The sequence below is a fragment of the Amia ocellicauda genome, chromosome 12 (genome assembly GCF_036373705.1).
Source record: "Amia ocellicauda isolate fAmiCal2 chromosome 12, fAmiCal2.hap1, whole genome shotgun sequence".
Taxonomy (NCBI): Eukaryota; Metazoa; Chordata; class Actinopteri; order Amiiformes; family Amiidae; genus Amia; species Amia ocellicauda.
In genome coordinates, this window is record NC_089861.1 from 30,848,294 (window position 1) to 30,919,131 (window position 70,838).

A 70,838-nucleotide genomic window follows, 5' to 3' on the forward strand; every position below is an offset into this window, starting at 1 on the left:
CATTCTCCAGTGGAGCTGTTTTTAAAGCATCAGCCATGCACTCAAACTATTTAAGTAACTGAATTGGTTTGCCTGATAAAAAAATAAATTAAATAAAAAAAACTGTGTGAACATGTTTAAAATATCATAGTTAATATTATTGATATCATCTGTCATGGCTAATACAGATTGATATTCCTTTTATACACACCTTTGTTGTGCTTCTCTCCCTCTTTCAGATAGTCCACCCCTTTGTCAAAGGAGAAAAAAGTGTGTGTGTGTGTGTGTGTGTGTGTGTGTGTGAGAGAGAGGGATATATAAAAACCAGAAAGAAAGAACCAAACTCCCAGCTGCCCTTGAACTCTACCGCTCTCTACTGTCTACATTCTCCTCCTCACTCACCTCAGCCAAAAAGTATTCCTTCCAATCACTCTTTAAATCCACTGTCAACCACCCCAAGAAATTCGACTCCACCTTCTCCTCCCTCTTTGCCCCCCCTCCTCCTTCCTCTCTCACTGCAGATGATTTTGCCTCCTTCTTTTCCTCCAAGATCAAAGTCATCTGCAAGCTTTTAAACAGTCCCCCCTCCTCTCCCATTCCACCCAAGTCTCCCACCGATCAAGCTTCCTTTTCTTCATTCTCACCTCTCTCAGACTCTGATCTTTCCTCTCTCCTCCTAGGTCACAAACCTACAACGTGTGCCCTGGACCCTCTCCCTATTCACCTCCTCCAAGTGACCGCTCCTGATCTACTCCCCTTCATCTCCTCCCTCCTCAATCCTCTCTGGCTGTTTCCCCTCTGCTTTAAACAAGCTGCTGTCATCCCTCTCCACAAGAAACCAACCCTTGACTCCACCTCTCCTCAGAACTACCGCCCTATCTCCCTACTCCCCTTCCTCTCAAAGACCCTTGAGCGTGCTGTCCACACCTGGATCCTCTGCAATCCGGCTTCTGCACAGCTCACTCCACTGAGACGGCTCTCCTGACTCAGTCCTCATCCTCCTTGATCTCTCTGCAGCATTTGACACCGTTGATCACTCCATCCTCCTCTCCTGCCTCACTGACCTTGGAATCTCTGGGACTCCTCTGACCTGGTTCTCCTCCTACCTCAGCAATCAGACCTACCAAGTGACATGGCGAAGTTCCTCATCCACGCCCCAACCTCTCCTCACAGGCGTAGCCCAAGGCTCTGTCCTGGGCCCCCTCCTGTTCTCTCTCTACACTTGCTCCCTGGGCCCCCTCATCGCATCCCATGGTTTCTCTTACCACTTCTACACTGATGATGCCCAGATCTTCATGTCTTTTCCCTCTTCTGAGGGAGATTCTTCCTGAGCAACATACACCAAATCCATCCCTTCCTCACCAACGACTCGACTCAGCTGCTCGTCCAGTCACTGGTCCTCTCCCTCCTGGCCGGCCTGCCTGCAACTACTACCCGCCGCTCCAGCTCATCCAGAACTCTGCGGCTCGTCTGGTATTCTCTCTGCCCCAATTCGCACACGCTACTTCACTGCTCCGCTCCCTCCACTGGCTCCCGATACCGGCACGCATTCAGTTCAAGACACTGACCCTCACCTACCGCTGTCTCGACCACCTTCAGACACTCGTCTCCCCATACATCCCCTCCAGACCACTGTGGTCTTCCAGTGCCAGAAGACTAACTCTGCCTCCTCTCCACTCTCCTTCCTCCAGAGCCGCTCCTTCTCATCCCTGGCCCCTAAATGGTGGAACAACCTGCCCACCGAAGTCAAAACAGCAGAGTCCTTGACCTCCTTCCAGCACTTACTCAAGACACATCTTTTCAGACAGTACTTGTCATTAATAAGGGCATCTGCCAATAAATAAATAAATAAATAAATAAATAAATAATAAAATAGCAGAGATGGAGTGAAAGGGCAAGCTAGGGGGGATTTTCATTTCAGTGGCAAACTCTTCATGTTCCATAAATGTGCAAACAATAGGTTTAAATGTTTCTTGGTAGGTTATTTTTAGATATTATTAAGCTTATTATTTTCAGTCTTAACATCAAATATGATTGTTTCTCCTTTTGCTTCCTGCCACACATCAGTTTGAGAGTCTCTCTATGGACTTTCTGGATTTGGAGGGGGGGGTAGGGTCAGCTGGGTGGGAGCTTGATCAATCAGGGCTGTGTACATCTTCAGCTCAGCCTGGCTGGTGGTTTCACTTGACAGCCCTAAAAGCAGAAGCTGGCATCCTCTGAGACAGTACATTTAGGAAGTGATTTTTCTTTGCTTTTAAATAGCACAATGAGAACTACCCTCTCTAACTAATTGCTCAGGGCCTGCTGCTCAGTACCATACAATAGTGTACTGTACCATATAGAACTGTATTATACCATAGTGTACTGTACTCTACTATATATACTGCATTGTACTTTACTATACTGCACTGTACTGTACTATACTATACCACACTGCACTGTACTATACCATACTATATGCCTGCTAATAAATACATAAATACATAAATAATACTGTAGTACTGTAATAAAAGTACTGCAGGGAGATAGAGTACAGCAACACTCCAATACTGTAGTTAAACCTTTAAAATAATTAAGAGTAATTAACCCTTCACCAACACACACACACACACACACACACACACACACACACACATACACACACATTCAAATGTCTGAAATAAATATTACATAAAGTCCAATTATAAAGCCTTGAAACATTTTTAAACTTAAAGGCAGACAATTACAGATGTCAGCTGTGTCACAATTTGGGGGACTTGCAAATACATTAAATAAACTAACAAACAAATAAATACATAAATGCATACCTACATACATATACACAAAATAATAAATACATTCACAATCTAAGAGTATTTCTTCTGCATGCGATGGTCCAGGAAATGCGCCCTCTAGTGGTTTAGCTGAAACAATACCTTTGTTTCTCGAATATTTTATTTTTCCATCGACTGCTATTCTTACAGTTATGGACAAATAATGTGTGTGCACGTTTGAACTAGAAAAGGTGATACTGTATTTGCCGTTCAGATCACACACCAAGTTAAGTGTTAAATTTTAGTGATTCACATAATTTCAGGATAAATTCAGCAGAAGGTGCCCTCTGCTAGGTAGTTAATTTCAAAGCAAAGACTCAACCATGAGCACCAAGGAGCTTTCAGAAGATATCTGGGACAAAGTTGTTGAAAATCACAGATCAGGGCATGGGTATAAAAACAGATCAAAGGCCTTGAATATCCCTTGGAGCAAGACAATTATTAAGAGAAACTTTTATGGCCAATTTGACACAAAGTGAAGCATGGTTGTGGCAGTATCATATAATGGGGATGTTTCTCATTGGCAGGGACTGGAGCACTTGTCAGGATAGAAGGGACAATGAATGGAGAAAAGTACAGAAATGTACTTGAAGAAAACCTGCTGCCCTCTGCAAGAAAGCTGAAACTGGGACAGAAGTTCACCTTTCAGCATGACAATTACCCAAAGTACACAGCCAAAGCTACACTGGAGTGGCTAAGGAACAAAAAGGTCTAAATCTAATCGAACATTTGTGGCATGACTTGATGATTGCTGTCCATCAACGCTCCCTGAGGAACCTGACAGAGCTTGAACAGTTTTGTAAAGAAGGATGGTCAAATATTGCCAAATTTAAGATGTACAAAGTAGGTTGAGACCTATCCCAACATATTCACAGCTGTAATTGCTCCCAAAGGTGCTTCCACCAAGTATTAACCCAGAGGGGGTGGATACTTACCCAATCATGATATTTCAGTTTAGTATTTTTAATATATACATTTTCACAATAAACATGTTTACCCCATTAACAGTGTGAAATTTGGTGCTTTGATAAACAAAATCCTAATTTAAATTCATGACACTCTGAGGCACTGACACAACAAAACGAGGGGAAAGAAATCAAGAAAGTCTACACCGCACTTTCTATAGGCAACCTTTCTCTTTCCCAACCAGCAACCTGATTATTGTAACCTCCCATCCCACTTCGATTGTATCAGTGGAAACGCTGCCTAACCTCAGCGGAAAACGAGTCTTCCCTTCCAAACACTGCTTTCCGATCTAATGTTTGTTTTTCACGCAATGTTCATTTCAAGTATAAACTTATCTCACTTCCACATCTCTCATCTTCTGTTTCCGAAATATACAGTGGTGCTGCTGTGCGAGACACCCAGCGCTGGCACGCCCTGAGCCAATGAGATGACAGAGCGCTCCTGATGTGGGCGGACCTTAATGCCAAGACGCATTCCGGTTGGCCAAACCCGTTTAAAATCCTGTCCTATAGGGGACAAACTTGACGTCTTATGTTCCCTTGTGACACGTTAAGCAGCCTTCTATCCCACTCTCTTTTCCTTATTGGACTTGTATTTGCATATTATGAAGGGGTTAGGATGTAAAAACGACTTAATTACTCTTTGGCTCTTTCCAGTGCATGAGCAATACTACTACTGCTACTACTACTACTACTACTACTACTACTACTACTACTACTACTAATAATAATAATAATAATAATAATAATAATAATAATAAGTATACTTATAGGACTTGCATATTTTCATGAACATGAACATACCTGCTATTGTACTACAACTATTTACTTTTATATACTATGACTGATACATACTGCTTCCTAACCTTAATTCTTCTACTAATATTTTGATTACACTGCCATGCATTAATAATATCCAATAGTATATCATGCAGAAGGTGGTCACATGCAGTCAATAGTAGTAAATGTAGGACAGTGTTAGTATATCAGTCACTAATATTCACCAGTCAGGTTTGAATCCTGCATGCCATTTTGTGGTTGTTATGATATTTTTTGGTCCCTTATGTTATGATGGGTGTTGTCCTTTACTACACCCTGTCTGTCTTTTCCTTTATGCACTGTTATTTGCTTATTATAGGGGTTATGATGTAAAGCTTTAATTGTCTTGGGGTCTGTTTCCACTGTATGAGTATGATCAGTTACAATAATAATAATAATAACAATAGTAATAGTAATAATAATCATAATTATATATATATATATATATATATATATATATATATATATATATATATATATATATATATAATCTCCCTGCTATTGCAAGTATTATTTTTCTTGAATGTTGAATCTTGTGCCTAATAATAATAATAATAATAACAACCAGAAGAATACATTATTCTGTGCCACACACAGATGGACTCACGGAAAGGCAGTTTAAGATTTTAACCTTTTTATTCAGATGCAGTTTTGGTGTATAAGGAAGCATAAGGTCGACAGTCAGACACTGAGACAGCATGGCTAATCAGGGCTCTCAAACTCACACTTGCGGAGGGCTGTCACTGTCCATCCGCTTTTGGGTCAGCAAACCCGGCCCCCCGGTCACACAGGCGCTGAGGCTGATATGAGCCAATTCAGATTTATTTCTTTCTCCGCAGGCTGCAGATTACCTTACAGGCAGGGTGGCACCTTTCAATACTTGACACTTTGATGGCTCCTCAAGTGTCAAATGAAAAAAACAGACATGGAAACAGTGTCAGACATGTCCAATGGATACATTGAGTGGGCAGACTGGGTAACAGGGAACAGCACTGCAGGTGAGACCAGAGTGCCGCCACCCCTCGATGTGAGATTGTCGAGTCCTCGTTTAAAACCGTGTGTCTCAGCGACTGTGCATCTGGCAAGTACTAAATCTGGCTTCTACTCTCTCTCCCTTTCTCCTTCTCTGTTTCACGTTCTCAGTGTCTAGTTGGAGGCCAGCACACTGTTGACCCAGGGAAGCAGGGCAGAGACACGGGAGTACACAGCAGGCGCGCGGATGTTGCAGTTGCTCGTGCCCCAGGACACAATGCCCACCTGGTACCAGACACCCCCCCTTTCGCACACCAGAGGGCCACCTGAGTCTCCCTGCACAGAAAGAGAGGGAGAGAGAGGCAGAGTTGGAGAGAGGGTGAAATTAGTGTATGTTTCTGTGTGTATATGAGTGTGTGTATGACAGTCTATGTCAGTGTGAGTGCGAGTTTACATCAGTGTGTAGATATGAACATACATATGAACATGCATCCCTTTATTACTAATATGTCTTACTCAATAATATTTGTTAGAATATGTAAATACATCATTTAAATATTTTAATTTAATATGATTGGGTGTGTTTGTCAGTGTGTGTGTATGTGAAGTGTGTCGGTGTGTTACCTGACAGGAGGAGGCCCCGGAGGCCCCTGCACAGATCATGACATCAGAGATCTTGTTGCCCCAGTACTGCATGCAAGCAGCTGGAGTCATCAGAGGCAGCGCCACCTGCTGGAGGCGAGGGGGAGAGGCTGCAGAGACAGAGAGAGAAGGAGAGGAGAGAAAGGGAGAAAGAAGGGGAGAAGGAGAGAAAGAGATAGAGAGGCAGGGAGAGGATGATTAAGACACACACTGACACAGCCACACACACATGTGCATGCAAAGACACAGACACATGGACACACAGACACACACACACAGAGACACAGAGACACAGACACACACACACAGACACAGACACACACACACACACACACACACACACACACAGACACACACACATTGACACAGACACTTACAGGTGATTCCAGTCCGGCCCCAGCCTGTGGTCACACACCGAGTGCCAGCAGCGGGACTGGTGTTGGCCAGGCAGACCGGCTGGACACGGGTAGTGAGCTGGGCGGGGGTCGACAGCTTCAGCAGGGTGATGTCATTGTTGAAGTTGTTGGTGTTGTAGTAGGGGTGAGAGATGGCCTGAAAACACACACAGACAGGTAAACACACACAGAGATACACACACACACACACACACACACACACACACACACACACACACATGACATTGTTTAACTTCTAAGTAATTTATCTTTAACCTGTTCAGTTTAAGATTCGTTTGAAATAATTATAATATTTAATAATCTCCATTATAAGACTCAGGGTGATCTTTGATCTTTGCCAAAGTTCCACAGAACAACTTTACAAAGTCTCTCAGTTGTACCAAGTGGGGGATGAAGAAACTTGCTAAGGAGGGGAGGGGATTTTTGGGGTTGAGGGGCTGTTATCTTGGTAAAGATCTACAGAGACACACACACAAACACGTAAGCACACACACACACACACAAAATTATGCAACTTCTAATCACCTTCTCATTAACCTGTTCAGTTTAAGATTTGTTTCACATAATTATTAATATTATGAAATCATCATTAAAACATGGGGAGTGGGGGGTTACCTTGGCGATGGCCTTGACTTGAATCTGCTCAGCGTTGGAGGAGCGGTCGTACTCCCCCAGGATCACTCTGTGCCGGCCAGCGCTGGGGGGGGGCGAGCAGACAGGTAAGAAAACACACCATATTGGGGTGGACTGTGTACTGGACTGCACTGGACTGGATGGAACTGTACTGAACTGGACTGGACTGGAGTGTATTATACTGGATTGGACTGAACTGGACTAGACTGGATTATTAACTACAATATACTGGATTTAACACTACTATGCCTGGACTGGACTACATAGCACGGTTTATATTGGACTGGACTGCACTGGACAGAGCTATATTATATTGAACTGGACTGTTATTCACCTAACTAGACTGGACTGTGTTACACTTGGCTGGACATCGAAATTCATGACTTTACTGTACAATAATGGACTAGACTGTACTGTAGCATACTGTGATGTACTGGGCTGGTCAGGACTGGACTGTACTGGTCTAAACTGGACCGGACCGTAGGAGGGGGCTTACGTGACTCCGCAGTGGGCTGCAGTCACCACCCAGTACTGGTTGATTAAGGATCCGCCGCAGAAATGGAAACCAGTGGAGTCCTGCAACACATGATACAATACCCTGACTCACACACAACACACTGATTGTCACACAACACAACAACCTCACTGAAACACAGTACAACAACCTCCCTGGTTTTTATAGGGGAGAAAATTGCCATAGAAGGAAACAAATTATGATTTATTTCTTAGCAGACGCCCTTATCCATGGCAACTTACAAAATATAAGAGCATTTACAGAATTGCAATACCATATAAAATTACAGATCGAAACATAATACAATTATGATTTCAAAATTAGATAAGTGCCTAAGAAATCTGTAATTTTATACCGTATTACATTTCTGTATTGCTCTTATATTTTGTAAGTCGCCATGGATAAGGGCATCTGCTAAGAAATAAATAATAATAATAATAATAATAATAATAATAATAATAATAATAATAATTATTATTATTATTATTATTATTATTATTATTATTATTATAATAATAATCTCCCCTATCAAAACCAGGTAGGTTGTTTTGTTGTGTGACAGTCCAGGTGTTGTGTTAAAAGTGTCATACAGGATAAATGAAAAAAACTATTCTTAAAGGACAAAGATGTCGTGTTGCCCTGACAGACTCACCTGCAGAGACACCTGCCAGGGCCAAGACCCAGGCACCGCATTCTCTCCATTCACAATCTTATTATAGCCACTGATCACCGGCTTGATACTGGGCACTCCACAACCTGAGGGAAAACCGAAAAAACACAATATATTGTGTATTTCCCTGCGCATGCGATACGTACCGACAAGGTTATTGCTCCACAAACAGAGAACATTACAGACTGTGTTGGTCGGGCTGGTACATCATCTTTGTCATAACCAAAATGAAACCAAACTACAACCTCACACAATGTTACCAAAATGAAATGTTTCAGCTGGCTTAAGAGTTATATGTCTGTGACAATATATTTTCACCACCACCCTAACATTTAATGAATCTGGGATCAACTAGTTCCCCTAATGGTTGCAGCAGCCCTGCTAAAGCCCTGACCCCTACCCCCCCCCCCACACTCACCCAACGCAGAGCCCACCAGGGCCAAACAGCACACAAGCCACAGCATTCTTCTGTTTATCTCTCTGTCTCCACTCAATTCCTGGGGGTTGCTGCAGGGGTCTTTATAGCCAGTGTGTGGACCTTGGAACTTCAGTCTCCTTATCTCTCCTTCTCCCTCCCTCTTCCTCTCTGTCTCTGTCTCTCTCTTGGGGTAATTGATGTGGGAAAGCAGCAGCCTGGACCCCAGCTCTGATAAACTGGAAAGCGTGACATTATTATTATCAATAGTAGTATAGTACTAGTAGTTTATGTTGAGCTGGCTCCAGTCTGGGCCCCTATACTATACTGTACTATAGTCCCCACAGCACTGGCTCCAGTCTGGCCCCTATACTATACTATAGTCCCCACAGCGCTGGCACCAGTCTGGGCCCCTATACTATACTATAGTCCCCACAGCGCTGGCTCCAGTCTGGGCCCCTATACTATAGTCCACACATCACTGCTCCAGTCTGGCCCCTATACTATACTAAAGTCCCCACAGCGCTGGCACCAGTCTGGGCCCCTATACTATACTATAGTCCCCACAGCGCTGGCTCCAGTCTGGGCCCTATACTATACTATAGTCCCCACAGCGCTGGCTCCAGTCTGGGCCCCTATACTATAGTCCACACAGCACTGCTCCAGTCTGGCCCCTATACGATACTATAGTCCCCACAGCGCTGGCACCAGTCTGGGCCCTATACTATACTATATTCCCCACAGCGCTTGCTCCAGTCTGGGCCCCTATACTATACTATAGTCCAAACAGTGCTGGCTCCAGTCTGGGCCCCTATACTATACTATAATCCCCACAGCGCTGGCTCCAGTCTGGGCCCCTATACTATACTATAGTCCCCACAGCGCTGGCTCCAGTCTGGGACCCTATACTATACTATAGTCCCCACAGCGCTGGCTCCAGTCTGGGCCCCTATACTATACTATAATCCCCACAGCGCTGGCTCCAGTCTGGGCCCTATACTATACTATAGTCCACACAGTGCTGCTCCAGTCTGGGCCCCTATACTATACTATACTATAGTCCCCACAGCGCTGGCTCCAGTCTGGCCCCTATACTATACTATACTATAGTCCCCACAGCGCTGGCTCCAGTCTAGATTCCAGTCCACCTCCAATAACATCATATGCGTGTGTATCTATATGTGAGTGCGTATGTGTGCGTGTGTCCATGTAGCTGCATGTGCAGAATCCTCAGCCGTGACCTTTACCTGTTGTCTCCATGTGCACGGCGTGTTATCACGCTGTAGGTATATTTACCCACTTGGTACGGGGAGAGCTGGGTGGCAGCTGGGCAGTTCCCGATGGGTATACAAAAATAGCAGCGGCTCCAAGGCTGGGATGCTGTCACGCCTCTGTACAATTGTATGTTGAATTATCCATATGGACGAAATATATATTTTAATATGTGTGACACTTATTTTTTTCACATGCCAAAAATTGCCCCTTTTTGGGTACATTTTAAATATATTGGCATGTATTTTAAATGTATTCTAGTATGCAATCCAAATATTTATTGTACAGATTGAAAATCTTTGGGGAGGTTAATTTCTATTACTTATTTTCAACCTATGAAATAAATCTGGCAGACTGAAATACATTTCACCTGTATCCCATTTATTTTCAAACTTCGATGTTATAGTATGTTCCTTAGAAAAACTTTAGATGAATCATCAGGACTGGTCATCTCTGGAGTGCTTCATTATAGCTGTTTTAGTATTATTCAAATTAAATCGGGGCCGGAGTGTTCCTTGTACACCTATCTATTGAGGGGGGTACATTTCTCCCTATCATTTGTGTATGGATAATGAGGGGTTAAGTTTGTAGTGAGATATGCTTGACAGAATCAGGTATTAGAGGCAATAAATAATAATCACACTGCGATGATTAATATGATGATATAACAGGCAATCTCCAGTATATAGAACAGAGATATAAGGTGCACCTTGCTGTGCCCATTCGGTGCAGTTGCTCTCTCCAGCTTCTTACAGCATGACTTTTTGTTCAGACGAATTGGACCGTCTGTGTGTCATTTGGTCAGTAAATCAGTCATTCAATCGGTAATATCCTGCAGACACTCTCACTGCAATAAGAGTCCAGGTCAGTCCAGTGTGATGGTGTCCAGTGATTGTTTATTGATCAAAAAGAGGAAACAGGAAGCTCACACAGAGCCAGAGAGAGACACCACACACAACAGCAACAATGACGACAATGATGAACATTATAAAATCATGTAGCAGACAGTTTCATTCAAAGTGTTATGCTTGAAATTAATTTATAGAGACTAGCTGGGATGAACAACAGAGTCACTGCTTGGACTGTATAGCTTTCTTTCCCTCTCTCGTGTTTTTCAGTGCTATGCTGTGATTGTGATGTTTTATGATTCTGATGTCATGATTTCTCCTTATCCAAATTAAGACGACGCAGTGATCCACCTGCGCAGCACTGACTGCTGCATTGTGCCTGGTTGTTTGCCTGTATGTTTGTGGATTAAATCCTTGCATAGATAACCCCTGCCTCCCTCCCAAAGGACAGGGTATTCTTGTAATGGTGCATAAAGCTTATTATGTTTTATTTGTGTTGCAAAAACTGGAATATGGAAGAACTACCTCTCTCTCTTGCTCTGCTCTCTGTCGTTTAATCCACCTCCTCGATGGTTGGCCCTGAGGAGGAACCCCCCTGCCCCCCGGCGCCTCCTGGGTATCCCCCCGGCATGCCCCCTGGCATCCCCCCAGGCATGCCTCCACCTGCCCCCTGGTACAGCTTGGTGATGATGGGGTTGCACACTTTCTCCAGCTCCTTTTGCTGGTGTTCGTATTCATCCTTTTCTGCCATCTGGGGGAGGTAGGAAACAAAACAAAACAAGAGTGAGCCTTATGGAATGCCATCGGAGGAAGCAGCCAATCACAGAGCAGCAGTGTGCGCCCAGCATTCCGCTGTAGGATATAACAGTCCCCAGTGTACACATTTCCCCAGCTGACCTCCGCTACAGTTCTGATTACAATACAGTCGTATTCCCCACAGCTGCCTGGGGCCTCTGGGAGCTGAGAGCATTTACAGGATCATTTAGATACTTTTGCCACCTTCATTTAGTAGAGAAGGATAAAGAGGAGCTGTATTCATACAGTGTGTGACTGTGTTTTAAACAAGGCAATAGAAATGGAAGTAAACCTTGGAATTCCATATACTACTGACTATTGTAGCCTACAGCTCCACCTGCTGGTTTTGTGCTTGGGTCAGTTACATGCTGTATCATATTCTACAGATGTGTTCTGAGAACACCCCAGTCAGGAATGTGAAATATGGCTTTCTTTTAATCGTTAAAATGAAAACAGAAGTCAACCGGTGTAGTTCTGAATGCTGGGAACTATTGTATCCTACAACGTCACAATCATAGAAAAGAGTTCTGAGTTAAACAAAATAGGTGTCTGGAAAATATAGTGGCCAGGTTGATAAACAGGTGTACCTCAGTAAAATCAGATACCCTAGGAACTAAATATAAGCAGTCTGTGTTTCAGTGGGGACCAGGTATTGTCAACAGTACCTGGTTCCTATCCAGCCAGGAAATGACCTCGTTGCACTTGTCAATTATCTTTTTCTTGTCCTCCGGGCTGATCTTGTCCTTCAGCTTGTCATCCTCCACCGTACTCTTCATGTTGAAGGCTAGGGACTCGAGGGCATTCTTGGCCGTGACTTTTTCTCTCTGGGCCTCATCTTCGGTCCTGTACTGGTCTGCCTCCTGAACCATGCGCTCAATATCCTCCTTGCTCAGGCGGCCTGGGGGGCACGAACACAGGAAACACACGCAGACAGAGACATAGCATGAGTAATAATGTTTGTCGATATATGTCAAATATCTAAATGCAGAATGACTGTGTGACTTGTTCCCCATCGCCCTGTTCCTGAGCACCAGAGCTGCCTGCCGCTGCAGGGGCACTCACAGGACTCAGTTGTGCCGAATAAAGTCTTATTAATTTGAATTAAATTGAATTGAGAAAGGACAGACACACATAGAGACAGAGACAGAGAAACAGAGACAAACACACAGACAAGCAGAGATACACTCGTACCTTTGTCGTTAGTGATGGTTATCTTGTTTTCTTTGCCAGTGCTCTTGTCCACAGCCGACACGTTGAGGATGCCGTTGGCATCGATGTCAAAAGTCACCTCGATCTGGGGGACCCCCCGGGGGGCGGGGGGAATACCCGTCAGCTCAAACTTCCCCAGCAGGTTGTTATCTTTTGTCATGGCCCTCTCTCCTTCAAATACCTGACACACACAGGGAGAAAGACAGAGAGAGATAAAGAGAGAGGAGGTGGTGAGAGAGAGAGAAAGAGGAGGAGGGTGAAGGAGAGAGAGAGGGAAGGAAACATACCAGTTAATTGTCAAAGACAGATAGACAGATAGTGAGAGACACAGACAGCCGGACCCAAGATCAGAGACAAATAGTCACATTGACAAAGACAGAAAGACAGACCGATAAACAGACAGACAGCAGATCAAAGATACATACTCAAAAATACATGTCCCGCCCATCCAATTCACCTGTATGAGCACGCCTGGCTGGTTATCGGAGTAGGTGGTGAACGTCTGCGTCTGCTTGGTGGGGATGGTGGTATTCCTTTTGATCAGGTTGGTCATCACCCCGCCAGCCGTCTCAATGCCCAGGGACAGAGGGGTGACATCCAGCAGCAGCAGGTCCTGCACATTCTCAGACTTGTCTCCTGCCAGGATCGCCGCCTGGACCGCTGAGGGATGGGGGAGAGGAGAGAAGGAGGGAGAGAGGAGAGAGGAGAGAGGGGAGGGGGAGAAGTGGAGAGAGAATATCTTAAAAACCTTAATCAACCCAACTCCATTACAAGCCTACCTTGTCCCAACCTCCTCTCCTCCTCTCCTCCAATCCACCCCCTCTCCCCCCCGCCCTCCTGCCTCACTCACCAGCCCCGTAGGCCACGGCCTCATCAGGGTTAATGCTCTTGTTCAGGTCTCGACCATTGAAGAAGTCCTGCAGCAGCTTTTGGATCTTGGGGATGCGGGTGGAACCTCCTACCAGCACAATGTCGTGGATCTGGGCCTTGTCCAGCTTGGCATCCCTCAGGGCCTTCTCCACGGGCTCCAGTGTGCCCCGGAAGAGGTCGGCATTGAGCTCCTCGAAGCGGGCCCGCGTAATGGAGGTGTAGAAGTCGGCGCCCTCGTACAGGGAGTCAATCTCGATGCTGGCCTGCGTGCTGGAGGACAGGGTGCGCTTGGCTCGCTCGCAGGCGGTGCGCAGGCGACGCACGGCCCTTTTGTTGTCAGTGATGTCCTTCTTGAACTTGCGCTTGAACTCCCCGACAAAGTGGTTGACCATGCGGTTGTCGAAGTCCTCGCCGCCCAAGTGGGTGTCCCCGGCAGTGGACTTGACTTCGAAGATGCCATCCTCGATGGTAAGCACAGACACGTCGAAGGTTCCCCCTCCCAGGTCGAAGATCAGGACATTGCGCTCACCCCCCACCTGCGCGGGGGAGGGAGGGATGGAGGAGATGGGAAAGAGAGAGAGAGGGAGAAGGGTGAGTGGGAGGTGAGGACGGGAGGGAGCAGGAGATGGTGGGGAGAGGGAGGGGGGAAAAGCAGAGAGGTGGGAGATAGAGAGAGATAGGAAATGGGAGAGGAAGGGAGGAGATGGACTGGGAAAGAGATTGAGGGATTGGGGGTGGGAAAGAGGGGGAGAGAAAAGATGAAAGGGTGAGTGAGAGTGACAGAGAGGAGATGGAAGGAATCGAAAGAGACAGAGAGTGGTGAGAGAGAAAGAGGGAGAGCAGAGGGAGAGAGAGGAGAGGGAGAGCAGGGAGGAGAGGTATGGAGGAGGTGGTCAGTTGAGGAGCACTGACTGACCAGATGACTGGATGCTACAGTGAAACCTAAGGGGCAGAGACAGGGACTGACAGACACAGAGGGACATACAGACTGGGATTTACAGTGGATTTGAACTGCACCAGGAGAGAGAGTAAAACAGAAATGGAGAGAGAGAGAGAGAGGGAGATGGTGAGAAAGAGAGAAGGAGAGAGGTAGATGGAGGCAGTCAATCCAGGTGCTCTGTCTCTCTGTCTTGTGTCCATTTTAGCCACACTGATGCAACACATCCTGTCCAACACAATATTCTCAGAAAATACACATGGAGGGCATGTCTGTGGTGCATGTGTTTATGTGTGTGTGTGGGGGGAGTATAGTTCACTGCCATGCAGAGCAATACAGTGCAGTATAGTATAGTGTGATATGGATATTGTAGGGACTTTGTACTATATTTAACTGCATGTTAAATGTGTTGTTTTGTTGTTTTGTGTACAACGCTACAGTGTATCATGGTGCAGTACAGCGAATTACAGTACAGTGTTACAGCACAGTGCATGCTGGTATTTTTCAATGTTAGAATGCTTGAAGTTAGTACTTGGGGGTTCCAGGGTCGGAGGTCAGAGATCGGAGGCCAGACGTACCTTCTTGTCCAACCCGTAGGCAATGGCAGCGGCCGTGGGCTCATTGATTATACGCAGCACGTTGAGCCCAGCGATGGTGCCCGCATCTTTGGTGGCCTGGCGCTGTGAGTCGTTGAAGTAGGCTGGCACTGTGATCACAGCGTTCGTCACCGTCTGAGCGAGCAAAAACAACATAGCTCATCACGACACGACAGAACACTACATGACAAGACACGGCACGGCACGACAGAACACAACACACACAACACAGCACACAAAGAAGGGTGTTTAGGGCACAATTGTATTTTCTGTGTACACTGGGCAGCCCTGTCTGTCTGTGTCCCTGTCTCTCTGTGTCCCTCTCTCTCTCTGTCCCTTCCTATCTGTCTCTCTGTGTCCCTGTCTCCCTGTGTCCCTCTCTCTCTGGCTGTTTTTTTTCCTGTGTCTCTTTTCTCTGTCCCTATTTCTTTCACCAACTGTCCCTGTGTCTCTCTGTCTCCCTGCTCCTCTGCCTCATTGTCACTCTTTCTCTTTGTCTCCATCCCCCTCCATCCATCTCTCTTTCGTAGCATCTCTGTCCCACACTTTCTCTCTGTCCCTCTGTCTCTCTGTTGCTCTGTCTGCCTGCACAAGACCGCAGCATCGCTGACTGCAGCGGATCTCCGCAACCACATCACCCCCACCCCCCGCACGCCTTCATGGCACAACAGCATGGCCTTTGATCTCTCACCACATCTGCAGGAAGAGGTGTTCCCCTGACTTTTGTTGCTCGCTCTCTCTTTATCTCTCTATCACCCACCTCTCTCTTTATCTCTCTATCACCCACCTCTCTCTTTCACACACACTCCCACACAGCAATCTGTTAATTACTGACATTTGTGCAACATACACAACTGCAGATGAAAAAGATAAAGAAACACCATAATGAGTAAATATGACTCTATCTCTATATTTATATGAATATTGTTTTTGTGGGTTTTTCTTGGTCACAAGCATATTCTCACCAAAATGTGCAAACTGTTTTGCACTCCCACCTTTGACACAGGATGTGTGATTGTGCTGTGCAGTGCCGTGCTGTGCTGTGCTGTGCTGTGTTGCGGTCTGATGTGTTATGCTGTGTTGTGTTGTGTTGTGCTGTGTTATATTGTGTTTTGCTCTGTTGTGTTGTGTTGTTCTGTGTTTTGTTTGCTGTTTAGTGGTGCGTTGTGCTGTGGTTTGCTGTGCTGTATTGCACTGTGATGTGCTGTGTTCTGTGTTTTGTTATGTTGTTCGGTATTGTGTTGATCTGTATTTGTTTATGCTGTGGTTTGCTGTACTGTGTTGTGTTGTGCAATGTTGTGCTGTGCTGTGGTTTACTGTGCTGTATTGCACTGTGTTGTGCTGTGCTGCACTGTGTTGCACTGTGTTATATTGTGCTGTGGTGTGCTGTGCTATGGTGTGCTGTGCTGTGCTATTATGTGCTGTGTTGTCCTGTGTTGCGCTGTGTTGTGGTTTGCTGTCCTGTGCTGTGGTGTGTTGTGCCATGTTGGGCTTTGTTGCACTGTGGTTTGCTGTGCTGTGATGTGTTGTGTTTTGCTGTGTTGTGTTGTTTTGTGCTGTGTTGTGCTGTGTTGTGCTGTGGTGTGCGTGTATATTAAAATTAAGGGGTTTACTCTTAATAAACAGACATTGACAGATAAGGTCTCAACTGAACACAAGAAAGTGTTTTATACAAGATCAGTAATCAGCCTCTTACTGCAATCAGCGCATGCCTTAAAATAAAAGGGGAAGCCAAAATATATTTTTGGCAATTAAAACATCACTGACAAGTCTTACCTCCCTTTAAGGGATATCGGAGTGAGCAAGGAAGAAGAAATAGATTTGCTCACTTATGTCATGGAATAAGATAAGCTCCATTATCAATTGAATCAGTTAAATGTTTATATCCTATGGTTTTGTATTTCCTGTATTTGAATCAGGATGTGTGCTTATCATACTGTATTTTGCATTGATTCTATTCACTGTATTTTGTAATTCTTTGAAAAATGTTTCCTGTGCCAACTGTTAGTTGCCATGGTTACGGGCATCTGTTAATACACTTATATACAGACATACATAAATACATACAGACAAACAGACAGATGTACCTAAATACATACATAAATAATAGTTGCTCCTGACAGCTATCGATAGGTACTGAAATTATGTACTTTTCTAATCATATATTAAAATGACGAATTAGATCAATTTTATTAATTATGCAACTCCATATTTCACAGATAATGTTCTTGTTCATAATGTTACCATTTGTTTCGACCATACTTACTCTGGTTATGCCAATAAAGCACTTTGAATCTGAATTTGAATTGAGAAAGAGAGAGAAAGGGAGAGAGGCAGTGGGAGAGGAGAGGACAGAGATTGAGAGACATAGAGAGAGAGGAAGAGGCAGAAAGTGATAGACAATGTAGTAACTGCTGTGTCTCAGACACTGATGCTCTACAGCAGGGGTCACCAACCCTGGTCCTGGAGGACCCCCTACCCTGCTGGTTTTTGTTCCAACCGTGCTCTTTATTACTTAATTTAACCTTAATTGAAGTAACAATCAGCAATAAAATAGTTGGTTCTTTAATAAGTTCTTTATACAATTCTGTACTTAACATAAAATGCCTACTGTTTAACATAATTTAAAGGCTCTGATTTAGGAAATTAGTTAATTAGTTCAGTTAAGGGTTCCATTAAGTCATTGAGAGCTCAGTAGGGTAGGGGGTCCTCCAGGACCAATGTTGGGAAACACTGCTCTCCAGCAAAATGCACCAAGAGACCACAAGCGCATGAGCTGGCAAGATTCCAAGAGAGCGAAATAGAAGCTTTGCATGCTGGGAAGTGTACTGTACCCTGCAGCAGCACCCCTCGCCCCCAGAGGAGCCCCACATTCAGCCCCATTCTGATTCTGAATGGCAGGCTCACCTTGCCAAGGTAGGCCTCGGAGATCTCCTTCATCTTGGTGAGGACCATGGAGGACACCTCCTCGGGGTAAAACGTCTTCATCTCCCCCTTGTACTCCACCTGCATCTTGGGCCTCCCACTATCATTGATCACCTTGAAGGGCCAGTGCTTCATGTCCGACTGCACTACCTGGTCATCAAAGCGCCGGCCAATCAGACGCTTTGCATCTGGAAGGGGGTGGGGGGGGCAGCAAAGAAGGACGAGAAGCAAGGCAGTGGTAGGGGGTAATGGAGAGAGGAGGAAGAGGAGGAGTGGCAAGAAGAAGGAAAGGAGATAAAGGGGGGGAGTAATGAGGGAGAGATAATGAGTGGATAGGGTGAGGAGAGGTGACGGGAGAGGGGTGATGAGAGGGAGAGCAGATGAACAGGTAGGGGGAAGGAGAGGGGAGGAGCAATACAAGGGTGGGGTGATGAGTGGAAGGGGGGAGGTAGAGAGGGAGGAGTAAGAGGGGGAGGGAGAGTGACAAAGGACATATGGCATATATAGCATATATGTAACGGAGCTCATCGGGTATTTGAGCTCAATACAAGTGACTAAGCCCTCTGTAAATCAGTATAGTGTTGCGCCTCTTGGGTTGGGAGACCTGGTCTTTGACGTAGGGAGCTTATCGCTCTACTGAGTGGAATGGCTGTGGTGCTGAGCAAATCCCAAGCAGAGAGATTCAAACCGCACATACAGTGAGGGAAAAAAATATTTGATCCCCTGCTGATTTTGTACGTTTGCCCACTGACAAAGAAATGATCAGTCTATAATTTTAATGGTAGGTGTATTTTAACACTGAGAGACAGAATAACAACAAAAAATCTAGAAAACCGCATTTCAAAAAAGTTATAAATTGATTTGCATGTTAATGAGGGAAATAAGTATTTCATCCCCTATCAATCAGCAAGATTTCTGGCTCCCAGGTGTCTTTTATACAGGTAACGAGCTGAGATTAGGACCACTCTCTTAAAGGGAGTACTCCTAATCTCAGCTCGTTACCTGTATAAAAGACACCTGTCCACAGAAGCAATCAATCAATCAGATTCCAAACTCTCCACCATGGCCAAGACCAAAGAGCTGTCCAAGGATGTCAGGGACAAGATTGTAGACCTACACAAGGCTGGAATGGGCTACAAGACCATCGCCAAGCAGCTTGGTGAAAAGGTGACAACACTTGGTGCGATTATTCGCAAATGGAACAAACACAAAATAACTGTCAGTCTCCCTCGGTCTGGAGCTCCATGCAAGATCTCACCTCGTGGAGTTTCAATGATTATGAGAACGGTGAGGCATCAGCCCAGAACTACACGTGAGGATCTTGTTAATGATCTCAAGGCAGCTGGGACCATAGTCACCAAGAAAACAATTGGTAACACACTATGCCATGAAGGACTGCAGCGCCCGCAAGGTCCCCCTGCTCAAGAAAGCACATGTACAGGCCCGTCTGAAGTTTGCCAACATCTGAATGATTCAGAGGAGAACTGGGTGAAAGTGTTGTGGTCAGATGAGACCAAAATCGAGCTCTTTGGCATCAACTCAACTCGCCGTGTTTGGAGGAGGAGGAATGACCCCAAGAACACCATCCCCACCGTCAAACATGGAGGTGGAAACATTATGCTATGGGGGTGTTTTTCTGCTAAGGGGACAGGACAACTGCACCGCATCAAAGGGACGATGGACGGGGCCATGTACCGTCAAATCTTGGGTGAGAACCTCCTTCCCTCAGCCAGGGCATTGAAAATGGGTCGCGGATGAGTATTCCAGCATGATAATGACACAAAACAAACAGCCAAGGCAACAAAGGAGTGGCTCAAGAAGAAGCACATTAAGGTCCTGTGGCCTAGCCAGTCTCCAGACCTTAATCCCAAAGAAAATCTGTGGAGGGAGCTGAAGGTTCGAGTTGCCAAACGTCAGCCTCGAAACCTTAATGACTTGGAGAGGATCTGCTAAGAGGAGTGGGACAAAATCCTTCCTGAGATGTGTGCAAACCTGGTGGCCAACAACAAGAAACGTCTGACCTCTGTGATTGCCAACAAGGGTTTTGCCACTAGTCAAGTCAAAGGGGTCAAATACTTATTTCCCTCATTAACATGCAAATCAATGTATAACTTTTTTGAAATGCATTTTTCTGGATTTTGTTGTTGTTATTCTGTCTCTCACTGTTAAAATACACCTACCATTAAAATTATAGACTGATCATTTCTTTGTCAGTGGGCAAACATACAAAATCAGCAGGGGATCAAATACTTTTTTCCCCCACTGTATAGTTAGTTGAAAATGTATAACAATATAGGGATAGAATAGATACAGACACTTATGACTTTAATATTTACTATTAATCTTAAATCATTTGAGTCTGATTAGACATACACTCACCTAAAGGATTATTAGGAACACCATACTAATACTGTGTTTGACCCCCTTTCGCCTTCAGAATTGCCTTAATTCTATGTGGTATTGATTCAACAAGGTGCTGAAAGCATTCTTTAGAAATGTTGGCCCATATTGATAGGATAGCATCTTGCAGTTGATGGAGATTTGTGGGATGCACATCCAGGGCACGAAGCTCCCGTTCCACCACATCCCAAAGATGCTCTATTGGGTTGAGATCTGGTGACTGTGGGGGCCAGTTTAGTACAGTGAACTCATTGTCATGTTCAAGAAACCAATTTGAAATGATTCAACCTTTGTGACATGGTGCATTATCCTGCTGGAAGTAGCCATCAGAGGATGGGTACATGGTGGTCATAAAGGGATGGACATGGTCAGAAACAATGCTCAGGTAGGCCGTGGCATTTAAACGATGCCCAATTGGCACTAAGGGGCCTAAAGTGTGCCAAGAAAACATCCCCCACACCATTACACCACCACCACCAGCCTGCACAGTGGTAACAAGGCATGATGGATCCATGTTCTCATTCTGTTTACGCCAAATTCTGACTCTACCATCTGAATGTCTCAACAGAAATCGAGACTCATCAGACCAGGCAACATTTTTCCAGTCTTCAACTGTCCAATTTTGGTGAGCTTGTGCAAATTGTAGCCTCTTTTTCCTATTTGTAGTGGAGATGAGTGGTACCCGGTGGGGTCTTCTGCTGTTGTAGCCCATCCGCCTCAAGGTTGTACGTGTTGTGGCTTCACAAATGCTTTGCTGCATACCTCGGTTGTAACGAGTGGTTAGTTCAGTCAAAGTTGCTCTTCTATCAGCTTGAATCAGTTGGCCCATTCTCCTCTGACCTCTAGCATCAACAAGGCATTTTCGCCCACAGGACTGCCGCATACTGGATGTTTTTCCCTTTTCACACCATTCTTTGTAAACCCTAGAAATGGTTGTGCGTGAAAATCCCAGTAACTGAACAGATTGTGAAATACTCAGACCGGCCCGTCTGGCACCAACAACCATGCCACGCTCAAAATTGCTTAAATCACCTTTCTTTCCCATTCAGACATTCAGTTTGGAGTTCAGGAGATTGTCTTGACCAGGACCACACCCCTAAATGCATTGAAGCAATTGCCATGTGATTGGTTGGTTAGATAATTGCATTAATGAGAAATTGAACAGGTGTTCCTAATAATCCTTTAGGTGAGTGTATAACAGGCAGTCGAGTTCACTGCAACGGCTGACAGTGTGGGGCCATTCTGCACTTAATGAAAGGGGAACCGCACCACAAATTTCTATATCTTAATTGTGTTAGCTGTATATATTGTTTTAAATATGGAAATGTCGCAAATAGTCTGAAGTGAAGATATATTTAGGAAAATCTTGATTTTTGAACACCAAAAATGAACATGCAGGTGCCATTTTCTCTTTAGCAGACAGCTCAGTTACAATCTCCCTGCCAAGAAGGATGTGGTGAGGCTGGTTGTCTGGTTGACACTTGACAGCTGTACTAGTACGTGTAAGACCTGTAGGCAATCAACATGTAGAGTCTGAAAATTAAAAAATCTAAGTAAAAGCATAATAATAATAATAATAATAATAATAATTATTATTATTATTATTATTATTATTATTATTATTATTATTGCCATATCTTCCTGCTGTACCTGTGAAATGGCATTATTTACCAAAAGAGAGGCAGACCTGTCTAAAGCAGCAGGAATCGATTCAAGGTGTTTAAATAATAGGCTCCACCACAACCTTTCCCTATATTATCAATAACCTGTCCAATCTGACAGCCGGATTATCGCATGCGTGTCCTGGCACCTTCACGTGCCCTTCAATGCATTTGTAGCAACGTTGTAGCAACATTAATTATATTTCATTGCTACAATGTTGTGGCAATGTTGTGTGTTAGCAGGTATAGGAATGTGCACATACATATATATCAAATACTCTTCTGACATTGTGTGTGTGTGTGTGTGTGTACACAGCTCTGAACATTATCTAAGCATTATATAGATAATAATAAAATAATAACAATAAAACAAGCACACTCCATGGCACACACGTCTTGCTGCCACTTGCATCAAACTGCCAAATTAAGCGCTTACATCAACAATAGATCTTTTTTATTCAAATAGTAGTGTTTTGTAAGCATGCTGTAGCAACAAAATGCTAGCCTGAGGCAGAGCCTAGGGCTGTAACTACGTCACATATGTTTACATAACCTCGTTATGAAACCCAGCAGCCACAACTGGATACTGTCAACATACGGAGAAAACACAAATTTGAATTTCTTTAAGATGGAACATATCCTGGGTCAGATGTCTTGTAGCCTATGTAATTGTATTATATCATCGAACGCTTGGTTTATTGGCCAGGGTAGTGTTGCAGTTCCCCTTTAAACTATGCTTCTTTATGCTTCTGCATACTTATGAAATATTAACACTTTCACTGTGACTTTTCCTCTGTCTACCCCTCCGTAGAACACACCTAGGACTGAGCTGTTAGTCTGTTGTACTGTGTGCTTGTTGTATTGTGTTCTGATTGTATTACTGCACTTTTGTATTACTTTCATGTGTTTCTTGTGTGAAGTGTAAGTTACTCTGGATAAATGTGTCTGATAATAAACAAAAACAAAATACAAATTACAACTACAATCATAATAACTACGCCAAATTACAACAGCACCATCTGGTGGCCTTAAGTGTACCTTAAGTATCGGAAATTGAGCAGCAGCGATGGTACTGGAGAGCCTTCATGTTTTTTAATCCGTTGAAATTAAAACAATGATCCTATCACTCCCTTTGTCCCTAAACAAATACAGATATTAACATACATATCTGGACAAGTAGCAATATGTTACACTGTATTCTAAGATACTGTAGCGATCTGGGATGTTTCTGGACTGTGGAGAATGGAGGGGCTGCAGTGCTTGTGTGTCTGTGAGTCAGTTCTGTGAGTGGGGTGGTGGAGGTTAGGGTTTGACAAGACATATCAAGGGCTCAAGCAAACTGATGAGGAGAACTTCCACAAACTCTGGGATGCAGTCCTATTGGACTTCCCCGAGTCAAGAGAAAAAGAGATACTAGAACTTATCCACTTCTGGTTCGAGCAGAGGGGGAAGGGACGAACCCCCGGGTGGCAGAGGGTGGTCATGCAGAACGAGACGTGTCCGTGGATGGGGCCCTGCTCTGCAACAATAGCGGGAGATGCAGCAGGATGCACACGTACAGACCCCAACGAGCTCAATCATAGGGGAGGCAGAAGCTGCAAAGTAGTAGACCAGCCCGAAGTGAGGAAAGTGTCCTGTCAGGATTCCCTGGAAAGCCAAGAGGGCAGCAGGGGAGTTGCCAAATACTGCAACACCCAAGCAGCCAGAGGTGTGTGGAAGGAGAGCTTTGCCAGCCTTATTATTGTTAGTGGAGCTGGGCTTAGAGCTGCTGCCCAAATGAGTGGATGGGGATCACTGCCCACAGGAGCTCTGATCCTTGGCCCTTGTTCACACAACCTCCGGGCCCCAGCTGCAATGGCTAGCTTCTTTGGTCCCTCCCTCCAGGTAGAGACAGTTCCAGATCAGGATGAGGGAATTAGGGGACTAAGTGGGTGTGGGAGTGGTAGTGTAGCAAACTGGAACAATTTTCCTGACTGTTGTGGATTGTTGGGGGAACTTGTAATTTCTGGGGTGAAAATTTGGCTCTGTGCAAGAGCAGACGGTGACAGGGGGCAGGGAGATCTATATGGGTGCCCCGGTTCCTGCGGGATAGTAGCACAGAGACTGAACGCAGGGCTGTGCTTGTTAAGGACGTTGCCCTGAAAATTAAAGCTACTTCTTAAACCTCTCGACTCACTCTCTCTTATTAGATGTTGTTTTGCTGAAATTGGTGAATCCAGTAGCAGATGCCTGTTGAGTGTACCTACAGCCAACTATAGCATTGTTAACCTACGACCTGAAGACATACCACCTGAAATACCGTGATGTAGCTAGTACAGTTACCACACTACAGGGTAGTTTACACTACCACACACCGAGTGTCATTAGCTGTGCTTGTAAGAGTAATGATTGCCAACACTACGGTGGTGCAAACAACTAAAATAAACAAAGAAACTAATTCAGAGCAATGAAAAAACAAAAGCACTGCCGCCGAACAATTTAAAGCCATGACGGAGAGGGCAGCAATACTGAAAACAGATCTGGCCACAATGATTGGATGAAAAAATTGTCTGTCACTAATCTGAAGCCTGAAACGAGAGAGAGACTAAACTTGGTCTTTTTCAGATGTTCATGTTATTGTTTGTGTTTGTTTCTTGGCCACTGCCCAACTCATACTATGCCTGCACATCATCGGGTTCTCACAGCGGGTGGCATTGACAGTAGCAGGGGGGTGTCATGGCCGTGGAGGCCGTCACCATAGTCCCCAAAAGGAGGGGGGTAACCCTTTTCTGCCCTTACCAAAGACAGTGTTGGTGGGGTTCATGGCCACCTGGTTCTTGGCAGCGTCTCCGATCAGCCGCTCGGTGTCGGTGAAGGCCACATAACTGGGTGTGGTGCGGTTGCCCTGGTCGTTGGCGATGATCTCCACCTTGCCATGTTGGAAGATGCCCACACAGGAGTAGGTGGTACCCAGGTCAATGCCCACTGCTGGCCCCTTTGACATCCTGCAGGGAGAAGGGAGTGGGGGTGCAGATACAGAGGGAGCAGGGTGTCAGAGTCAGGAGGTGTGTGGGTCAATCATTCAGCCAGTGTGTCAGTCAGTCAGTCAGTGTATCAGTCCATCAGTCAATGAATGTGTCAGTCCGTCATTCCATCAGTCAGTCAATGTCTCAGTCAGTCTGTCAGTGTATCAGTCCATCAGAGAGCTTATCAGTCAGTGTGTCAGTCTGTCAGTCAGTCAGTGTCTTCGTCAGTCAGGATTTGGTGGGCGTGTTTGGTCTTGCACAGTCCAATAACAAACACAGTTTTCAGACCCACAAGCAGTGTTATGAAACTGTCCTGGATGGAGCTGAATTCTTCTGGCATCAAGAATGGTGCTAACAGCTTCAGAAAGGAGCGCCTCAGCACTCAAGGAAAAACCTATTTACTTCCTTACACACCCACTCATTTTTAATTGTATTTCTACACTGGCTCCTGGTATCAGAGACAGTCAGTACTATTCCACAGTGTGCAGATGTACTAATTATAGAGCCACACTCAGAGAATTAAGTCAGCCATTCGAGCTCCAGTGTCCAGTCATCGGCCCCTAAATAGGAAACTGAGCTCAGCCAGACTCTGACATTAACTGTGTGCAGTGGGAAAGACTCAGACCTACCCTTCTCCTGTGTCTTATGAATACCCTATGAAGAATCAACATGGTCATTTTATATATATATATATATATATATATATATATATATATATTATATCAATATAGTTTAAGTCAGTTCCAGCCCAGTCCAGTCCAGTCAGTGACTCTGCAGCAGTGCAGTCCAGTCCAGTCAGTGCCTCTGCAGCAGTCCAGTCCAGTCTAGTCAGTGACTCTGCAGCAGTCCAGTTCAGTCCAGTCCAGTCAGTGACTCTGCAGCAGTGCAGTCCAGTCCAGTCAGTGCCTCTGCAGCAGTCCAGTCCAGTCCAGTCCAGTCAGTGACTCTGCAGCAGTCCAGTCCAGTCTAGTCAGTGCCTCTGCAGCAGTCCAGACCAGTCCAGTCATTGATTCTGCAGCAGTCCAGTTTAGTCAAGTTCAGTCAGTCACTCTGCAGCAGTCCAGTCCAGTCCAGCCCAGTCAGTGACTCTGCAGCAGTCCAGTCCAGTCCAGTCCAGTCAGTGACTCTGCAGCAGTCCAGTCCAGTCTAGTCAGTGCCTCTGCAGCAGTCCAGACCAGTCCAGTCATTGATTCTGCAGCAGTCCAGTCCAGTCTAGTCCAGTCCAGTCCAGTGCCTCTGCAGCAGTCCAGTCCAGTCCAGTCAGTGACTCTGCAGCAGTCCAGTCCAGTCCAGTCCAGTCAGTGTGCCTCAGCAACAGTCCAGTCCAGTTGCAGCAGTACAGTACCTTTTCAAATGACTTAAAAGGGCCCAGTGTAGGAAAACCCCAGAGAAATTAATAGAGAAACAAGCTAAATGTATCCAGCAAAAGTGGAGCCAGGCTTAAAATCAAGGCCAGAAAATAATAATAACAATAATAATAACAATAATAATAATAATAATGAAAAAACTTTTAACAATTTTTTGGCAATCGTCTCTCTTCCTGGATTGTGTTTATATGGAGTCAACTCACACCAGTACAGTTCCGAGCCAGCAAGAACAACCCCACCCCCCCATCCCAGTGCTTCCTAGAAGAAGAAGAGGAAGAAGACTGACATCCAAACTGGTTTCTGATCAGTAAAGCAACTGAGCAACCGATCAAACCCCAAGAAAGAGCTATACATTGGAATAAATACAAATAAGCAAAACTGCAGTCCAGTACAAACCACATGCACTCCCCAGCATAAATGTAGTTATTTTCCCCCTGCCTTTAAATTTTTTGCATTATCTTTCCTTTTTTCTTTTCTCATTGTTTTACCTTTCGCTTGGTCAGAGATCAAAACCTCACTTAAGAACGAAGCGTTGCTGTGTCTGTGCTTCTTTCAAGGGGGGGCTGGAGACGGGTGCTGCGAGCGTGAGTGGCCGGCAGACAGCCTCTGTGTGTTTTTATACAAGGTCCCAGGCAGCAGGAGACGCCCAGTCAGATGACAGGGAGAGAGAAAGTTCTAGCTTCCACTGCTATTCATCTGTGGGCCAATCAGAGCGCAGCATTCACTTTGGTGTCAGCAAGTAAGAAAAGGGATAGGGGTGTGGTGTGTATGTGCGGGGGCTGTGGTAGCAGGAGAGGGGAGGGCATGGGACTCTCTCTTCCTATCCCCCCCTCTCTCTTGGACATGCACTCAATCACACTCTCCCTCTCTCCTTTTCACTCAGGCATGCATTTTTCTGTACTGTTCCTCTCTGCCTCCCTCACTTTCTCAGACTCACATTCCCTCCCTCTCCCTGACAATTTCAACCCCTCTCAAATGTTGCCTCTCCCCATCCCTTCTTCTCAGCTTCACACCTTCCTTCTCTCCCACACTCCTCCTCCCTCTCTCTCTCCTCACCCCATTAGCTCTCTCTCTATGCTTAAACTTTGGTCATATTTTGTTATTACATTTGTCATGTGTATTTATATTTATGCATCGATGTGTATGGATCTATGTATGTAAGTCTTTTTCTATAGCCTCTGACTCTTCTGAACACCGTGTGATAATGTCAGCGGTGTTCTAAAAATACCATGTCCACCATCATTCATCAGCCTCTTAAACACGACGCTCAGAGCCCTGGGTTGGTTTTGGAAGACATCTGAGACAGGTAGCCATCTGTCCAGAGATCCCAGGGACTGTCCTGATGCACTATTCCCTGATAGTGTGTCACTCAGCTAGTTAGTGTGTCAGTCAGACAGACAGTCAGTGTAACAGTCAGACAATCAGTGTAACAGTCAGACAGTCAGTGTGTCAGTCAGTCAGTGTAGGAGTCAGTCAATCAGTGTAACAGTCAGTCAGTCAGTCAGTGTGTCAGTCAGCCTGTCAGTCAATCAGTGTAACAGTCTGACAGTCAGTGTGTCAGTCAGCCTGTCAGTCAGTGTAACAGTCAGTGTGTCAGTCAGTCAGTCAGTCAGTGTGTCAGTCAGCTAGTTAGTGTGTCTGTTACTGGTTGACTGACACACTGACTAGCTGACAGACATACTAGCTGACTGTTACACTTACTGTCTGACTCCTACACTGACTGGCTGACTGACTGTTACACTGACGGACTGACTGACTGACTGACTGTCAGCTAGTGAGTCTTTCAGCTAGTTAGAGTGTCAGTCAGTCAGTGTGTCAGTCAGCCTGTCAGTGTGTCAGTCAGCTTGTCAGTCAGTCAGTGTAACAGTCAGACCATCAGTGTGTCAGTCAGTCAGTCAGTCAGTGTGTCAGTCAGAGTCACTGACTGGACTGGACTGGACTGCTGCAGAGTCGCTAACTGGACTGGACTGGACTGCTGCAGAGTCGCTGACTGGACTGGACTGCACTGCTGCAGAGTCACTGACTAGACTGGACTGGGCTGAAGAAACAATTATAATAATATAATAATTGGGAATACATCTAATTAGATTTGTTTGCGTGTTTCTACATAACAATAATAACAATCTTGTTAAATAATGATCATGGTTCATTTTCATGTATGTATTTATTAATTAATTTGTTTATTTATTTAATGTCTCACTCTGTATTTTTCTATTTTAACATAGAGCAAGTTTATCTCTGTAGCTCCAGATGACTCTCTGCTGCTGACTGATACGTGTGTTGAGGCAGGACTGTTCCAGAACTCACTGGGGTTTGGCAGTGGGCCAGTGTCTCTCGCTGGCAATGTTCCACACTGCCCTGCCAGGCTGCCCAGTGTCTGACGGGCCAGGCCTCTCTCCGGGACAGCATGGTGGGATTCCAGCAGCCTGTTGAATTCTGGAGCTTCAAACTGTAGGGAGGTCAGGGGAGGGGAGTCCAGCACAGTACAGCAGGGTCTCCAGCCCTGGTCCTGGAGAAAAATAGTACAGCATACTATATCGTAAAGTATAGCATAATATTTAATAGTACAGTAGACAATAGTGTAGTACAGTACATATACATATATACTATAGTACAGTATAGTGTGGAACAGTAGAGTTTAATTTGGTACAGTGCAGTATATTTTACTATAGTACAGTCCTACCCTTGGTCTTAATGACTACTGTACCCTGCACCACCACCCCATCAGGAGAAGAGGCCACGGAGCTGCAGCAGGGGGGGGTTGCAAGGTGGAGCCTGGGGGTACCCCCACCCCCTCCGCAACAAGTTGCTGCAGTAGTTGAGGAAGTGCTGCGTGGCTGAGAGCAGGACAGTGTCCAGGTCCAACCTGCCCTGCAGACTGAGAGAGACAGAGTGAGAGAATCTGTTTATTTTTGTGTATTTCTGTCTGTATGGGTCAATTGCAATGAACTGAAAGCTGCATACTAACTGGAGATGTTCCCATGGTTAGTATGCAGCTCTGTACTAAACTAGTCCACAAGTTTAATACCTATTGCAATGAACTTGGCAGCTGAAGTTCTCCAGCTGGGGACTAAACAAGGTCTCCATTGCAACGAACCCCAAAATCACTGCTGCTGCCTCTAGAGCAGACTAAGTGCGGGACTAACTTAGACCTACTCCAGCTACGGACTAACTATGGATAGTACAGTACCAAGAGGAACAAAATGTGCCAAATCACAAGGTATTGACTACTTTTGTTACTGAACTACTCAGAACTCGATTCATTACCACTAATTGTTTTGTTTTATGTTTCAAATAGTTATGTTTTTGTTTTTGACATTGACAAAATGTAATTTACTAATAATGTTCTGGTGTACACTGGTGAAACTGACACCACAGCTACAGTAACAAAAAACATAATTAAAATAAGATCCAGTGTACAAATTGTCGGTTGAAAGGTTTTATTAAATACTAAGAAATAACTGAGAATATATTGAAAGCTCTATAGTAATTATTACCCAGCAGGAAATGTAAAGCAATATTATATTATATGAATAATATGGAGTTATAATACAATTGCAATGTATGTAGCCTATAGCTGACTTCGTATATTATATCTCAATATAGTATAGTAGTATACCGTGCCCGGGCAGGGCTGGGAGCTCAGCTCGGCCTGCAGCTCTGTACAGCGGGGCTCTAATGGGCTGCCGGGTTGGAGGTGTCGGCTCTGAACCTCCACCTGTGCATTACACCCATTATTTTCTTTAAAATAATTCAGACCAAAGTATGAAATATTTAGTCTAGATAATGTTTTTGGTTCTTGTTTGGGTAAATAAATTGCAATGGGAAATGCAATTTAGCTCTTGAGTTTAAATGATTAAAAGATATCTATAACATCACACAAAAAAAATCATTTCTGCAGAAATTGTATTATCGATTATACTACGAAAATAAATGTATAATTATATCGTGTTATATGGCATTCGCATTTTAACTCGATTAGCATTGCCAAAGTGCAGCAGCATTAGCATGTCAGCACCGGCGCTCTGCTCAGGTTTGCTTGTAGAGGCGAGACCCGGCCTCTTCACCGACTTCACTTCCTGCTTAATAGCATAACGACACACTAAATCCTTAATACGGGACTAAAGTTGGGGATCAGCTAGTCTCCAACTTTGCTCCATTGCAATGGGTACTAACTTTATTCCGCAGCTGGGAATGATCCCGAGATAGTACCGTACTAACTAGTACTCGGCTTAGTACAGAGCTCCGCACTAACTCTGTGAGTTTGTTGCAATTGACCCATTATGCGTCTGCGTTTCTATTCTTATTTGTGTGTGCGTGTGTGTCTGTGTGTGTCTGTGTGTGTGTTTGTGTGGTGTGTGTGCGTGTGTGTGTGTGCCTGTCTGTCTGTGTGCCTGTGTGTGTGTGTGTGCGTGTCTGTGTGTGTATGTGTGTTTGTGTGGTGTGTGTGTGTGTGTGTGTGCCTGTCTGTCTGTGTGTGTGCGTGTGTGTGTGTGTGCGTGCATGCGTATGTGCATATGTGCGTGTGTTCCTGTACCTGCTAGTGAACTGAATGAGCTGCACCTCGCCACGGCAACGCAGGAGAGCTTCTCTGTGCTGCATCAGGATGGCGGCGCAGACAAACAGCTCAAACGTCAAATCAGGGTTGAAGGGGCGGGGCTCCAGGGGAGGTGGTCCTGCCTCCTCTGAGTCAGGAAACACCAGAAACACTCAGGGCGCCAATAGGGACTAGATAAGCATTTATTTTTAAACCTACACACACACAAACAAACACTCACACACACTCACACACTAACACACACTCGTGACTCAAGACTGATTGGCCAGTGCTAATGCCTCCTTCTCACTGCATGGGCCAGTCAGCCAATTAGATACCCACAGTGACTGAGGCTCTTATATACAGCCAGCGCGTGGGTCGGCGGCTGGCTGACCTGTGCTGTGGTCAGTGGTCAGTCTCTGATGGCACAGGGCTCTATCCAGGGCAGGGGTCAGGAGCTCCAGGTGGTCGCAGCTCAGGACTTCGAAGAGCCGCAAGGCGTCGCTGTGGTCAAACTCCCTCTGGAAACCCAGCAGCAGCCACCTCCCCACCCCACACAACACGCAACAGGCAACATGGACATGGGACACACAACACAGGACACAGACAACGACACAACACACACAGAACACCCGCCACACAGCGCACAACAACCCACGCAACATGCAACATAGACACAGGACATACACAGCACAGTTACAGCTCTGGGGTAAATCATAAAAGAGAGAGGGAGCGAGAGGGAGTGATCGACAGTGAGAGAAAGAGAGAAACAAAGCAAGACAGAGAGAGAGAGAGAGGGAGACACAGATACCTCGTTTCCACGACACTGCAACACCGTGCTGGCACGGTGCTGTCACTGTTGTGAAAATGTGTAGAGTTGTTTCCACAATGTTTGTACAAATCCATGAGTGACCTGCTGTGTCAGCACCGTGCTGTGCCAGCACTCTTTCATATCTGATACTGGCACAGCATGGTGCTGACTGTTGTGTGCATTAAACATGGGAGGGTTATGAAATTAAAATGCTAATAAAAACATGGGGTGAACATAACATCGAAAAAGAGCTAAACACCGCAGTCAGGAAACTGAAGGTATTGTTATGAATGCTTTTACACCAATTGCTGTTTCGAGTGTTACTGTTCTGTGTTAGTGGGATAGCCAATCAGAAGGCTTGTTCTGAGGGGTATGACCTGTCGTAAATAGGGTGTCCCCAAGTCATAAAGTAGTTGGTTGCTTGCAGGCTCATGACATGGATGTCGTAGCGTTCTGTGCTGGAGCTAAAGCACCAAGTTGCGATACCTTCAATAATTACCAGTGGTGACTGTTCTATTCTGTATGCAGATTGAATATACTTTTAGTATTGGATTTATATGGCAATCCTTGTTGTGTCATTTCAATAACCCACGCTGCATAAAAATAAGGACGCGACAGAATATAACCAAACATCTCAAATATTAAGGAGTGCAGGAATTGAAAGAAACGTTGTGCAGTCATGACAAAATAAAATAAAAAGTAAATATAAGGATCTAAACCAAAGGTCTAATGAAGTTGATTAACACCATCTCTGAAATAAGCAACATCACATTTAAAAACTCCATCTTAACACTTCTGCGTTTACAGTTATTACCATAGCACCAAACTAGGTATTGAGCCATTACAGTTTTCATGGGGACAGCCTGGCTTTCATTACTTTGAGTACCGTGCTGACACAGTATGGAAATAAATTAATGGAAATGAGGTCAAAAAGTGACATAGAGAGGCACAGAAAGACAGAGAGATAAGAGAAAGAAGTGCCAGAGAGACACAAAGTGAGAGAGTGACAGAGACGCAGAACGAGAGAGTGACAGAGACGCAGAACGAGAGAGTGACAGAGTGACAGAGACAGAGCAAGATAATGACAGAGACACAGAGTGAGGATGACAGAGTGACAGAGACACAGAGTGAGACAGTGACAGAGACACAGAACAAGAGAGTGACAGAGACACAGAGTGAGAGAGTGACAGACACAGAGTGAGGATGACAGAGTTACAGAGACACAGAGCGAGAGAATGAGAGACACAGAGAAAGGGAGTGACAAAGTGACAGAAACAGAGCGAGAGAGTGACAGAGTGTTACCTGTGGCAGAAGGCAAGAGTGTCTGTGGCATCAGTGAGGAGGTGAGAGTGCAGCTCAGGATCCAGCTCCTTCAGCAGCCCTGCCTCCATCTCTGCAAAAACACACACAAACAATATCACACAACTACACAACAACACAGAAGTATGCATGCAGTTTATGCATACTGGATATATTTATTAAAATCAAGTAGTTTGTGTCACAGCCAGTTAGTGGCGCCATTAAAAGTTAGAGATACAGCCCTGTGTGTTTATTGCCTGATGTGCCTCGGCAGAACTTCCCTGATCACTGAAGTGAAATTAGCAGCACTGATTCTGTCTCTTGTTTTAACCAATATGCAGGTCAGTATATACCGGGTGTTTATTTATCAAGATAAGTCTATATGAATGTTTCTCTTGGAATATAAAAGAGGGCTATAAATATAACATTACCATAGATCTCTCTCATTGCTACAGGTCTGCATGGTTAGAATCAAAACAATACTACATATGATAAACTTATTAAAAACTAGGACTACATGTTCACTTCTGTAACGTGTACTATTTAGGAAATGTATATTATATTGCATAAACAGTTATCAATACAAAGACTAAGTGCTTGTCTTTGTAATATGTACTAATTAAATGCATCTTTCTTTCTGTAACTATGCATTTGATTTTGAGAATAAATCTGAACTTCACTGATGACTGAAGCAAAAACAGCAATACTGATTCTGTCTCTTGTTTAAACTAATATTCAGGCAGATTCTGTGTTCTGGAGAATTAATCTGCCCTGGGACTCGACAGCTTAACTGAGGACCTGAAAAAGAGACACACACACACACACACACATAGACTCAAAGAGACACAGAGAGACAGACACACAGGCACACAGACACACCCAGACAGAGAACTCCCCTCCCCCTCACACACACACACACACACACACACACACTCCTCACCAATCTTCCTCCTCAGCCCCTCAGAGCTGAAGTCTCGGGCCGCTCTCTCCATGTGGGAGCAGAAGCACCAGAAGGCCTCAGCCTCAGAGTCCAGCACCTCTAGGAACCGGCTGCACAGGTCACTCATCCCCTGGGCATAACTGACCTCTGCATGGGCACACACAGACACACACACACTTATACAGAGGGTGAGACTGTGTGTGAGAGTGTGGTTGTGTGAGAGTGTGTGTGTGTGAGTTACCTGGGTGGAAGGCAGCGAAAGTGATGAGGATCTCTCTGAGGACCAGCAGGTTGGCGGAACCCTCGCCTCTGGAGACGCAACAACAACAACACAACAGTCAAACACAACATAAAAGAGTCAAAAACAACAGCACGAACACACAGTCAAACACAACCCTGTCGCACAATCACACAACACATAGTGCTGCCACACAGTCACACTACAACAGCACAAAACCAGTACACTCATGATCCCACACACACACACACACACACACAATAACACTCACACTCCTTTTTACACACACATGCACACGCACATAAATACAAACACACGAACACCAGTGTCCACGTGTAGGTACAAGAACACTTTCACACAGACACACATGCACAGCATCGCAGTGTTTGTAATAGTGTAGCTTCACAAATGCCACCTGGTGCTCAGTCACTCTGGAATAGGAAGTTGGGGGATGTGGGCACGGGGGGACAGGCAATACAGACGGACTCACTGGAAGTAGTCCAGGTCTCTCTCAGTTCGTGGGACATCCTTGTCTATGATCCGAATGGCTTCTGTCAGCTGATCCAAGTCCAGACTGACACGCTCCAACAGAACCTGACACCCAGATAGGGAGATGAGGGAAGGAGAAAGGGAAAGATACAAAATTAGATAATTTAATTTAAGTTTAAATCAGGGATACAGATGAAGGTATGAACACGAAAGGGGTGAGTCCTGGGGGGCCACAGTGTCTCCTGGTTTACATTCCAACAGGAGATCCCAATTACTTAATTTATGTCATTATTTACTTACAATACCTTACAAATTGTTGATGACTCAAAAGACTGAACCGACAGAACATTTATTAAAGACAATTATTAAATTAATTCAGTTAATTGTTTAATTCGACCAATTAAGGAGCCAAGACCTGGGCTGGCCCTCTAGGAATGGAGTCTGACACCCTTGCTATAGAACAATGTAGACTGTGATCCATTGTATCACACTGTAGCTGTTACACTATAGCACAATGTAGTTCACGATAGCACACTGTAGCTCACGATAGCACACTGTAGCCCACTGTAGCTCACTATGAAAAACTATAGCACACTGTAGCTCACTATAGCACACTGTGATGAACAGTGAGTTACCTGGGCCTGTAACTCCAGGAAGGACAGTCTCTCCCTAGTCTCTGGGGACACGGCCTCCTGCCGCTCCCTCTCTTTCTCTCTCTCCCTCCGCTGCTCGAAGAACCGCACCGCTGCCGTCAGTTCATCTGCACAACACACGACGCACCAAACAGAGAGACGGAGAGACCAAGACAAACATGACAGTCACACACACAAGGAGGCCCAGGCACAGGAGAAGCACAGGAAAACAGACACAAGGACCCAGAGATTTAAATCAACCTTACAGATTATTCACACAGAATTACAGACAGACAACGAGACGCACAGAGAGATACGGCCAGCGAGATGCAGGCAGGCTGATGTGAACAGACAGAGTGACAGTTGGAGACGCAGATACGCAGAGAGGCAAACAGGCAGAGAGGTGCACACAGGCACAGAAAAAAACAATCATAAACACCAAACTGACTCAATGAATTGATTATATTGGGAAACTGCCCTCCCCTTCTGTACCGTCGGAGCCATTGAGGCGGATGCGCATGGTGCCGGGCAGCAGGCGTTGCCACTTCCTCTTCATGGCGCCATAGCGCACTGCCAGCTCCTCTGCCAATAGGGGTTGCTGGAGAGTGGTGGCGCTGCAGGGGAATATCCCAAACAGGAATCGCCACACCCAGGGTCTCTCTGCCGGGGACACTCCCCCTGTGTGGAGGATTAGAGATCCATGTAGCTACAACTGTACAGTGTCTCTCCAGGACCAGGGCTGGAAACCCTGCTGTACTTGACTGTACACATAACTAACATATAAACCCACCCAATAGACACCCCCTCCTTCTACAGTTGCACACTGTACGGTCCTTGTTAGAATAGTGTTACACAAAAGAGCCTCAGGGAGAGAAGGGGGTCTTGTGGAGGGGAGACTGATGACTGTGGATGAAACAGCTGGCCCACTCCCACAACAACAGCTGTGATTGAGGCTCTGTGCGGAAGTGTCACTTGACTAGCACTTGACTGCTGTGGGAGACAGTCACAGCTCTCTTGTGTGATTAGACACAGATTGAGCGTGTCCATTGCTATTAATGAGTCATGTATTCATTCATTGGTTTGTTTGTTTTTCTGCGCAGCTTTGGAAGGCGGCTGTGCTTGTGAACTAATGTGTGCGTGTGTGTTTGTATGTCTGGATGTAGGGTGTATGTCTGTTTGTGTGACCACATTCAGTTTTTGAGTGTGTAACAGCATGTGCGAGAGTCCATGTGTGAGTGTCTCTGAGTTTGTAAGAGTGTGAGTGTGTTTTTGAGAGTATGTGTGTGTGTGTGTGTGTGTATTCCTGTATGTGTGAGACAGTGAGTGCCTGCTTCTGAGTGTGAGTGTGTGTGTGTGTGTGTGTGTGTGACCTGGGTTGAGGCAGGTCTTAGGGCTTATTATTATTATTATTATTATTATTATTATTATTATTATTATTTACCGTTCTTCAAAATGTAGGAGCGAAGCCTCGACTCGTCCACGCGTCCTTCCGCGTCCATAACCCCCGCTAACTCGTCTCCCTCCTGCGGCCGCAGTCGCCCTCGCCGCCGGGTTGCAGCGCTCTCAGCTGGGACTGCCCCTGTGGTCGCCGCGGCCGTGGTGTCCATCCCCTCTCTCTCCTCTCGCTTTCTATTCTATTCTAACGTGTCGATCTACCTGCGCAGCAAAAACATGTCGCTACAACTTATTATTATTATTATTATTATTATTATTATTATTGTCTCCTGAAAACTGTAGCTTTGCCAGTTTTTACAAAGCGGCGGTGTATATTATCGGTACACACACATCACGCTGATGCAGTGCAGAAACTACTGCGTCTGAGTTTCTGCAAGTAGCTTCTCTCTCTCTCTCTCTCTCTCTCTCTCTCTCTCTCTCTCTCTTTTCTGCGGTCATATGACGGCTCGGCTCGGCTCTCCGCTCCGTGGCGAGAGTGTTACCTTGGTTCAGGGGATAAGTGATCCCCCTCCCCCTCTTTTCCATCCCAGGCTGCTGGACGTCCGGCCCCGACTCTGCCCTTATCAGCCTGAACCGATAGCGAGGTTTACACAGGGAACAGAAATACAGCAGGACAGACCGACAGAAAGCCTAGAGAAAGAGCAAGCCCAAGACCTCATTAATTAATTAATTACCTAATTAACAAGTGAATGGTCGTGATTATTTGCTTTCTTCTTTTTCGTGTTCTTTATCATCTAATACTTGTTAAATATTGTGCTTCATTACATATCTGATTATACAGTCTTATTCTCTTGCAAATTTACTGTGATGATGAGGTTCTAACAATAACTTCCCCCCAGTTTGTGCTAAGGCTTACAAACATTGTACTGTGATTAATGTGCTTCATACACAACAGGTTGTTTGTGCTTGCTATTCTTTTTTTTTTTTTTTTTACCCAATATCAACCAAAATGATTGATTTATAACCAATTTAAAATCAAAATAAAGTCACAGGCACGGTTTTGTAGTCCAGTAGTGTTTTATAATACAATGCAGCATTATATGTTGTAGTGCAGTGTTATATAATGCAGTGCAGTGGCGGTTCTAGCCCCCCCCCCCCCCCCCCCTTCAGCGGCTCCCCCCAACAAACAAACAAACAAACAAACAAAAACACCATTCTGCACTAACTAATTTTGATTCAGACATTTGGAACAACACAAATAAATTATCATAACATTTAAAACTATATAAATATAAAAATAATTCGAAAAATAAGACATAAATATCAAAAAGAAAAAGACATGAAACACATGAAAAAGATAATCAAATTATTACACTATTACCCTATTGCTAACAAAAAACACACACATAAAACTAAATTGCACAAATCCTATATCACACAAATACACAAATAGAATAACACACTTATAAAGAAGAGAACCTGATTATTACACTATTGCACTTCAAACAAGAAACACAAACTAAATTTCACAACTTGGCTAATTTTAGGCATAAGACATCTCAAAAGACTCAATATATCACAAAATATACAAAATATCAGCATAATCTTAATAGTCTTTTAAGTTAGCCTACAGCATTGGAAATTCCCCTAACTGAGCTCAGGACCTACAGTAGTTAATACAATCACAGAAAACCTTTATGATGTCACCTCAATGAAAGATAACCAAATCAATAATGTGCTAGTTAGGTTGTAATCGTTTTGCTGCAGCTACACACATTATCATGATGAAACTGTGTGAAATTATATCCAGTGTTATGTAAGCTAGTTGGACAGAAAACGGAATACTGTCGCCCTATGTGTAATATCATAGCAAGCAACATAGTTTAACAAACATAAGTGTCATACTAGCCTATTTCATTACATGCATACTATTATACTCATAAAGAGATGACATAGCTGCTACCTGTATCTTTTGCGCATGTCTCTTCTTCTTCTTTCCTCTTTTTCCTAAACTGGGCACCTGATGGCTTAGACCTTTTCTTATCCATTTCTATAGATTTGACACTCCAGCATCAATACATTACCCATCCCCCAACACTGCCAACCAAGAGTCAAGAATAAACCAATTCACCTTGGTGGAGTGCAGATTGGTTTTATATTATTCTTAACCATTTCGCACAAACCAGAAAAAATGCAACATGACTGTGAAACTATATATTCACAGTATTATGAATGAATTGTGGTTTATTTGGTAGCATGTTGTAGTGTGACCATTCTGAATGTTTCTGAGCTTGTCAATTATACCTAAATCCGCCGCTGCAGTGTACTGTAGTGTCATTTGATATAATACAGTATAGTGTTATATAATAGTGTAGTGTAATATACTCTAGTATTACATAATAGTGTAGTGTGATATACTGTTATTGCAAAACAATATCCACACACTAAACTTGTTCACTGATTTTAGCTTGTAACCTCTGTATCACCCGTAAGGTACTTCTGTTAAATATATCTTAAATAACAACGACCCAACGAAAAATACTTTTACTTCCTATTCAATCTCGACTAAAAAGCCACAGTCAGTTATAATAATTCACTGTGTACCTGCCACCGGGGCTTATAATTACGTCAAGGGAATTCATACTTAGGATCAGTCCTCTTTTATTTGCAACATCCAGTTCAGTCCTGGGGTGCAATTGCGCAAATTCGTCGCTGGATGGATCCCAATCCCAATCGATTTTAAATCGTTTTCACATGGGAAATGATCAAAGCGCTTCGTGGCGAGTTCAGTTTCTGTTTCACTTTAGGTGGCAGCGTAGTTTCAGTAGCGCAGCAGTTCCGACAAGAAGTACAATGGGGTAAGTAGCAGAGATCAAATATTTGTATCATATGTATGGATACATCTTTCAAAACTTCGATATTGGAAAGCCAGCGGAAAAAATGAATAAAACGTGCACGGGAAAGTATTACATTGATTGCGCGGTTCAAAAGGTTAACTCGAGAACGAGAACAAAGTTCCGCTTTAACAGTGTGTGTGTGTGTGTGTGTGTGTGTGTGTGTGTGTGTGTCAAAACGCTGTCAAAGCGGATGAGTTTAATTGGATCTGAGATTTCAATCATATTCACTCCGATCCAACTACAGAAATGCTAGTCTTTCAAATTACAGTCAGACATGTAAGTAGATAGATAGACACACAAATAGAGTGATGTTCAAGTGTCGAAAAAGGGTTGCAAACTAAATAATGTGTGTTGAAACAGACACAATTGTGTGTGTGAAAGTGTGTTTCTGTTTCAAATCAGCACAATGTTAATTTGCCAGCTTACCGCTTTGTCAATAATAAAACGCACCTTGTGGTGAGTCACAGTTCAATGTCAACACAATGTATATTTATGATATAATTATATAGTTATAATACTAAATATAACATTAACAGTATTATTATTATTATTATTATTATTATTATTATTATTATTATTATTATTATTATGACAGGATAGGAGTCACAGAGTTTGTAAGTACTTGCTAAAAAAACAAGCAGACTATGAAAACTTTGCCCTGAATATGTCCCACCCAGCCTCCAGATCCCAGCTGCAGAGTTGTGTAAACCACTGTTCATGTGTTGCAACTCTTTCTGGAACCCTGGCAGCTTTGTCTTGGTTTGTGAATCTCCAGTCCCTCCACACAGAACAGTCTGCTCAGATTCCCAGGAGCAGACTGAGAGCGTCCCCTCTGTGTCTGGACTGCAGTGTTCCTGATGTGACAATCAGCCCAAAGCTGGGGAGGGGACAAAGAAGGGAGAGGGGAGAGTGGTGGGGTAGAGACAGGGGGAGTGGAGACACACACACACACACTAGTACTACTTGAATGGTGGGATGACTGTGTAGATGGTCTCATGGCACTGACAGGATGACAGAATGATTGATACATTTATATGATATGATATTACAGACTGGTATAATTATTGCTGTCATCAGTTAAACATCCATTGTGGACGTGGGAAAGTGTGTGTGTGTGAGAGAGTGTGATGGTGTATTAGAGAATGTTGGTGTGTGTTTTTTATCTTATTCTACTCCCCTCTCCAACCCCTCGCTCTTGCAGGGACTGGAGGCAGAGCCTACAAACCATCAGTGAATGCGAGCTGCAGGAGATGGGCAGCCTGCTGAGATCCAGGGTTGTGACTGAGGTCGTGGCACAGGTGCAAGGCATGCTGGGACAGCTGGATTCGGCTACCCTGGACATCGCCGTGACAGGGGACTCCGGGGCAGGCAAGTCCTCCTTCATCAATGCCTTTCGGGGGCTGGGGGATGAGGATCCTGAGTCGTCACCCACGGGTGTGACTGAGACCACTCTGGAGATTACCGCATACCCCCACCCTGGGCTCCCCAACGTGAGGCTCTGGGACCTCCCCGGGATCGGGACGCCCCGTTTCCAGGCCGATCGTTACCTCGAGATGGTGGGGCTGGAGCGCTTTGACTTCTTCATCATCGTGTCATCCGAGAGGTTCCGGGAGAACCATGTCCTGCTGGCCGAGGCCGTGCGCAAGTGGGGGAAGAAATTCTACTTTGTGCGCAACAAGGTGGAAAACGACCTAGAGGCGTGGGGGCGCCGCAAGATGCGGGGGGCGGCAGCAGGAAAGGAGGAGCAGGAGGATCTGCTGGGAAGGATCAGGGCAGACTGCGAGGGAAGCCTGCGGAAGATGGGGGGAGGCATGGGGACAATGGCCATCACGGTCTTCCTCATTTCCTGCTTCCACCCCAACAAGTTCGATTTCCCGCGGTTGCAGGAGACGCTGGCGCAGGAGCTGGAGGGTCACAAGAGACACGCCCTCCTGCTGGCCTTGCCCAATTTGTCTGCCACCACCCTGCAGGGGAAGCGGAAGGCACTGGAGGGGGGGCTCTGGAGGAGGGCCATGTCCGCCTGCCTGTGCACTGTGGCGCCAGGGGGCCTGGGGGTGGGCGGACGAGCGGGGCTGTCCGGCAGCGTGCCTGTGCTGATGGAGACACTGCGCTCCTATCAGAGGCACTTTGGGGTGGACCAGGAGTCGCTGAGGAGGCTGGCGGCGCTGACTGGGAAACCTTATGAGGTGGGTGGGATTGTGAGAGAGAGTGCGTGTGTGTTTGTGTGAGAGAGAGAGTCTGTGAGTGTTTATGCATGTGTGTGAGTGTGTGTGAGAGAGTGTGTGTTTACAGTGTGAGAGTATGTGTGTGATCTGTGTGTGAAAGTGTCTGTGTGTGGAAGAGCATGTGTGTAGTTAATTTTTAAGTAATTTAAACAAATATTATCCTCTCTTTTTCTGCCCTCTCCCCTCCCCTCCTCTCTGCCCCCAGCTCCTTTGTAGAGAGGTGACCTCGAGCGCGGGCCGGCAGCTGAGCGAGCAGGGGGTGGAGGACATGCTGGGACAGATGGCCATGGGGCAGCAGGTGGTGGTGGGGATGCTGCAGAGCCGGATCCCTGTGCTGGGCTCCCTCACCTGCGGGGGCGTGTCTTTCGTGGCCTGCTATTGGCTTCTGAGCTCGGCCCTGGGGGACCTGAGCCAGGATGCGGAGAGGGTAATGCGGAGGGCGCTGCATGGGGAGGAGCTAGACCGCGAAGAAGTCGAGGATCCGGGATTCTTCTATGGGGACTGAGCCCCAGACCAAATCAACACATGGGGCTCACTTCATTACCAATAGATGGCTCCTAATGAAATACCATATTGTCTTAATATTATGTAAAGTGTTAATTAATTAATCTGTAATGCAGGATGCCCCTGTCCCCAGTGTACACAACTTCCCTGGTTGACTGCTCCACAGCTGACTGGGGCCTCCAAAAAGATGCAAGCTGAACACACATCTGTAGAAAAGGATATCAGTTTTAATTTTAACAGGAATGCCGCAGTGGCATCATCAATGAGCGCCAGAGGGCCGGCTCGGGACGTTCTTGTGTGCGATGCAGGAGATAGGCAGATGAGAGAGTGTTCAGGGTCATTCAGACAGTTTAGCAGCCTTATTTTAGCAGAGACAGAGAGGGGCCTGATTCACACAGCCAGCTGGTACAGCAGCACCGACTGGGTTCAGTACAGTCCCGTTCAGGTCATTTTATTATAAACCCAGAGGGCAATTGGTTTGCAGGCAGGTCTAAAAATGACAACAATGTAAGCAATCGTTAAAAAACACACAAACATACAATACAAAACATACATGCAATACACCAACAACAATCATGGCCAGAGCATCATTCTCTCCGCCAAGCCAGTCTGAGCCAAAATAAACTCTATTTACCTTTATGCGTCTGTTGGGGCTGTCCTGGAAACTGGGACAGGAAGTCAGCCTGAGAAGATTGGTACACTGGGAAATGTGGTGTATGACAGTGTAGGAAACAGGGATTACCACGATATTCCCTGATATATCCGGTGGGTTTACTATAGTATTCAGGGTCTAGGGTAGGAAAGCACAGCCACAGCCCATTGAGCCCCTATGGAAGAGCACTGTGAGACTCGGGCACATTCAAAGCATCAGAAGCCTATGGCAATTTTCCCCACTTGCATGAGGGAGGACAGAATCTGCTTTATGTGTAGAGGGAAGGTGTCAGAAATCCAGATAATATATATTTTCAAAACCTGCTACTAATAACTTTTTTCTTCATGTCTGCATTGTAAAGAAAAATCCTGATGCACAATATACTGTGTGCCTGTGCCTAATAATAATGATAATAATAATAAATGTTCACATTGGACTGAGCTGCTATTGTGAAATCATTTCTTCCTGGATGTCCTTGGAATTCAGACCACTACGGCTAAGGGTATTGCATGAACACTTCACAGCAGGGGTGTCATACAGCTAAATGTTTTGGGGGGCACAGACAGAAAACAAATTATGATTGTTACAAATTGTTGGTATTCAATGTTATTTTAAATGTAAGTGTACTTGTACTGCTCTACATACATATTCTCAGCAGAGCAATACAGACGAATACACTGATACACACACAGTAACAGACTGTAACAGACACACATGCACATATACTGACAGTCTTTTACATATGAAAAGTGAATGATTGAGAGAAAATTGAAAACATGCATTCATGTTAATTACATGTTTTTCCTAATTTTCTTACCTATCGTGCAAATTGTCTTATTGGGTTTAGCTCTATATCTGGTGCACACTCATCTAATAATAAAGTCATGTATGTTATACATAGACAAGCAATTGGAGAGGACAGGGTGTTTCCCAAACCACACAAGACACATTGTAAACGTCTGTCTCCTGTCGGTGTCATTTACAGGAAAATTAAAGTCTGCACAGGGGCTGGGTGTGAGAGGAGAAGGGAAACTCTTGTACTGTATGGTAAAAATAACAACTGCACACCTTGGTTTCACCTGTATTTTAACTGCTAGGGGGAGAACAAAGGGTGTGGGCAAGATCAAAAGTAAACCACACCTCTTGCTTTCAGTCTCGATTTCTTGGAAACTATGTGATGTCCTATAAGTGTGACATCTAAGGCTGCCTGAGATGTTTAACATAACACTACATGCCCCTCTTCATTGCCTTCCTATTATTATTATTATTATTATTATTATTATTATTATTATTGTGGTTGTTGTTATTAAAGTTATGTGTAATTTCAGTTTTATGCTCTTCTGATTATTATTCATGTTGTTAATAATAATAATAATAATAATAATAATAATAATAATAATAATAATAATAATAATAAGAGGCTATTGTTATTATTTCTTGGATGTAAATAATACAGTAACAATGTATTTTCAACCTTGTCTGTATTACATAATCCCTGATGTAACAACAGACAAATCCAATTAAGAACAGACAAAATACACTTTGCTCTACGAGTGTAAAGCATCAGACCGGTCTATAGGCGGTCGAGAGAGCCATTCACACGACTCCACTGACCTGCTACTGAGCTTTTATAACCCAACTGTGGGGCTACAGAGGACAGTTTTATGTTTATTTATGTATTTATTTTTGATCGTGGGGAAGGCGAGGCCAACTATTCTAGCAAGGAAAATAAGCAGTCACACTCAAAACTACTGGTGTTTTTTGCATTGTGTAAAAAAATATATCCTTATTGTTAATTAACCTACAATGAATAAAACACAAAATAGAGCGCCCCTGAGTCATTTATGGAAAGTCAAATCGGTTTCAATGGGAATAGTGATTGTTGCAGAATGAGGGCGGAGACAGAGTTTACTGTACTACCGGTAATGACAAGAACAGGCAAACAAAGCGAAAGTTCACTCACTCACAAGTGCGGCTCCCGAGACGTGATCAGACGCCCCTGATTTAAACTGTCGAGTCGGTGAGTGTGTGTGTGTGTGTGTGTGTGTGTGTGTGTGTTCACCATATATACCGTTTCGTCGTGGAGTGGCCATCCCGTCACTGGCCATTCGGGGCTTTAGTTTAAATGCAAATAATACAATTCATTCAGTGTTTTGCACTGCACGGGTAGAACACACATTAAGCGGTGCAAATACGCGTGAATACGATTAATCAAGAGAAATAAAACACCGTTACAGAAAGAAAGAGAAAGCGAAAACGGAAAGCAAGCGGGGAAGGGGAAAAATAAATGAAACTAAATCTGTTGTGCTACGGGGTTGCAGAGAGCGAGAGAGCGAGAGAGAGAGAGAGAGAGAGAGAGAGAGAGCGAGAGAGCGCACTGGTTACAGGGCTTGTCATTGAGTTGAAGGACAGCTATGGATATAAGAAGCTTTTTCAAAAAGAAAACAGATCATGGAGGCAAGGAGGCGCAGGCGAGGCTAGAGGAGGTGGAGGATGAAGACGAGTTATCTCCTGTAGCTGTAGCAGCAGATGAGTGAGAGTGCCACTGCCTCATTTAATGTTACAGGCTCAGGTTGGTGAAGAAGAGGGCTCTTTAGCTAGCTAGCTAGTCTAGCTCAGTGGTTTTCAAACGTTTTGAGGCCCACCATTTATGAAAACAAGTATTTCCAAGGCACATCTTTATATATGATTATAGCTATGTTAATCATCATGAATAAGACTAATTCCTAGGCACGCCTGGCCAGCTCCCAAGGCACACCAGTGTGCGCCGGCACACAGTTTGAGAAGCACTGGTCTAGCTAGCCTGCACTCACTGTGATATTGTGGAACATGGGCTGAGCATAGAAAGAAAGTGGGATGACCTTACTTTGCCTTTGTATAATACAATTGATAAGTCTTCAAGCTATAATTCGTTTCCCCTGAAGCATATGTATGACTTGTATGCATCTCTGCAACTGATTTGGCGACTGAAACACTCATTTTGTTTATTTTGATTTCATGTGGTGAAAGCCAGCCTATGCACCTGACCGGAACCGTTTCTAGAGCACAGTGTCTCACATCTTATATTAATTTTACTTTAGTACATTATGAGTCCTCTCAAACGGAGGCACTGCTCTAAGGTTGTTCGCTGCTAGAAAACTCGTGCGGTCTGTTTACCTCAGCACTGCCAGCGGTAGTGCGACTGCCTATGCCAGCTAACGACGTTGAATGTGGCGAGGTAGCCAGCTAGCTAGCCAATTTGTTTCTAAGCATCAAGATGAAACCAGCAAAGAGACATAAGGTAGACATTAGGTTGTTTTTTCCACACAATGTGCTTATAGCTAAGCTAGATATTTATGATTTAATGAAAATATTCCAAGAACATTATCAGAAGTACAGCTGAAGAGTTGATGTCTGGTTGACAATGTAGAAGTCTAGCTAGCTAGCTAATGTTACTGCTGGCTGGAGATTTTGTTCAGATCAGTTTTTCTTTCCTTTTTTGTCCAGAATCTTAGTTCATCTTTTTTATTAATACTCATTCAAAAGTGCACCAGATTAATACATTTAGCTGTTCAAAATCTTTTTTTTCTTATGGGGGAGAATGCTCCCAGACCCCACTTTAGGTTTGGACTGTGGGCTAAGCCCTGAATGTATTGTAATCCTAGCAACACCTTTGATGTAAATAATATTAATAATTAACTTTCTTAAAACTAATTACAAACAAACTGGTGTCCCCCATGCCACATTTATTAGTCTTAAATTGCATTGTGAGTGTTCCGAGGGTTATTTTCTAATACTTAAAAGAAAGTCCCCAAAATATTTTTTGGTCCAATTGATAGTAGAAAGCATCCCTTTTAAATTTACAGTAGTGTTATCCTGGGGAGCAATTTCAGGAACTGGGAATAGACAGCCAAACTGGTGTCCAAACTTTGTGTCTTAGATTGGGTTGTTAGCTTTCCAATGGTTGCATTCTTATATTGAAAAGAAAGACCCCAAGACCATTTCAGGTCCTATTGATAGTAGAAAGGGTCCCCTTCTAAAGTAAAATAGTGTTATCCTGTGGAACTAATTTTGGAACTGGGATTTCACACCCAAATTGTCCCCTATGCCAAAATCATGTGTCTTAAATTACATTGGGGGGATCCTCTGCCTCTACATCTACAAGGTAGTTTCAAGTAACATACCCATGAAAGTATGCAGTATGCCCCAGGCCAAGCCTTATGATTTCCAACATGTGACAATTTAACCAGTTAAACTTATAAAAAGTTGGAGAATTTGATTACCTTATGTAGATTTATATTTAAAATGATATATCCAGTGGTATAAAATTATCAATAAGCTCGGATGAGGCCAATTATTAGTTCCATTAAGGAATTGAGATCTTGGTTGGAACCAATTCTAGCTGGACCCGGATGGGAACCACTGCTGTGTGTGGAGGATGATATGTATGCCATTTATAATCTCTGCTGTAAAACTCAGATCTTGTTCTTCTTTTGGGTTCTTCTTCTTCCTCATCTTGTTTCTGAAGATTTTTTGTTGAAAAATCTCCTACAGATTCACACTCATCAGCATGACATTTTGCATACTTATAGCACTACTGTATATCTGGAAATAACTTCTGAGCTGGTCAAGTCAGGACCATCGTTACTATAGAACACTAAAAGGAGACTATAGCCTCTAATTTAGAATATGTCAGTAATCTGACCTTTAACCTTTCTTTCCAGAGCCAGAAAACAGACTATTGAAAAATTGCTTGAATGTAAAAGAAACTGTGAAGGCTGATTGGGTGCATGGGTTCAATGAATCATTAATGGCAGTGTCCACAAATGACCTTTTCTTGTATTCAGTTATTCATCTATTTGATTATTTAATTAATAATTTGTTGTTGTTCCCACTGAAGTGTCATGTTGTGTTAATGTTTTATTGGCTAAAAACATGATCACCTGTTCTGAGCAAAAGGCAAATGTGTCAGGTTTCATTTCACTTTGAGTTGGGTGCAAATGTATATAAATATACATACATTATTTCACCCTGTATTCACCCTCAATTTGTAATTTGTAATGTCTTTATTGGCACATAAACATTTTTGCTGCTGCTTTCTTCTTTGTCAGCCCAAGCGATGGACGAGTATGATATTGTTTCGGAAAGCGAGGTCTCAGAGATCCGCGAGGCACTGGAGAACGAGAGCCTGACCAGCGCCGCCGCCAAGATCCAGTCCTATTTCGAGTCCCTGGATCATGTGGAGCTAAACATTGCCATCACGGGGGAGTCAGGCTCGGGCAAGTCCACCTTCGTCAATGCCTTCCGTGGCTTGAGAGATGAAGATGAGGCCGCAGCCCCCACGGGGGTAGTGGAGACCACCATGGAGCCCAAGTCATACTCCCACCCTTGCTACCCCAACGTAAAGGTAGTAAGCAAATCCATCCCCACGAATAGTACTTTATTTATTGGACTAAAAAAAATGTATCAACATGGCAACAAATACAAAGGAGATCCTAATAAGGTACAACAGAATATCATTGTAAACCTTTATTGCACATTAGGACCTTAGGACAAATTAGGACAAAGCTTACAAATATATTTACCGACTGCTCCAGAGTTCAGAATGCAGGTCAGCTATATAATATATTTTCCTCCAATCGACTGCATCCTGGGTGACTGGACAATTGCAATAATCTATATGTTTTTTAATATAAAGTACTTGTAGAGACCAACTCTGAGGATGCCAGGGCATTAGCTAGTTGACAGAATTGGAGCAATGTAGTGGCCTGCTTGGCCAGGGGGGTTGGGCTCCATCACTTTAATGTGAAAATATAACCTGCTTCCATATTTTTGCAAGGTGTGGGACCTGCCTGGCATCGGGACGCCCAACTTCAAGGCCGACACATACCTAGAGCAGGTGAGCTTTGACCTCTATGACTTTTTCATCATCATTGCATCCGAGCGCTTCAAGGACAGCAATGTCCAGCTGGCCACCAGCATCCAGAAGATGAAGAAGAGGTTCTACTTTGTGCGCACCAAGATTGATGACAGCCTGAGGGCCGCAGGCAGGAAGAAGGACTACAATGAGGAGAAGACGCTGGAAGTGATCCGGCAGGACTGCATCTTTGGTGAGGCCTGTGGGTAGATGGTAGCGTGGGAGTGGTAGTTCAGAGAGAGATGGTGACAGGAAGATCAAAAGGAACAGAGATAGAGAGTGACAGAAAAACATGGAGAGACAGAGAAAAAGGGCCACAGAGAGAGACAGTGGCTCAGGGTGTGGGAGATAAAGAGAGACAGAGAGTGAATGACAGACATAGAGAAAAAGAGACAGTGAGAGGAGAGTTTGAGTGAGTGATGGAGAGTTTCAGTTGGGGACAATCACAGATGCTGTGCTTCACTCACTGTGTGTGTCCAGACAGTGCAGTGAGACAGGAACACTCAATTCCCTGTGTCTCAAATTATTTACATTGTTTCTCCCTTTCCCAACCCCTCACCCCTACAAACCAGGCCTGGAGAAGTATGGGCTGGTGTCCCCCATTGTCTTCCTCATCTCCAGCTTTGAGCTCCACCTCTACGACTTCCCCAAGCTGGAGGAGACCCTGGAGGATGAGCTGCCCAAGCACAAGCGCCACGTTCTGCTGCTGTCTCTGCCCAACCTCACCCTGGAGATCAACCAGAGGAAGCGCCAGGCCCTGCTGGCTGACGTCTGGAAGCTGGCCACCCTGTCCTGTGCCGTGGCCATGGTGCCCATCCCCGGACTGTCAGTAGTCGTGGACGTGGGCATCTTGGTCAAGGAGCTGCGCAGGTACTATGAGGCCTTCGGGCTGGATGAGGAGTCACTGAACAGCCTGGCAGAGAGGGTGGGCAAGCCGGTGGCAGAGCTGAAGGAGATGATCAATTCTCCGCTCAACAAGGAGATTTCGGCGGACGTGGTCATCAAGATGTTGACTAAGGCGGCAGGGGCAGGGCTGATGGTGGTGGAGTACTGTGCCAGCACAATCCCTGTTTTCGGCTCCATGGTGGCTGGGGGAATCTCATTCGGCACCACCTACTACATGCTGAAGAGCTGCCTGGACGAGCTGGCCAACGACTCGCACAATGTCCTCATGAGGGCACTGGAGTCCGAGGTGTGAGGGGGCTGTACGAGGAGGAGGAGGAGGAGGGGTAGAGTCAAAGTTTTGATGTGGTCCAAGCCAGTGCTTCTCAGTCCTGGTCCTCTGGGCACCACTGTCCTGCTGGTTTCTATTCCAGCTGAGCACTCAGGGTAGTAAATTGAAGTATCTATTACTAACTTATTATTACAATTATTATACCATTACTAATATTACCTATTGGAAAACAGTGGGAGAATTACTTTTTTCATATAACTTTATATAAGGCACTCAAATTCTCTATCTTAAGGTCAACACTTTCAGATTGAACCAATCCTTATACCAATTATGATTTCTTGAAGTAATTGTGGAGCTGGGATGGAACACAAGCTGGCAGGAAATTAGGGCCCAGTTGTCAGGCATAAACCGAGCTTCCACTCATCACGGGACAGACATGTGGGCCCAGTGCTTAATTTGTGCCAGATCCTGCCGGAACAGGATCCGGGACCTCTCGGGTTTTGAATGTCTGTGTTCTGGTACCTATTTGCGCCGATCCGGTACTTCACGTGGTAAAAAAACAAAAACTATAACATAGTTCAAATTATTTTTAACTTATTGCCCTTACATTTGTATCATGCAAATCATTAATAACTGGGAATTTGAGTGCATAGCACGTTGTTTTCAGCACTGTTCTGTACGCATTCCGGGACCTGCGCCTGCCTCGTCATCCCTCCGCTCTCATATATGCTTTGCGATTTACAAATTAAACACTGTGTAGGCCCTGTTATCTTTCTCTTTACTTTTACTTGACATTTAGTAGACGCCCTTATCCCTTATCCCATTTATACACCTGGGTATTTTACTGGAGCAATCTATGTGAAGTACCTTGCTCAAGGGTACAACAGCATTGCCCTACCAGAGCCCTAACCACTACTCCATAGTACTTTCTTTCCTATGTGGTCTGCATAAAAGTGCCTGTAGTTTGTAACAAGACTCTCTAAGATTGTTCTTGATATTGCTAGACACTCGTAATAAATTCCTTCTGATTAAAAATACATCTCTCTCTCGATTTTTTGGACTCTTCAGCCCCCTTTAATGTGTATTTTGTTCTGCTCTGGAAAAAATTAAGAGACCTGTCACGGCTTCCATCTAGCCTTTACACCCCATCCCTGCTAGAGGCTGCCATTTCCCTGCCTTTCCTTTCACTTCCCCCTGCTTTCAATCATCCCATTAACATTCCATACACCCTTGTGCACTCTTGCTTCCACCCTCTGTTTCCATTCGCCCTGCACCTCCCTACCTGATTTCTGTTCCCTTTATAATCCCCTCACTTCCCTCAGTTGTGGTGAAGCTTTGTCAGTTCCTACTGCAATCCTGAGCCTTGTCCCAGTGCCTGTTCTAGTCTTGTTCCCTCTAGCCCTGTATCTGCCTTGTTCTCTTGACTTCCTGCCTGTCTTCCTGACCACGACTCCGTCTCGCCTTTGCCTGATCCCACGACCCACGCCTGTGACCACGACCACGACCACGTTTCCGCCTAGCCTCCATTGCCCTGACTTGCCAGCACCTGACCCGCGCCTGTCCGACCACGTCCTTCACTTGGGTCCCCTGTTCCCGATCTCCTTGAGGGAAATCGTGACAAGACCACTCCAAGTTCAGAAATCAATCTTAAGTGGTCTCTTAATTTTTTACAGAGCTGTATTTTAAACCTATAAATAAATGTATGGATTACAGACTGACACATATCACATATTTTAAATATACAAAAAAGGCCTAAGGGTGGCACATGAAAAATATTAGGAGCACACCTTCTGCACACCATACAATCTGTTAAATATGTGTGTACTGAATGGGCTGTGAAGTGTAAATCACAACCCTGCCCTCTGTCACAGTGACAAAAAGTTACAAAAGGGATTATTCACTTTTCATACTTCTAAATAAAAACTGGCAGAGTACAGGTGTGTATTGTGTAGATTGCTAGTAGGCTGAAGCTTTGATGTGATCCTTGTCAGGGGCGGGGCTGCTGTCTCCTGGGAGCAGGTGCCCTTGCTCTCGCCATCTGCCTACGTGGCTTAGCTGGGGGCATGGCACAGGGGGAAGTCTCTCTCTCCTCAATAGAGCAACTCTGCACCATCTCCACCAAAGGGCCAAAGGTGAAACCAGGGGATATCAAGTGGGCCCTAAGCATGTCCTGGACCCGCCTCACCAGTGCCATAGCCACCAACAGATCAGTCGTATAGGTGACAGGGTCTCTGGTATAGTAGGTGGAGGTCCTAGTGCAGACTGATGGAGAGTCTGTCCTCCTCACAGGTGTTCTGCTCAGGAGGGAAGCGGTAGATCTCCCGATGGACTGCAACAGCACAGTATAGGCTGAGAGTGGAGTCCGCGGTGAGTGGGGAGGGGGAAGAGGTGGAGGAGGAGAAGGAGGAGGGGACGGGGCTGTCTGAGCTGCTGCCTGAGCAGAGAGGATCAAGCAGATCTGGTCCCGAATGAGTGTCTGCAGGCAACAGTGAAGCATGGTGGAGGTTCCTTGCAAGTTTGGGGCTGCATTTCTGCACGTGGAATTGAGGATTTGGTCTACTCAATGCTGAGAAGTACAGGCAGATACTTATCCATCATGCAATACCATTAGGGAGGCATCTGATTGGCCCCAAATTTATTCTGCAGCATGATAACAACCCCAAACATACAGTGACAGTCATTAAGAACTATCTTCAGCATAAAGAAGAACAAGGAGTCCTGGAAGTGATGTTATGGCCCCCACAGAGCCCTGATCTAAACATCATCCAGTCTGTCTGGGATTACATGAAGAGAGAGAAGCAACTGAGGCTGCCTAAATGCACAGACGAACTGTGGTTAGTTCTCCAAGTTGTTAGGGCCAAAATATCTGTCGAGTTCCTTCAAAAACTGTGTGTACCTAGAAGAATTGATTCTGTTTTGAAGGCAAAGGGTGGTCACACCAAATATTGATTTGATGTAGATTTGTCTTCTGTTCACTCACTTTGGATTTTGTTAATTCATAAATATAATATATTAACATGTCTATGAAAGCATTCTTACTTTATAGCATTTTTCACACCTGCCTAAAACTTTTGCACAGTACTGTATGTAAGTATGTATACTAAATAAACTGGTAATGGTTAGAGTAGTTATTTAACTGTAATGAACATTTATTTTGTGAGATTTTCCCCACAGTGTTCAGTCTAATTTGTTTTTTAATATGTCGTTACTATTTAACACATTTAAAATAACTAATAACTAAAATAACCTGCTGTGGACTTTGACCATGACCCGGCCTACTGGACTGGTGCCTTTGCTTCTTGATCTTATTGGGAAACCAAGTAATGGCCCAAGAAAAGTGATAGACAGTGCACTCACCCGGGCCCTCACCTGAGCTAGGCTTTAAGATGCACAAAGGAGGCTATTGAATGGATCCCAAGAGATTATCAAAGTAATATAGGGTTGCTTTAACACAAAATGTAAATGCAAAGCACATTTGTAAACACAACTCTCTACACATGACACAAAAATCTATTGTGTAAGTCTTGTCAAACAAAATTAGATAATTTGTTCACAACTGATAACACATACTCCCACAAGTGTGAATATCTACTGCAAATATGCAAATCCCCATTTCTCAATTGTTCAATCACAAATCAGTCCATAAATGCATATAAAAGAAGTCACCAGTGAGTTAGTATTGGCGAGAAATTGATCAAATCAGAAAGCAAAGACAAAAGAGAGAATGAGGGGCACCACAACCATTGAGGAAGACTGGTGCATCTATGCGGTGGTACAGCAGCTCAAAGGGTCCCAGAGGTCCCTGGCTAAAGGGGTGGAAACACAACCATGTGCGCTGCTATCAGTCAGCAGGGGGTTGTCCATCGCCTTGTCATATTTACATGCAAGAGGGAAGTGCTGATCATGACATGTTGTTACACTGATTGGTTTGTTTTGATTTCTAAGGCAAAACTGAAGGCAAAACGCCCCAAGAACAAGCAGGAACTAAAGACAGCTGCAGTACAGGCCTGGCAGAGCATCACCAGGGAAGAAACCCAGCATCTGGTTTTCATCTGATTTGCAACCAAGTATTGAAACTCACAATTTAATTCATGATTATGTTAGTTTGTCCAATTAGTTTTGAGACCCTACATTTGGGGGGACCACATAAAAGAATGGGTGTAATTCCTACCAATTCAACCAATTTAGATGTAACTACCCTCAAATGAAAGACAGAAGTCTACACTTAAAGCAAATCTTGATTGTTTCCTTTCAAATCCATTGTGGTAACGAACAGAGCCAAAATGATGACACTGTCACTGTCCAAATACTTATGGACCTGTACATGAAATGTTCTTGTTGGAAAACGTACGTTTATTATCCGTATAAAACAATATAGTGTTTCTATTATTTTATTAATTTTCACAACTTTACATTTGACCCAGGGTACTGTTACAATGGTCTGCATAATACCTCTAAGAACGTAAAAACGGTGCGAGATGTAAGTTGTTTGTATTAAAAAATAACCGAACAGCTCAAACAATCTCGGAGTAATGGAGCAAAAGGTACAACATGATAAAACTGTCTCCGGTCTCCCTTAATTATTGTTAATTAACCTATTATTAATAATAAACGAACTATAATACCTATGAGTTATTCATGGAAAGTCAATTCTGCTTCGACGGGAACAATGATTGTTGCAAAATGAGGGCGGAGAGAGAGTTGCAACAGGCGAGCAAAGCAAAAGTTCACTGCGGCGCCCAGACGCGTTCAGACGCCCTGATTGAACTGTGTCGGGTCGGTGAGTCTCGCCGTGTGCGTGTGCGTGTGTGTTGGGGGGGTGTTGTCGGCTGTGTAATTGTATATACCACACACATGCATGACAAGCTCCCAGAACCTCAGCGGGGGGCTACAGAGAAACGGATCTTGGAGATCCGTGAGGCACTGGAGAACGAGAGCCCGGCCAGTATCACCTCCAAGATCCAGTCCTACTTTGAGTCCCTGGAGCACGTGGAGCTCAACATCGCTGTCACGGGGGAGGTGGGCTCAGGCAAGTCCACCTTCGTCAACGCCTTGCGTGGCTTGAGAGACGATGATGAGGCCTCAGCCCCCACAGGGGTAGTGGAGACCATCATGGAGCCCATGCCTTACCCCCACCCTCGCTACCCCAATGTAAAGGTATTAAAGAAATTACTTAATTCTTCAAGTATTAGTAATACTGTTTTCTGTTAGACTGAAAAAAAATATAAACACATGACATCAAATACAAAGGTGAAATAATGTATCAATCCTAACAAGTTCAACTGCATTTGCAGCAGCTGGCCAATCGCATTATCCCCAAAATAAACCAATCAAATCTGTCCAAGGGGGTGGCCTGCTTGACCAGTAGGGCGGGGCTCTATCATGGTAATGTGAAATTACAACATCCATATTCTTGCCAGGTGTGGGACCTGCCAGGCTTCGGGACGCCCAACTTCAAGGCCGACGAGTACCTGGAGCAGGTGAGCTTCGGCCGCTACGACTTTTTCATCATCATTTTGTCAGAGCACTTCAAGGCCAGCAATGTCCAGCTGGCCACCAAAATTGAGGAGATGAAGAAGAGGTTCTACTTTGTGCGCTCCAAGATCGACAACAACCTGAGGGCCGCGGAGAGGAAGAAGGGCTACAAGGAAGAGGAGATGCTGGAGGAGATCCGTCAGGACTGCATCCGTGGTGAGGCCCGTGGGGAGGGGCCAGGGAGGGAGTGGGATTTGAAAGAGGGACAGTGACACAGGGAGAGAGGGAGATAAAGAGAGGCAGAGTGATAGAGAGAGAGAGTGACTGAGAGTTTCGTTCGAGGGGGTCACTCTATGCACCACTCCCTATGGTGACAGAACTCAGGTAGGGTCCAGGCAGGCATGGCCAGTTCTCTGTATCTCATAAGATTTGCATTGTTTCTCCCACACCCCCACAAACCAGGCCTTGAGCAGCATGGGGTGGTGTCCCCCACTGTATTCCTCATCTCCAGCTTTGAGCTCTGCCGCTACGACTTCCCCAAGCTGGAGGAGACCCTGGAGCTACAGCTGGCCAAGCACAAGCACCAGATCCTGCTGCTGTCCCTGCCCAACCTCACCCTGGAGATCAACCAGAGGAAGCACCAGGCCCTGCAGGCCGACATCTGGAAGCTGGCCACCCTGTCCTGTGCTATGGGCATGGTGCCCATCCCCGGACTCTCGGTGGTCGTGGACGTGGGCATCTTGGTCAAGGAGCTGCGCAGGTACTACAAGGTCACTGGCCAGCCTGGCAGATAGAGTGGGCAAGCCGGTGGCGGAGCTGCGGGAGGTGGTCAAATCCCCGCTCAACAAGGAGATCTCGGTGGACATGGTTATCAAGATGTTGACAACGGGGGTTGGTGGGGGGCTAATGGTGCTGGAGTACTGGGCCAGTACTTTCCCTGTCATCGGCTCTATGATTGCCGGGGGCATCTCGTTCAGCACCACCTACCACATGCTGAACAGCTGCCTGGACGAGATGGCCAACGACACACACAACGTGCTCATGAGGGCACTGGACTCAGGTGTGAGAGGGCAGGAAGAGGAGGAGGAGTCAAAGTTTTGATGTGGTCAAAGTCAGTGCTTCTCAGCCCTGGTCCTCTGGGCCCCACTGTCCTGCTGGTTTCAGTTTCAGCTGAGAACTCAGGGTAGTAAATTTAAATATTTATATGTCGTTGGCTTTTGACAACAGTACTATAAAGTCACTAAGTATTGTCCCAGGATGGTGGCCAGCAGATATTATAAACTGATGTGATTACAGTATGAGGGTAATATCAACAAATCTGGAGCAGTCGACAGTGAGCCTCTCCCCACTTCTTCTCCATCTTTGAACTCCTACTTTGTGTCTTCCCAGTCTTATTACTTTCTCCAACTTTGGAATCTATGAAGGTATAAAATAATTATTATACACTTAATCTTAATATCGTAGATGTTGCTAGACTCACACTCCCATCATCCCACAGTGTCACATTTTTAGCCTGTGAAAGGGGATCCTGTGTGGTTTGTGAACTTTTTTTACATACACTTTCTCTCTCTCTCTCTCTCTCTCTCTCTCTCTCTCGAATTCACACTAAATATTATGAAAAAAAATCTCTCATTTTACTAACAGTACAAATCATTTTAATGACTTGATTTTACATAATGTGATGTAATGCTTTGGAGCTTAATAGAAAGTGTTGGTGTAATTCATTATGAGTGGTTTATGCTGTTTGAAAGACATTTGGATGGGCACATTTTTTTATTTGGTGGGTCTTGGAACGCATCTAGGACTATTCCCATTATTTCTTATGGTTATTAATTCCCCTTAATTAATCATGTTGCAATTGGTCACAATCTTTAAGAATGCATCCCAGATGATTTTCAAGGACCCCCGTATTACTACTTTACTATTATTATACTGTCACTACTCTTACCTATTGGAAAACAGTGGGAGTATTTCATTTTACATATCAATTTATATATGGCAATTAAATCTTTTGTGTAAGGTAAACACTTAAACTTAAATAAATCCTGAGACCAATTAAGATTGGGACCAGGGTTTAACCACACTGGTCTGCACCCCAGTACAGGGTTACATCTCCCAGAATCATCAGGAGCTCAATGTCTGGGGAAATGGGGTTTAAATATGGCCCAATTCAATACAACAGTGCTAGAGGGCCACAGTGCAGTAGGGTTGGTTTATTGGCCACTTGACAACAGTGTTGAGATATAGGCCTAGACCAAACCCTCCCATACAGAACAAACCCCTATTTTTAATATATGCTAGAAAGGTGTGCTCCTTATATATTTCACATGCTAACATTACCCCATTTTATAGTGTATTTTGTGCATATATTTCAGTCTGTAATCCATACATTTATTTTTTAGGTCGAAAATACACCGATCAGCCATAACATTATGACCACCTGCCTAATATTGTGTAGGTCCCCCTTTTGCCGCCAAAACAGCCCTGACCCGTTGAGGCATGGACTCCACTAGACCTCTGAAGGTGTGCTGTGTTATCTGGCACCAAGACGTTAGCAGCAGATCCTTTAAATCCTTTCTGTCAGAACCAGCATTCACTTTTTCAGCAATTTGAGCTACAGTAGCTCGTCTGTTGGATCGGACCACACGGGCCAGCCTTCGCCCCCCACATGCATCAGTGAGCCTTGGCCACCCATGACCCTGTTGCCGGTTCACTGCTTTTCCTTCCTTGGACCACTTTTGATAGGGAACACCCCACAAGAGCTGCAGTTTTGGAGATGCTCTGACCCAGTCATCTAGCCATCACAATTTGGCCCTTGTCAAAGTCGCTCAGATCCTTATGCTTGCCCATTTTTCCTGCTTCTAACACATCAACTTTGAGGACAAAATGTTCACTTGCTGCCTAATGTATCCCACCCACTGACAGGTGCCATGATAACGAGATTATCAATGTTATTCACTTCACCTGTCAGTGGTCATAATGTTATGGCTGATCTGTGTATAGTCAAACGACAACAACTCAATTAGAACAAAAAAGTACACTTAAGGATGATTTTACAATACCAAAGTGTGCTTTGACTCACCTCAACATCAACATCAATGACAGAAATATTAGACCATTCTCTCTCTGATTTTTACCAGAGTCACAGGAAGTCATGTTGCTGAGCTCGTAGTTTCCACCTCATGGTTGAGAAAAGACATTGCACCTTCCATTAGAAAGGTGGTGCGATTATCTTTGTCAGTGAGTTATTTGATGCGAAATCGGAGGGATGGTGTGACCCGATGCCACCATAAATTATTATAACATTGTAGTTTAAATAATGTCAATAATAATAATAATAATAATAATAATAATAATAATAATAATAATAATAATAATATTGAATGAAATGTATTATAATGTAAAAATATATATATATTAGCATGGGGAGATTGGGGTGGCAAGTCTTTTTTGCTGGGGTGGCAGCTGCCACCCCCTGGATCCGCCAGTGCTCTATAACTATCTCTAAATCTATATCTCTTATCTAACTCCCTATCTTCTATCTCTATGTCTATCTAAGTATGTATCTCTATCTTTCTCTGTGAAGTATCCACAAATCTGTCTCCTCTATATTCCTGGAATTTTAGGTGGTTCAGACCGCCTTTAACTATTATGTGGGTTTGATACACCAAAACGTATTCAAAACCAATTCGACACTGTCAGATTCTGGTGTGACGTAACGGTGCTTGGTTTGCAGTGAACACGTGTTTCTGGCAAGTTGTAGCCAGACTTTGATACATTGTATCCATACATTGTGCTTTGGAAGTGTCAGTACCACATTGTGAAGCCTGCTTTGAGTGTAACATCAGTACTACAGTTTACCACCTCCTGGGACCACTTCCGGGGCACCCTGTTCAGTCTGCAGAAAACCTATGGGAATATTTGTTATGCTGTTTCCATGTACCATTTTATTATTGTACCTCAGGGGAAGTGCAGAAAGACTTTAGGTGAGCTGCTAAGTGAACAGAACAGAGAGAATGCTGTTGGATTCACTGGCTTTGCTTTGGAGAACTGATTGAGAAAACTGACCCGGAGTGCACACCGACAACGAGCCCCTTCTGCAACCATGCTGTGGATTGGCACCTTTGCTACTTTATGATTTTATTTGGAAACCAAGTAGTGGCCCAAAGAAAGTGATAGACAGTGCACTCCCCTGGGCTAGACTTTAAGATGCACAAAGGAGGCTATTGAATGGATCCCAAGAGATGACAAAAGACCAAGAAGATGACCATATAGAAGAGGGGGAGATTAAATCATAAACTTTGCAGGCATTGTGATATTGTGACACACTGTAGGTGTTGTACAGGGTGTCCAGAGATTTAGGTCACAAGCTATGGGCTTTGTGAATGTCGGGTTGACGGCATGAGGGCCTGTGAAGATGCATTTAAAACTATGATAGAGACAAGAAAAAACCTACCCAAGGTGAGTGCTTACTACACTGTGATTAATTTCCCTAACTAGCCTTCCCTAACAATAGCTCACATAGCTCACTGTAGCTCACTATAGATCACTACTGTGTTATCTCTAATGCCACAGTTTAGGGGGGATATGGACATCTTGACAGAAAGCCATCAGTCAGGCCTCCACCAGCTCAGTGCCAGCTTGACACTTTCTCACATAATCAAAATGTATGATCTGAAAGGTGTCAATCAGCCCACCACGTCTCACCAGCAAAGCGACTAAATAGAGCTCCTTGATGGGATTACGAAAAGGCGAGTTTGGAGGGAGGAATTGCACGGTCATGTGTAGGTGCACTATAAACCACTCTCTTACTAAACCACAGCGGTGGAGTGCTACACTGTCTCATATGACCACAGTTTGGCAGATCAGGCCCCAGCAGCTCTCTCTCTCTCTTCAGGGAGTACAATTTTTATTATTATTGTTATTATTATTATTATTATTATTATTATTATTAATAATAATAATAATAATAATAATAATAATAATAATAATAATAATAATATTTTATTTCTTGGCAGATGCCCTTACTTACAACATAAGTGCAATACAAAGTGCAAGAAGTACAAGGCATCATACATTACAAATTCAAATTTACATTAAACATAGCAATTCAAAATAATACATTTTACAACTTCCAATTTACACAGGTAAGTACAGTATGTGAGGTCATACATCCTGGACAGTAAAAGCTAAGTGCTGTCAAGATGTAAGGTACAGTCAAGGGTTACGGGAAAGGAAGCAAGGAGGAAAACAATCAAAAACACATGAAGCATAATAAAACTCTGTGAAGTGCTATCTAATGGGGATTAAAAGCACTAATATTACAAGTACTGTCTGAAAAGATGTGTCTTGAGTAAGTGCTGGATGGAGGTCATGGACTCTGCTGTTTTGACTTCGGTGGGAAGGTCGTTCCACCATTTAGGGGTTGAGAAGTGTGAATGAGTGGCTCTGGAGGAAGGGGAGTGGGGGACGGGGGGGTAGAGTTAGTCTTCTGGCACCGGAAGACCGCAGTGGTCTGGAGGGGATGTATGGGGAGACGAGGGACTGAAGGTATCTTGGTGCAGTGTGGTCGAGACAGCGGTAGGTGAAGGTCAATGTCTTCAACTGAATGTGTGCCCCGGTATCGGGAGCCAGTGGAGGGAGCGGAGCAGTGGAGTAGCGTGTGCGAATTGGGGAAGAGAGAATATCAGACGAGCCGCAGAATTCTGGATGAGCTGGAGCATTGTGTTTAGGTGTGCTGTATTGTATGGTCTAACAGTGGGGATGTGGGAAGAACACCTTCTCTTGAGATGCTGCACACATGGTAATATTCCCACCTCTCCAGCCTGGCATACTCACTGTGGCTCTGTGACCGATCAGGCTCCTCCCATGTCTCATGACTTTGTACAGATTAAATCCCGCTTCATCCACATATATGAACACATATGGCAACACATTTGTCTCAAACTCCCTTATTCGCTGAGAGAATCAAAAAATGAACTTGTGTAGCCATTCCAACTGTCTGCCATGAGATATTGTAAGGAAATACATTGATGAGCCCTTACCTGTACAGACTGGAACCTAATATCCTTCACTCTGTCACTTATCCTTTCAAAAGTTACAGCTGTTTCATCCTTAATTGGTGTTGTTTCAAGACCTGAGTCAGTGCTGTCAGTGCTATGAACAGATGATCACATTTTGACAAGACTTTCCCAACTGATTTTTGTGTCACCTTCTACTCGTTTAGGTTATGGTGTTGGTCACGTGGACCAGTTTCATTCACATTGACTCAGCAATTGAGAAATACTGTAATATGGCAGATTGATTTCTAATCTATCTTTAGTGCAGTTGTGCCCAGTCATGTACATAACATTGGTAATCTATTGGTGGCATCATGGGCATGTCTCCCAAACCAGTGTTTGAGACTGAAAAAACAAACTGCTTTCCACTCAGAATGCAATTGTATAACACACGTTTGGCAAAACACAACACAGTTCTCTAAATCTCTTTTGACAACTGAAGTCTTGTGTGTACAAATTAAAAACAACATGATCCAACAAGCTAAGCTCAATTATCACTTGACCACATTCACTCTTTACATGTGTAACACTAACTGCATAAGTTTTCACTTTGTAATCAGACCTTTAGTATGGATCCAAAGTGAGGACTTCTGTGCTTGGAGATCAATGGAAGCAAACCTGGCAAGAGGGCAGTGGCGTGTCTAGAACACTTTCAACGGGGTGGCCAAGTGGGGGCACAGGGGGGCCATCCTGATTTCATCAACGACCCAGGTGGGCGGGGCTGCTGACGGTGTTACGTTCACGATAGTGGGGGGGGGTGCTGATGGTGTTTCTTTCAGGATCGCGGGGGGGTGGTGGGGTACTGATGGTGTTTCGTTCACGATAGCGGGGGGTTCTGACGGTGCACTTCCTCTTCAGTTGTGATTTGTAGGGGGGGCCACTGGGGGGGCCAGCCTCATTTCAGGGGGGGCCGTGGCCACCCCGGCTTTCCCCCCAGACATGCCCCTGATACAGAGAGAGAGAGGAAAAGTGTGAGGAGGAGGAGGTGGAAGAGATGTAGATGATGAAGAAGAAAGAGGAGGAGGTAGAGCAAGAGCAAGAGGAAGACCAAGACCAACACCAAGAACATGGAGAGCAATCTCTAAATTCGGGCAACTTTGGTTGACGATGTGAGGCTGGCAAGGGAGTGTAACCCAATTGAGTCAATCTGAGAAATGTCACCATATACACAGCTTTAAGCCACAATGGCGTCCTCCAATGCCATTCCACTCTTGGGCCAGGCCACATTCCTTAATTTCCTGTTCAACCTGTAGAACAATCATTTTCAACCACAGCAGAAGGAACCACTTGATCCTGAGCCGCACATGCAGGTTTTCATTTTTTGGACAACATGAGTTAGAGGAGTATCTTTTCAGTATGGTGGTGGGAGGTGTACGATCGCAAACCCCATGAGCGTATGGCCCTTTTCCAGGCAGTGGAGGAGGCCTGGAGAGACATCCCAGTGGAGTCTTGTCAGATGATATTTCCCTCACTTTCTGACCAGGGAGAATGTTCATGAACATCTGTGGCCGGACCAAAGCAACTCATTTTTTGCAATGGTGTAATTTCTTGTGACTGTTATGATTTTGTTTATATTGTATTTTGACAGTTTTTTATCCATTTCATACAATTTATCTAATATAAGTAGTACAATATAGGCCTATTTATCTTCCTTTGCATATGTCAAATATAATTTACTGTATGTTTGAAATGTATTGAGTCATGTATTTGTGTTGAATACACACAAACATAATATATAACACAATCTTTGTCTTTACACTGAAATAGCTTCTGATAGTAGTGTTTTAAATATGTCATATTAGTGTGATATTGGTTGTCACTATGTTCTAGTAATATGACTGTGTGTGTGTTTCATATTGAGCAGAGAGTATTTTGATGGCTGTGTTTCATTTTGCAAGATTTTTGTTCGGGGTTTGGTGAAATTGGCTAATTGTTTTGTGTTTAGAGTTTTGAGCATAGGAGGGCACATGCCCCCCCCCAAATTATTGATATTGTTCATATTTTTTTATATCAAACCTTTGTAGAAGTATTTCGGTAAATATGATTTTTTGCCACTTCACCTACAATTTGCAATTTAGTGACATTTTCTTAATTAGCACATATGTATCATCGACTGTGTACCTGCCGCTGCCGGTATTTCTGTTGTAAGTTGTGTGCAGATAGTTCAACAAGATAAAATACATTAAAAAAATAAAATGCTTTACTAATACTTTCAAGTGGGACTAACAAGCTCAGTTGCAATAATATGTATTTACCTGATTGTTCTCATAGTTTGTACAATACAGTATATGCACAACATTTTTTATGACTTTTTTCAATCAGAAACAGACAAGTTTAATCATGCCAAAAGATTGACTGGCAAGAGATTAAATTATAACAATGGGTCCCACTCCACTAGTGATGCTGGTAAATGCCTACCCTTACACTTTGTTTGGAACCAAGCGAAGATGTTTTAACAGTAACTGGTATCAGAAATCCCAGTGGTTAGAATACAATAAAAACAGTGAAGCAATACTATTGAATATGTACTGTATGTAGAGCAGTACATTAAAGTACACTTACATTTAAAACAATAAAATAGGATAACCTATAAGCCTAGATGTAGTTAAACGTATTAAATACCAACCATGTGTAACAATTGTAATTTGTTTTCCACCTGTGCTCCCCATAACATTTAGCTGCATTATGCCCCTGCATGTGTTAACAATTAGGAAAAAACTGTAATACTTAACTAGGAACTGTGCGGTTTTATTTAGGTGCAGCATCCAATTCAGTGACTCGATCCATCATTTCATGAAGACAAATCCCCTTTAATGTTTAATCGTTTTCATATAGGAGGTTTTCAAAGTGCTTTGGGCCGAGTTTAGTCTATGTTTCTCTTGGAGGTAATGGGGTAAGTAGGAGAGACTGAAATGTTTATATTATATATATGAATACATCTTTAAATTGTTCAATATTGGAAATCTTGTGGAAAACTAAATATATATATAAAGAAAAAGATATGGTCATAAAAATATTCAATTACGTGAAGTGTATCAAGTATCAAGTCTGATACTAGAAAACAGAAGTTCTCCATTGACAGTGTGTGTGTGGGGGGGTTGGAGGCTAGTTCTGTGCAATGATTCACAGTGTCTGTGTTGCCGAGACAGGGTGAAAGCATTCTGATCAGCTTCTCTTGCTGTGTGTCATGTCACCACAGTGGAAGCATTTCTAGAAATAACACCATCATAGCAGGTGTGTTTAATTGGATCTGAGATTTCAATCACATACACTCTGATCCAACTGCAAAAATGATACATTAGTCTTTCAAATTATATACAAGTAGTAATATAGGGTGCTCTTTAAAGGGGGCTACTTGTGTAATTTGACCTTTGACTTTGAACTTGAATTGAACTCGAGGCCCTTTTCTAGTGGGTGTTTTCTGTGTCACTGAAGAATTTGCAAACTGGTGGAGTTGGGGGCACTACAGGAATTTACAGTCTGGTGGGGGCATTTATTGTTGTTGAATTTGACCGGCCTCATGGCTGGTCTGGTCTGTTTACATTCTGAGGTGAATGTGCTGAGAGATATCGATCTGTAGAAGTGGTGGGGGCTGTGGGTAGTCTAAGAGTAACATGCTGCTTTCTCCAGACATTCTGTATTAGGATCATCCAAAGATCCCAGATTGCAACTGTCCAAGTATAAAATGTTGAAATAACAATGTTAAAATACTTTAACTTAGAAGTTCTGAATATAAAGAATGAAAAAAGAAATCAGAGGACTTAGGTTGAAAAAACAAATAAAGAAAATTAAAAAAAGAAACGTTAAATAAGTATTTTCTTCACATATTGCTAGTACTCGTGTTGTTTACATTGTTTACCCCTATGTCCCTTTCCCCTGATCTATTAAGTATGACTTCACATCTTGTATGCAATTATTAGCTCATAAATGTAGGATGCAGGACTTGTATTAACTGTATATTTCTCTTATGCACTTATGCCATTTTGAACTTGTAATTAGTACTATGCTTTGATCTGTAATTCTAGACTGTATTGCACTTTTATAATGCTCTTATAAAAGCATGGATAAGGGCATCTGCTAATAAATTAATAATAATAATAATAATCATAATAATAATCATAATAATAATCATAATAATACAATAATAATACACACAGATAGACAAATAGAAAGATCGACAGATAGACAGACACACAGAGAGAGTGATGTTCGAATGTGTGCGTGAGTTAGAATCAACACAATATCTGCCAGTTCGCTGCTGTGTCAAGAATAAAACACACTTTACTTCGTTGAGGTGTGTCAACAGGGGCGCCACTAAGAATTGTGGGCCGCATGAAGAGATTGCAATTTACGCTCCTCCGTAAAGTCACAGCCCCGGATAGTCAATAATGAACTGTTCACACAACATGCACAGTTTGAAATCTCACGTTTCTGAAATTAAGGGCCATGTGTTTCAGGATGTTAATAGGTAATTTTGATAGGCCCTATATATAATGTCATATGACATGGGGTAGATTTTAAGGAGTTTTGGCACTCGCGAGCTGAGCTAGTATTTCCACTAGCATGGCTAAAATGTTACTAGCCCTGTTTGTAACTGTATTTATAGAGTAAGTTTTAAGAAAATAAGAAAGGGGACAATAACAGGGTTGAGAAAAGTAGTATTTATGAGTAGTAAGTATTTAATGAGTAGTTTAGAAACAAATGTTTTCAATATATACAGTAGGGGAAAACAGTATTTGATCCCCTGCTGATTTTGTATGTTTGCCCACTGACAAAGAAATGATCAATCTATAATTTTAATGGTAGGTGTGTAACTGCCTCTCAGCTTTAGTTAAGTTTGTGACTATTTTTTTGGGTCCTACCTAAAATTAATAGGATATCGTAGAGGCGGAACTAATTAGCGCCATCCTTGTGTTCCGCACGTAATTAAAGGGGGCACAACATCTGAAGTGTAGAGCTAAAACATAGCATCGCAAGAGCTCTCCGAGCTAAGTAAATATTAAGAATATAAAGATATCTAAATGTATATTATCCGAGTAAAGAAGACAAGGAAGAAGGCTTTTGAGATTTAGCCCCTCCTAAGTAGGAAGCAGCCTACGAGGTATGTTTCTTTTGTATCCAGTTGTCTGTGATATATTTCATGTGCATAGCTTGTGTTAACTAGTGTGTAACTATAACGGCACAAACTGTATTCAAGACATACATACATGCATTGTATTTATAATTTCCTTTTATTTATTTTTTCTCTCTTTCAACCCAGTTCTCACGGGTTGACATGATATGTTGTTGAAATAAAACCCCGTTTTTTAACCAAGACCTCGTGCTTCGTGTTGACTACTGGAGGGAGCTACAGTGAGAACTCGACTGCTCCGCATGAGTAGGCGAGGAAGACGGAATAGGAGAGCGCGAATCGTGGTTGGGCTGAGACATCTCCATCGCAGCGCGCGCCTTCACAGACGGCATCGGAAAGTGCGAATCGTGCGCGCCTTCATTCCAGCGCGAGAAGAGGCAGTGCCCACGGAAGAATCAGGTTTCATAACGCAAATTAAGCTGTAATTCAGAGACATTAAGCGTTCTGGGCAAGAGAATGAGACATTTCTTTGCATTTCCCATTAGTTAATGTTTTGTTTACTTACCTTTTCTCAAATTGAAGTGGATTGATATTGCTACTGTGTTGATATTGTGTCTACTGATGAGTAGGATGTGAATATTAAGAACTATTAGTACCGAGAGTAAGGCAGAATTGGTCATATTTAGACTTAAAAGTGAATGGTTATTACTTAATGTGGTATATGTACAAGTTTAACTAAGAGTTAATATTTTTGGTTTGTTTAATTTCATTTGTGGTAATTTAAGATTTAAATAAGGCCATATATAACTATAACAAGTTATCAGGCAAGAAGACCATAGCTCCATAGATCACAAAGTGAGTGTTACTAGTCTTTGAGTACAGTTAGTACAGTTTTTATTTTGGAAAAAGCAAGTTAATTTAGCTGCAGAGAGTAATTTTTCTCCAAAGTAGTGTCAGTAGCTGCAAGTAATTAAAGGCTGACTATTCACATATCAGAGATTAAAAACAACTACTCAATTGAGCTTAAGCTAAGTTAAACATAACTTAGATTATTGTGAACAAGGTAATTTACTCAACTAAAAAACAAGTTTAGATTTAAACCAAACTAAAGCAAAATGTCAGAGTTTGAGCTTTTCTTTGAGAGTGACAAAGAGGGTGCAGGTGAAGACGCGCAGCAGCACTACGCAGACATGCAACCACAAGCTGCTGAAGGCACAGGAGATAACCACACTTCCTCACAAGAGCCACATAGAAGCCAAAGGGTCCGCAGGTTTACGGAAAAGGGCCAAGAACTGCACGATCAGCAAGTAAGAAGATTTGCACACCGTTTCAGTGTGAGCTACGAGAAGTGGAAAGCTATCGCTAAGGATGCCAAACAAGCGCTGAGTGGACAATGCTCAAACAACCTGCTGCGTGACCACATCACTAAGATAAGCAATGCCTCAGATAATCTGAACGTTGTTTATGAAGATTTAAGGCACATTGACATTCCCGACCAAGACACACGTCGCAGAGCAGACACCTGCGAAGCAGTAACAAGAACAATCATCCAGACTGCAAAGGCTCTTCTAGACACAAGAGGGGGTGAAGAACAAAGAGTGAAATCAATAGAGTCTGTAATTGAAGCTGCAGCCTCAGACAAAGTAAGCGTCAACTCTCACCGCACCAAGTCGTCTGCTCATTCTCAAACTAACTCAAGAATAACATCCCGTTCAAGCCAGTCTTCTGCAAGACGAGATGCTGCTGCTGAAGTTGCTGCCAATGAAGCCACTTTAAAAGTACTGCTAGAGCAAGAACGTCATATCAAAGAACTTGAAAGACTCGAAACTGAAGCAGCCAATTTACGAGCTAATCAAGAGGCTGAAAATGCAGAAAGACAAAGGGTGCTGGAAGCCAAGCGCAGAGAACTAGAAAGATTGGAGACAATCAAGAAGCTAGAGGCTGCTAAGGCGAGACAGCAAGTATATGAACAAAGTGAATGCTCAGATGAAGAAATATTTGGTCTGCTCCATCAATGTGTCCCTCCGAAGGAGAATGAGGAAGTCAAGCATGAAAGTAGCCTATTGCAGCATCGCTCCCCACCTCACTCTCTGACACAACCAAAACAAGAAGACAATACTGCAGCTCTTGTTAGAGCATTCGCAGAGTCCATCAGTGCGAGTCGTCTTCCCGTACCTGAACCAACAACGTTCAACGGCGACCCACTCAGATTTAATGACTGGAAAGTCTCCTTTCAGACACTTATTGACAGGAAAAACATACCAGCTGAAGAGAAAATATACTATCTGCGAAAGTATGTGGGTGGACCAGCCAAAAAGGCCATTGAAAGCTACTTCTTGCTAGGCACAGAGTCAGCTTATTGTGCAGCGTGGACCATCCTAGAAGAGAGATACGGCAATCCATTCCTTATCGCCAAGGCCTTCAGATATAAGCTTGATACGTGGCCCAAAATAAACTCTAAGGGGAGTGTGGAACTTCAAGAACTCGCTGACTTCCTTCGCAGCTGTGAGGCGGCCATGTCTCAGATCAGAGGTCTTGAAGTACTCAACGACTGCAACGAAAATCAGAAAATACTCTCTAAACTTCCAGACTGGCTGACCTCAAGATGGAATAGGAAGGTGATAGAAGTGGAAGAACAAAGTCACACGTTCCCAAGCTTTAGCCAGTTCGTCAAGTTTCTCACACGTGAAGCCAAAATCGCCTGTAACCCAATAACGTCCCTCCACGCTCTAAAACCAAGTGAAAATGAGAAGATCAAGGTTTCAAAGACAAGAGGTCATGGAGCAAAGGTATTGGCAACCAACTCAGACGAGAAAGCTGTTACCACAAGCTGTGTCTTCTGTGAGAAGGCAGGTCACAGTCTACACAAGTGTCGCAAATTTATGGATGAGACTATTTCAGAGCGAGTCAAGTTTGTTCAAGAGAAGAAATTGTGTTTCGGCTGTCTGAAGTTTGGCCATCGCTCGAAGGACTGTGAAAACAGAGAGATCTGCGATATGTGTGAAAAAAGACATCCAGCTTGCCTCCATGATAATCGCACCAAAGAAGAAAGGATGTCAACACGGCTTAGTGGAGCAGGGAACAGTGGCAAGTCAAGGGAAAGGAAAATAGAGCGGCCACAAGATAGGGCAGCAAGATCATCACGTGAGTCAACATCCAACAGAGTTTTACAGAATGTTAAAGACACTCATACATCCACAGTCATTCCAGTGTGGTTGTCAGTCACAAGTGAGCCAGATCGTGAAGTTCTTGTGTATGCACTCCTCGATACACAGAGCGACACGACATTCATCCTGGAAGAAACGGCAAAGACTCTTCACACAAAGAAGGAACCAGTTCAGCTAAAGCTCTCCACAATGGCTTCAAGAAACACAGTTGTGTCCTGTCGGAAACTGACTGGACTACAAGTGAGAGGATTCTACTCAGACAAGATAATTCCTCTGCCAGTGACCTACTCAAGAGAATTCATCCCTGCAAACAGAGATCATATTCCCACACCAGAGACTGCAAAGGCATGGCCTCATCTGGAACACATCGCAGACGAGATTGCTCCTCAACAAAGCTGCGACGTGGGCCTGCTAATCGGCTACAACTGTCCTCAAGCTCTTGTCCCAAGGCAAGTGGTGCCTGGTAAAGAAAATCAGCCCTTTGCTCAGAGAACAGACCTGGGCTGGAGCGTAGTTGGCTATGGCAACCCATGTCTTGACTATGGAGATGAAATTGGAATAAGTCACCAGGTCATCGTGAGGCAAGTGATGCCTGGTCTTCAGTCCTCTTCAAACCTCACAAGCGAAGTTCACTATGTCTGTAGAACTCAAGTC

General features: G+C 44.1%; 5 protein-coding genes and 1 pseudogene across 7 annotated transcripts; 3 read left to right on the top strand and 3 right to left on the bottom strand.

The window, feature by feature from the left end:
- Window positions 1-5,193: 5,193 nt before the first annotated feature.
- On the bottom strand, window positions 5,194-8,975 carry LOC136764916 (chymotrypsin-like protease CTRL-1). The gene is made up of 7 exons (XM_066719296.1): window positions 8,842-8,975; window positions 8,406-8,509; window positions 7,736-7,815; window positions 7,222-7,303; window positions 6,568-6,742; window positions 6,173-6,300; window positions 5,194-5,884 (listed from the first exon to the last, which is right to left on the bottom strand). The coding sequence occupies exons 1-7, from the start codon at window positions 8,885-8,887 to the stop codon at window positions 5,723-5,725; spliced, it is 777 nt and encodes a 258-aa protein (XP_066575393.1). The 5' UTR covers window positions 8,888-8,975; the 3' UTR covers window positions 5,194-5,722.
- Window positions 8,976-10,986: 2,011 nt separating this feature from the next.
- hsc70 (heat shock cognate 70) lies at window positions 10,987-27,359 on the bottom strand. Its single transcript, XM_066719297.1, has 9 exons — window positions 27,212-27,359; window positions 25,130-25,335; window positions 18,273-18,478; window positions 15,348-15,500; window positions 13,813-14,368; window positions 13,420-13,622; window positions 12,945-13,143; window positions 12,419-12,651; window positions 10,987-11,709 (listed from the first exon to the last, which is right to left on the bottom strand). The coding sequence occupies exons 2-9, from the start codon at window positions 25,332-25,334 to the stop codon at window positions 11,512-11,514; spliced, it is 1,953 nt and encodes a 650-aa protein (XP_066575394.1). The 5' UTR covers window position 25,335; window positions 27,212-27,359; the 3' UTR covers window positions 10,987-11,511.
- A 1,509-nt stretch (window positions 27,360-28,868) lies between these two features.
- On the bottom strand, window positions 28,869-37,708 carry LOC136764918 (TBC1 domain family member 15). Of its 3 annotated transcripts, XM_066719299.1 has the most exons (12): window positions 37,607-37,708; window positions 37,111-37,325; window positions 36,162-36,347; window positions 35,673-35,797; window positions 35,039-35,142; window positions 34,552-34,619; window positions 34,311-34,457; window positions 33,374-33,464; window positions 31,655-31,803; window positions 31,261-31,408; window positions 29,407-29,601; window positions 28,869-29,232 (listed from the first exon to the last, which is right to left on the bottom strand). In XM_066719299.1, the coding sequence occupies exons 2-11, from the start codon at window positions 37,274-37,276 to the stop codon at window positions 29,448-29,450; spliced, it is 1,338 nt and encodes a 445-aa protein (XP_066575396.1). In that variant the 5' UTR covers window positions 37,277-37,325; window positions 37,607-37,708; the 3' UTR covers window positions 28,869-29,232; window positions 29,407-29,447. The 3 variants fall into 3 exon arrangements, with proteins under 3 accessions (XP_066575396.1, XP_066575397.1, XP_066575395.1); XM_066719300.1 differs by having other exon boundaries at window positions 29,431-29,601; window positions 37,111-37,656; XM_066719298.1 differs by having other exon boundaries at window positions 37,111-37,655.
- A 2,139-nt stretch (window positions 37,709-39,847) lies between these two features.
- On the top strand, window positions 39,848-43,782 carry LOC136764919 (interferon-inducible GTPase 5). Its single transcript, XM_066719301.1, has 3 exons — window positions 39,848-39,922; window positions 41,163-42,147; window positions 42,392-43,782. The coding sequence occupies exons 1-3, from the start codon at window positions 39,918-39,920 to the stop codon at window positions 42,689-42,691; spliced, it is 1,290 nt and encodes a 429-aa protein (XP_066575398.1). The 5' UTR covers window positions 39,848-39,917; the 3' UTR covers window positions 42,692-43,782.
- A 1,488-nt stretch (window positions 43,783-45,270) lies between these two features.
- LOC136764920 (interferon-inducible GTPase 5) lies at window positions 45,271-51,449 on the top strand. Its single transcript, XM_066719302.1, has 4 exons — window positions 45,271-45,362; window positions 48,433-48,728; window positions 49,161-49,431; window positions 49,811-51,449. Exons 2-4 carry the CDS (start codon window positions 48,441-48,443, stop codon window positions 50,434-50,436), a joined length of 1,185 nt encoding a protein of 394 aa, XP_066575399.1. The 5' UTR covers window positions 45,271-45,362; window positions 48,433-48,440; the 3' UTR covers window positions 50,437-51,449.
- A 3,817-nt stretch (window positions 51,450-55,266) lies between these two features.
- On the top strand, window positions 55,267-56,988 carry LOC136764057 (interferon-inducible GTPase 5-like; annotated as a pseudogene).
- Window positions 56,989-70,838: the final 13,850 nt, after the last annotated feature.

Bases quoted from the DNA above. Each gene is read 5' to 3' on its own strand.
- LOC136764916 (XM_066719296.1), bottom strand. From the start codon at position 8,887: ATGCTGTGGCTTGTGTGCTGTTTGGCCCTGGTGGGCTCTGCGTTGG. The intron at 8,510-8,841 runs GTGAGTGTGGGG...GTTTTCCCTCAG, and splicing joins CCTGGTGGGCTCTGCGTTGG to GTTGTGGAGTGCCCAGTATC. The intron at 7,304-7,735 runs GTAAGCCCCCTC...GCCCCCCCCCAG, and splicing joins GCAGCCCACTGCGGAGTCAC to CGCTGGCCGGCACAGAGTGA.
- hsc70 (XM_066719297.1), bottom strand. From the start codon at position 25,334: ATGTCAAAGGGGCCAGCAGTGGGCATTGACCTGGGTACCACCTACTCC. The intron at 14,369-15,347 runs GTACGTCTGGCC...TCCCCCGCGCAG, and splicing joins CCTACGGGTTGGACAAGAAG to GTGGGGGGTGAGCGCAATGT. The intron at 12,652-12,944 runs GTACGAGTGTAT...CGTGCCCCCCAG, and splicing joins AACCATCACTAACGACAAAG to GCCGCCTGAGCAAGGAGGAT.
- LOC136764918 (XM_066719299.1), bottom strand. From the start codon at position 37,276: ATGGACACCACGGCCGCGGCGACCACAGGGGCAGTCCCAGCTGAGAGC. The intron at 33,465-34,310 runs GTGAGGAGTGTG...GTGTTTTTGCAG, and splicing joins GGGGCTGAGGAGGAAGATTG to AGATGGAGGCAGGGCTGCTG. The intron at 31,804-33,373 runs GTAACACTCTGT...TGGGGTGGGGAG, and splicing joins ACTCTTGCCTTCTGCCACAG to GTGGCTGCTGCTGGGTTTCC.
- LOC136764919 (XM_066719301.1), top strand. The intron at 42,148-42,391 runs GTGGGTGGGATT...CTCTGCCCCCAG, and splicing joins TGACTGGGAAACCTTATGAG to CTCCTTTGTAGAGAGGTGAC.
- LOC136764920 (XM_066719302.1), top strand. From the start codon at position 48,441: ATGGACGAGTATGATATTGTTTCGGAAAGCGAGGTCTCAGAGATCCGC. The intron at 48,729-49,160 runs GTAGTAAGCAAA...TATTTTTGCAAG, and splicing joins CTTGCTACCCCAACGTAAAG to GTGTGGGACCTGCCTGGCAT. The intron at 49,432-49,810 runs GTGAGGCCTGTG...CCTACAAACCAG, and splicing joins CCGGCAGGACTGCATCTTTG to GCCTGGAGAAGTATGGGCTG.